The 72089-nt window shown below is 36.1% G+C and overlaps 2 protein-coding genes and 1 pseudogene across 4 annotated transcripts; all 3 read left to right on the top strand.

The window, feature by feature from the left end:
* Positions 1 to 28091: 28091 nt before the first annotated feature.
* Positions 28092 to 34823, top strand: LOC108998190 (probable L-type lectin-domain containing receptor kinase V.3). The gene is made up of 6 exons (XM_035692943.1): positions 28092 to 29173; positions 29421 to 29465; positions 32402 to 32431; positions 33179 to 33250; positions 33425 to 33460; positions 33694 to 34823. Exons 1-6 carry the CDS (start codon positions 28336 to 28338, stop codon positions 34794 to 34796), a joined length of 2124 nt encoding a protein of 707 aa, XP_035548836.1. The 5' UTR covers positions 28092 to 28335; the 3' UTR covers positions 34797 to 34823.
* Positions 34824 to 41163: 6340 nt separating this feature from the next.
* Positions 41164 to 62484, top strand: LOC109017678 (rust resistance kinase Lr10-like). 3 transcript variants are annotated; one of them, XM_035692956.1, is made up of 6 exons: positions 41164 to 41447; positions 41639 to 41683; positions 42309 to 42338; positions 42530 to 42559; positions 60889 to 60924; positions 61152 to 62484. In XM_035692956.1, exons 1-6 carry the CDS (start codon positions 41237 to 41239, stop codon positions 62240 to 62242), a joined length of 1443 nt encoding a protein of 480 aa, XP_035548849.1. In that variant the 5' UTR covers positions 41164 to 41236; the 3' UTR covers positions 62243 to 62484. The 3 variants fall into 3 exon arrangements, with proteins under 3 accessions (XP_035548849.1, XP_035548850.1, XP_035548851.1); XM_035692957.1 differs by lacking the exons at positions 41164 to 41447; positions 41639 to 41683; positions 42309 to 42338; positions 42530 to 42559 and adding exons at positions 57622 to 58455; positions 58726 to 58776; positions 60751 to 60771; XM_035692958.1 differs by lacking the exons at positions 41164 to 41447; positions 41639 to 41683; positions 42309 to 42338; positions 42530 to 42559; positions 60889 to 60924 and adding exons at positions 57622 to 58455; positions 58726 to 58776; positions 60751 to 60771.
* Positions 62485 to 71493: 9009 nt separating this feature from the next.
* LOC108980155 overlaps positions 71494 to 72089 on the top strand; it is a 2819-nt pseudogene continuing 2223 nt past the window's right edge.

Here is a 72089-nt window from a genome sequence, read left to right as displayed (position 1 = left end):
TAATTTAATTTAATTCGAGAAGAAATTTAAACACACATCAATAATTAATTTAAGAAAGCGCTCAAAAAATAATTTTCGCAAACTAAAATCATAAAAATAACCCAATTAAAATTTAATAATTATGACGCAAGAGAAATAATTTTTGCATAAATAAAATTTAATTCCTTCATTAAAAATACACTAAAATACGGGGTGTTACAAGAAAAAGCTAATCATCAACACCAAACGTTTTGTAAAAAAGACCCAAACTTTTTAACAAAAAGTAAACCCTTAAATCACAAGTTTTGACCTTAATAAAAACATCTCCAAGAAATCCAAAAAAATCAAGTCTTACTTCTAACATATTCATAACATCATCATAAGATCAACCATGCTTTAAATCATCAAACAAAAGTCACCAAAAATCACAAAACAACACTTGGAATTTTTGGTTTTACACTTAGTCCAAAACAGAAACTTTTCTCTCAACTAACTTTGTTCAATCTTCAAACTAAAACATCTCATGGTTTAAAAATGTGTCCTAAAGAAGATCCAACCATCAAACTTAAAATCACATGGCTAAAACTCAATAAAACATGGATCTAATCCAAAAAATCAAATTTTAGGCCTAACCGAAATCCTCTGGCATACAAAAATCATATCTTTAAAAATAATACTAAATATCTTCAAAATAATATCCTAACATGTATATAAGAGGCTTAGGATCATCACATAAAAATATCAAAGCCTTTGGAGTAAGATTAAATCACAAAATATTCAAACTTTCACAACACAAAAACTATTTTTCCACTTCCAATTTTCAAGTTTCTAGATCTAAGGAAATCTATCATCAAAAGCTTTATTCATGCAACAAAACCTGAATGAAAATTGATAAACACATGCTAACAACACTCCATAAACTTTTCGGACCAAGATATGTCCATTAGCTTGGTCAAAAACTCCAAAACATAGCATACTCTCCAGTTTCACGCCCAGAATGACCTTTCCATGCTTAAAAATACTTTTGACCAAACAAACCAACATGGAATGAGACTAAAAGGACATCCACGGAAAATAAACTCAAAGAAGAACAACTTTTATCAAGGAGTTATCGGGCTAAAATACTTACAAAGGGTCAAAAATCTCCATGCCAAAAGACCCAGAAATCTACTCGAGAGAGCTCTTTTGAGTTTCTCTCTAAGAATGGGGTAAAGAAGAGATTAAAGGGAGTGAAATGTGTCTTGCACAACTTTAGACTTCTGGAGGGGGAAGTTATGGGCTTGAATGACCCTTGATTAGAGGTGGCTATGTGACATAAAGTGGAGAATAGTGAGGGGCAAGGACTGCCTGTAGCAGTTGTGAGATATGGAGGTTGATGGGGTGGATTTCTCCTTCACATCAAGGCACTATTGGGTGCAGCCAATGGCAGTGGATGGTCTGCCATATGGGGGAGGAAACTTCTTCAAGAAGCTTTGTCAAGGTGGCCAAATTCGTGGCCCCTGGTGGGCCTCAACCAAGTGGGCTTCAATTTGGGGTTTAAAGGGGGTTTGGTTAGGGTTCGAGATGCTATCAAGCCCAAATCCAATTTTTTCTTGGCCAAATCAAATTTTCAAGGTTTAAAAGGTTGGATAATGATGTCATAAAAATTATTTGATTAATTAATAGCATGTGAAAGTGATTTAATCAAGTGATTAAACACAATGCTAGAAATCGGATTAAAAAGGGTTTGGAGGCCAACTTTCGAGTTTGGGAAATTGTTTAGGGTTTCAGTTTCAACTGAGTTTTTGGGATTTAAATTGGATCCCAACCATTTAGGGTTTTGCTAAGATTAAAAGGTTTGGCACAATTTGGTTGATCAGATCAAATAAAGTTTTGCTTAGCTGGCATGATCTCACACTTTGATTTCCTTCACAAATATATCTAATGGTTTCTCTTTGGGCCAAGTGTCTAATACTATTCACTAAGTGTGGCTAAGATCTTGCCAAGTGTCCAAATAAAACTTCTCTAACCTAATTTGAATATTTCACACTGTGATTTTAAAAACACTGCACTGGGTGTGCTTATTGAGGTTACTATTCACTCCAAAAAAATGCATAATAAACTTAGTACTCAAAAATTCTAAATATTCATATTAACCTATAGTGAAAATCGTTTACCAAAATTCAACCCCGAAGTGCCCCTAAAAATAATTTCACAATTTCGAACAGGCGTTTCGTCCGAAATTATGAAAATGGGCTACTGCGCCATAAAATCCTAAATAATCAACTGAGTCTAATGGCGTAGACCAAACACATTTTGACACTTATAACTATCTCAAATAATTAAACTCATATTTCTAGCACCATAGTGAGTGATAACAGTAACTATGTTGACAAACTAAAACCTATGCGATTGGTCAATTCGTAAAAACTTATGGAGTTTTCACGAGATTCCAAAAGTCAATAGAAATTCCACCAGTGAATTTCTACCTGGCTGTTACACCTAAATTCCCAGTTCAAGCTTGTTCTTTGCCAAACTAGGTCCCTTCCAAGCCTCCTCAATTACCTTGTGGCATTCCTCTCTAACTGCCCAACAAGCCTCATATCTGAAAGGCCTCTCACCTTTCATGAAGAACTGACCACTTGAGGAAATGGAGATAATTAGAGGCCTATGATCTGATTTATGGCAGCCTTTATTGTCAACATTGTCCTTGAGAACAACTCAATCCATTTTGCATTGGCACAGGCCCTATCAAATCTTTCCTTGGTGAAGTGAGGCCCCTGTCTATTGTTGCACCACATGAACTTGTCTCCTGAGTAACCTAGATCACTCAATCCGTTTTTAATTAAGGCTTGTCTAAAAGCTTCCATCTGATAGTAGGGTCTAGCCCCACCCCCCCTCCATACTTCTCTCCAATGCAATATCTCATTATAGTCCCCAACACAAAGCCATGGGACATTATCAATAGGTTTTAAGCCTTGCAATAATTTCCAGCTGCCTTTTCTCTGTGAGGCCATTGGATGGCCATAAAAACCTGTCATAAGCCACTCTCCCTTATCATCCCCTTGATTGATTTGGAGGGAAAAGTGAAAGTGAGAATAAAAGGACAAAGCCACATTGAAATCATCTGTCCATAAGAAAGCCAAACCACCACTTGCCCCTTGTTGTCCACCACAAAGCAGTGTTGCATACCTAGCTTATGTTTCACTTTCTGCACCTTATACCTGGAACACTTAGTCTCAATTAAGAAAATGAGACTTAGGCCTTTGCCTTCACCAAAAGGTGAAGTTCATGAACTGTCTGAGGGTTCTCAAACCCTCGGCAGTTCCAGCTTAAGCAAGTCATAGCTGTTGGTGGTACTGCCTAGCAGTCACCACCATATTTTCTTCCTTAACAACCCCCATTGATAGCAGGTTGAGTTTCTATTTTTTATGAAGGTCAGAAAACCTAGAGCCATCATGATCAGTAATTGTTTACCAAATAGTAATTATATCAACAACGCAGTAATTGCAAGCCTAGAGAAAAATCATAGTAGTTGCAAAGTACAATATACAAGCATGAGGAACTTGAAAACTAAGAAAATAAATGTGAAGTAAGAAAAAAAAAACAACCAACAAGGTTGTTGGAGAGGCCAAAATCTCCCCCAAACCTCAAGGCCCACCTATGTGGCTTAAAGACCCTGAATCCAAAAGAAAGAACCTGTGACAAGCCTCGAACGTCATGTGGGCCATCAACTCAGGATCAACACATTAATCGCAGGAAAAGGACCTTACATATTCTGCATAAGCAAGGTAAATTCAAATTCATTCTCGACAATCAAACAAGATCAAATAAGGGGGGAGATTCAAATCACTGAGCTAATTCAAATAAGAGATATGGTTGTTATGGAGACGAGAGCAGACCCCTCTCGACCTCTATACATACAAGAAGGGATGAACTAGCCAAGCAAGTGAATGGAACTTCTACTTTTTATTTTATTAAAATAAGTCGTCTGACTTAGGCGTCAGAGGCGTTTCACTACCTTTCAAGCTTTTCTCAATTAACGTGTTGTAGGTTCACAGCGGGCGTGCACAGGAGTGCGAAACATGACCAAAATAGTTAGGGGAACCTAACTTTTTATTCTTCCCATATATCCTAGTACTTTTTTATTCTTCTATTTTATTTTGCTTGTTTTTTTTCTAGTTTGTCATACGCTAGATACCTTTTCGGTCCACAATTACCATGCAAGAGTCCTATTCATATAAGTTGTAGCCCTCAATTCCACCATGCTACTTCACCAAGGATAGTACCACGTAATGTTGCAACTCATCATATGCCACACTTCTAGTGGCTTCTACGAGCCTTCAGAGCCTCGCACTCGCTCAACTCTTTTGTATGAGTTAGTTGCCCTTTTTTTAAGGAACTAGTACTTCTTTTACCCATGGTTCGTGAAGAGGAGATCCTCATCAAATGCCTTAACCCAGGTAATTCCAATGCTTATCTTAATGTTAAGGTTCCTCATTCAATAGTTGAAACAAGGTGGTTTCTTTATGAACAACAAGATGACAAATATGGGAATGGTAATGGAACTAGGCCTGCACATTGGCCCGCCCAAGGATTTTTTGGCCCGATCCGACTTGGCCCGCATGTATGATCAGGAAAATATAACCCGACCTGACATGAGCCATTCGGGTCGAGTAAGAATGATCAGTTTGTCTTTGTCTTTTTTATTTTTCAAGAAAACTAAAAGCCTATATGCTATGTGCTTAGTGCTGATTATATATGTATAGAAATCCTTATTGAACTTGAAAATGTTCAGTCACATAAAGGTTGGAAATACCAAATCGTTTCTTGCAACTAATAAATGTATTTTTTATGAAATAAGGAAGAAAGTTGTTGTCTTGTGATTATTAAAACTGAAGGTTCAAAATTGTCAACACGGAAAAAAGATTTACCAAGTAATTATGCTACGAAATTTGAAGAATAGAGGAAATCTTCAACGTGGGAACCGCCTAATGTTTGCAACATTCTTTTCGTGCTCGAGTGGGAGTTGAAAGAAACGGGCAAAGAAGAATGTTTATCCAAACGTACCTCAGGTCCAATGAAATCCTTTGCACGGGGTTCTTAACACAAGGAAAATTCCAACCCCCGAAGAACTTGGGGGATTTGTGCTAATAAATAATTCTAATAAATCAGAATCTCAAAATATATAAATCAAATCCCAAATCCAAAGATCCAAAAACATACGCAAATCTAGGAAAAACAAACTTGGGGGATTTGTGCAAATCTAATTGTGGTGATGTGCAGAGACCGACGAGCAGTCATGTCATGGGTGGTGGCCTCGGAGAATAGGATGAGAAAGGGAAGACAGAGATGGGAAAGTAGGAAAGGGGAAGACAAAGATGGGAAAGGGGGTTAGGATTCTGAACTAAAGAAAAAATTTATTGTCGATGGAAATTAACACCCGAAGAACAAACTAGCGCTAGGCTGGTTGGGAACCGACTTTTAATGACCCTTTATATTGTCGAATGGATCAGATTGATTAAATCAGACCAATTGGTTCATCATCCCATGTACACAGGCCTAAATGGAACCGTTAGGTTCCCTAGTCATTTTTTTGAACAACAAGATGACCGACAGTTGTTGCGGTCCCTCACCCCCATGTTATTGTACTTTATTTTATCCATAAAAAAAACCACATACCCTTTTATTTTTTTTTTCTTTTTTGAATTCTTATTCTATTAGGTTTTAGGCATTGAAAAGAGTTAGTTGAAATAATCAAGAGCATGAAATATATATAGCATGTTCGGTGGAGGGTGCTCCGGTATGTCCAAGTCAACTGTCTTGCGTCCAAAGTGATTGTATTAAATCAATGGGCCAAGGGATAGAGGCTCAATCGACCCCTTTTGAAAATATTTTATAAAAAAATTAAAAAGAATTTGCAGCTTTTATGGACTACAAATCAATAATATTAAATATCACGGTGTCTAGCTAATCATTCATCTGGAATGATAAGTGTGAAGCAAGTTTTCTTGAATTGAAGAAAAGACTCATGACCGCACCGGTACTTACACTGTCGGAGCCTCTTAAGCCTTTTCTAACGTATAACGATGCATCTAAAGTAGGACTCGAATGTGTGCTGATTCAAGAAAAGAAGGTAGTCGCTTATGATTCATGTCAACTGAAGGATCGTGAGTAGAATTATCCTACTTACGACTTGGAGTTAGCTGTAGAGGTTTTTGTTCTCAAGATTTAGAGACACTACTTGTATGGTGAAAAGTGTGAAGTTTTCACGAATCACAAAAGCCTCAAGTATCTTTTTTTGTAGAAGAACCTTAACAAGAGGCAGAGGAGATGGTTGGAACTAATTAGTGACTATCAATGTGACATAAAGTACCACCCCGAAAAGGCCAACGTGGTAGCTGATGCTTTGAGTTGCAAGAGCAGATCAGAAGATTTGTTAGCTCCATTATCAGAAGTAAGTTCCCTCTTATGTAGTATGAGGAAACTATTGATTGGGGACCGTAGTCATGAAGTTGTTCTGACAACAGTCCAATAGTTCATTCCATTGGATTGGGAGGAAGTGAAAGATCGTCAGAAGGAGGACAACAAGCTTGCGGAAGTCATCAAATAGGTCGGAAGGACCGAAGGACTTCAGTATAAGAGATTGGGTTATGTTAAGGTATGTCCTATTAGAGGAGTAAGTCGATTTGGAGTGAAAGAAAAATTGAGTCCAAGATACGTGGAACCCTATGAGATAGTGGAGAAAGTGGGAGCAATTGTGTACCGTCTGGAGTTACCAACTGAGTTCCATGGAATTCATAATGTATTCCACGTGTCCTCATTGAAGAAGAGTTTTGGGAATCAGACACTAGCAGTGGTAGTTCCCGATAGCATAGCTTTATAGTCAACCTTACCTAACCTACGAAGACAAGCCAGTATAGCTGATTGACTGGAAAGAAAAAGAGTTACAGAACTGCAAGATACCATTGGTCAAAGTACTTTGGCAAAAATATAATGTTCAGGAAGCGACATGGGAGAAAGAAGTTGACATGCGAGCCAAGTATCCGTAGTTGTTTGGAACCTAATCAAATCTTGCCTTGTTTTGGTCTCGGCTCAGCCAATGTTTTGTGATTCACTTATGTATGGGATCGTTTATGCCCGATGTTGTACTTCATTTGCATGGATATGGAATTAGTACATGTTTCCATTTTGAAAATTTTGTGGACCACCTTTAGAGTGTGTTGTGTATTATTTTCTCCGTTTTGATTATGTCTTTTTGTAATTCCATGGCACAAGAGCACAAGATTGCCAGCAGATCGACCATTGCCGCACAACCGAGTGCGCGAAATGAGAGAAGAGGGTTGTAGGAGGCGACTTGGATCCTTGGCAATATCTTAGCCACACTTGGTGAATAGTATGGGACACTTAGCACCAAAAGGAACCATGAGATGGAAATGTGAAGGAAATCAACTATTGAGATCATGCCACCTAAGCAAAACACTATTCCATCCAATCATCCAATTTGTGCCAAACCAAATAGGGTTTCAACCCTATTAAAATACCAAATACTAGGAATCTAATTGAAACTACAAAAGGATCGTTGAAACTAAAACCCTAAATGGTTTCACCAAACCCCAAATTTGCTTCCAAACCCTAAATGGGTCCGGTTTCTAGCTTAGTGTTTAATCACTTGATTAAATCACTTCTATGAGCTATTAACCACTCAAATTCATGTTCTAAAATCTTATTCAATCCGTTAAATCTTGAAAAATCTATTGGGTCAAGAAAAATTGAATTTGGGCTTGATAGCAACCCAAACCCTAGCCAAACCCTCCTTAAATCCCAAATTGAGGCCCACATGGTTAAGGCCCTTGGAATTGAGCCACCTTTGCTAGGCTTGTGGAGGAAGTTTCCCCCTGCCATGGCTGGCCAAGCACTCTCCAAAGGAGCCCCAATTTGTACTTAATTTGAAGGCCAAAGCCACCTCACTCACCAACTCTCACACGGCAACTCTAGGCAGCAATACCATGGGCTGGTTTTGTCCATTATTTTGGGCTAACACAACCATCACTCAAGGTCATTCACTGCTCTCTTATCACCCCTCAGTTGTGTAAGAAGGAATCCAGTCTATTTTCCGTTCACTTCACCCCTTTCCAACACTTTTCTTGGAGAGAAACCTAAAGATTCTCTCAGAAAGTTTTCTTGAGTCACTTTGTTCTCCCTTTTTGAATGCTTTTTTATGTATTATCTCACAAATTTTCCTTCAAAAATATTTGTTCCACTTTGAGTCTAGTTTGTGTGGATGTCTTTTTGTTTTATTTTATTGCTATTTGATAGGTCAAAAGTTGTTTTGAGCTTGGAAAGGTCATCTTGAGCGGTAAACTGGGCAGTGCTTGTTATTTTGGTGCTTTTGACCAAGCTACTGGGAAGATTTCCACCTGAAATTTTTATGGAGTATATTTAAGATTTTTATATTAAATTCTAATGAGGATTCATTGCATGTTATAAGCTTTTGATGAAATTTTCTCTTAGATCTAAAAAGTTGGAAACTAGAACGGGTAAGACACTTTCTGACTTTCTATGTTGTGAAAGCTTGGATCTTTTGTGGTAAAAACTTGATCCAATGGCTTTAATATTTTTATATGCTGATTCTAAGACTTATTTTTTACATGTTAGGATGTTAGTTTAAGGATCTTTGATGTTGATTTTGAAGATATTATTTTTTATACATGAAAAGGTTCGATTAAGTCACCGACTTGAGGTTTTTGGATAAATCTATTTTTTGGTTTAATTTTGGCCATGTGATTTTGAGTTTAATGCTTTTGTCTACTCTAGGACATGTCTTTTAACCATTTGATTTTATTGATTTGTGATGTTTGTCATGGTATTTTTCGGATCAAGTGGTCTGATCAAAACCAAACTTTGAGAAAAATTGTTTTTGGTGAAGTGTTGAAGCTGAGTACTTCTAGATGAATTTTGTGACTTTTGGTGATTTTAACTTGATGATTCAAAAGATGATATTTCTTATGAGTATGTTAGGAATTTTTTGGAAGTTATTTTTGAACTTTTAGAGTTCTTGTAAATGTTGTAAAAAGAGACAAAACCTTGTGAATCAAAGATAATATTTTTAGTTAAAGCTTGGGGTTTTGTTTTAAAAAGATTTTTGTAAAGTGAGTTTTGTTGGTTGATCTTGCACACTAAGTGGGAAAGATGCAGTGTGGGTGATAGTGGACCGTTTGACAAAGACTGCTCTCTTCGTACCCATTAAAGTTTCTTATAAGATGGAAAAATTAGCTTAGTTGTATGTATAAGAGATAGTAAGATTATATGGGGTGCTCACTGTATTAGATAGAGATCCTCATTTCACTCAAAATTTTGGAGAAGCTTACAAGAGACCATGGGCACCAGTTTAAATTTCAATACTGCTTTTCACCCTCGGATAGATGGATAGACAGAAATGACTATTGAAATTTTAGAAGACATGTTGAGGGTGTGTAATGAATTTCAAGGGGACCTGGATATGAAACTTACCATTGGTAGAGTTTGCTTATAATAATAGTTATCATGGAAGTATTAGAATGGCACCCTATGAAGCACTGTATGGTAGGAACTGCAGATCTCCCTTGTATTGGGATGAGATAGGTGCAAGAAAAATTTTGAGACCATAAATCATCCAGAAACAGTAGAGAAAGTAAAGATCATTATGGCTTGAATGAAGGTAGCTTAGAGTCGACCAAAGAGCTTTGCAGATAATTGTCGTCGCCAACTAGAGTTTGAAGTTGGAGACAAAGTGTTTATGAAGATTGCACCGATGAAAGGAGTTATGAGATTTAGAAAGAATGGAAAGTTAGCCCTAGGTATATCGGACCCTTTGAGATCCTTGATCAAATTAGCCTAGTGGCTTATAGGGTCACACTGCCGCCGGCACTTTCGGGGGTACACAACGTATTTAATGTTTCTATGTTGAGGAAGTACATCCTCGACCCCACCCACGTTATTGATTATGAACCACTTCATATTCAAGAAAATCTTAACTATGCTGAAGAACCAGTGTGGATTTTGGAGCAAAAAGAACAAGTGCTACGGATTGTAATGTTGTATGGTGTCTCGTTGATAATTTTAGGTTCTTTTGTATTTTTTATTGCATTTTGTTGGAGAGTAATCTTAATTTTAGGTTTTTTAATTTTCAATCCTCTCTTCTCATAGTCAATTTGACTTAAACCATTTGGTTTTCTGTCTTGCATGTGATCTTTGTTTCCGGTAGTTATTTCGTTTTATTCTTATCTTGTTATTATGTTCTTGTCATGATTTACCTACCATCCCCTGCAACGGCCAATTTCAGCTTCCCCTTTTAAAGGCTTTTGAAACATAATTGATGTTGATAATTTTAGATGTGAACATGTGAACTTAGAAGGTGTTTCTGATTCTATCACTGCAGGTACTTACTGCATATGTCAAGAGTATAAAACACAATGGTTACATTCTTCTTTTGCACCGTACTACATTCAGATTTTTGTGGACATTCATATTTGTTTTGTACTGTACTACATTGGATCAAATTAAAGATCAGTTTTAATTTGTGTGTGCGTGTGGCATGCAGTTGTGGGTTCCATAGCCAAGGATGATTGATGATCATGACTAAATGCCTGCAGCTACATGCTTGCATGAGGTTTCAAAGTAATACTGTTAGTTTCGCATTAATTTATGTCTACAAATTGATTGATATCTAGCTTATGATAGACAGAATTCAAATTAGATCATTTAACATAGATTGCCAAAGTTCAGTCATACTTTGCAGTTTGTAATCATGGTTTACATTGTAAAGTTTTATTAATATAGTTTACTTTTCAGTGTTGTATAGATAGTTAGCTAGTATAGTTTTTTTTTCCATTTGTTTTAGGACTTGGTTGTAACCCCAAGTTCTTATCTTCGTACACAGTACTCTCTTGCCAAATGTTTACAGCGAATGTAATGCGTTAGTTGACAGCCTAGCCAATTATGCCATTGGACATAAGGCAAGATTTTTCGTCTCTTTTTCAATTCCCTAAGCGCCATATGATTCAAGCAGGTTCTATTCTCTATAGATCATACAAGTCTTCTTCTATTTGACACTAACTCTTCTTTGTGTTTATTCCTTGTGCTCATCATAATGGTTTGTTTTCATAAGATACATAAGCTAAAAAGAAAAAAGGTGAAGAAAAGCTTCCTAACCAATGGTCAAAGCCATATGTTTATAATATATCATGTCATTCAAAATAAAGTATGATATGCCTTATAATCGTTTGTAATTTGCATTTATTCAAATATGAAATTTTTTTCAATAGCAAGCTAGACCAGAGTTTGCACGAGTAGTTTAGCAGCCACAAAGCTGGAATACATTTACTGAATCTGTTTAATTACATGAAAGAAATTATATATCTGCAATTAAGTTCACTTTTTCTTTTTTCTTTTTTCTTTTTTTTCCTGTAATGTACACTATTTTTTTTTTTTTATCAATTTTGTATCTTATCTATTCATTTTTTAACGGTATGTATCCACTAAAATCTTAATAGGATGTAAGCTACCATTTTTCTTTGGGGCTGAAATCAATCTTCTTTCCAAAACTAAGATCTCTCATTGTAAGCTACTGCTTTTTGTTCAATGTTCAGTTGCTCAGAATCACATTTTGTAGATTTGGTGGATTTGGTATTTGCTAGCGCACTAAATCTTGGTTGGAATTTTAGTTTTAAATCCTTTTATATACTTTATTTTTCTTTCTATCTCCTTTGCAATATGGTTTTCCTAATCTTTTTATCTTTTCAAATAACTACTAGGCCATGCATGTGAATGATCCTCAGTGGAGTATGGCCAGATTGTCTTCTTTCGGGTAGAACAAACCGTATGTTGTTTTATATATAATATTCAAGTATAAAGTAGTAGTAATTAATGTATGAAGAGTTTTATATAATTTGAAAAATGGAATTTTTTTTGGACTTTACTGAAAGCATTGCAATAGGAAGATGCTAGGATTAAGTTTTTGAGACTCCTTTCTAAAAGCACTGCACTGGAAGCCTGAATTTTTGGCTTATAAAAACAGGGGCTGCTTTAGGTACTGGTTTTGCTTCTCTATTTTTGAAAGAAATCAGAGTGCTTGAATCTTGTTATTAAATGGGAGTATTTTACTTTAGAATGAGCTTAAAGTAAATAATTTTTCCTTAAGAGGAAGCCAATGCTTCTAGAAGTTGTTGGTAATGTGACTATTTTGCAGTATACTTTCATTAGTTAGGACTTAAGACTTTTTTCACTGATAGATGATGCAGTTTGATTGAAGGCCTTGTGGTATATTCCTGTTAAGGAAAAGAGAATGGCTTCAGCAGGGCCACAACAATCACTCAAGAGACGTGATTCATCTATGACTAGAGAAGACGATCAACTTATTATAACTCCTTTGGGTGCTGGTAACTGGTTTTCTCTTCTGCAATTTTCCTTCATTGACTTATCAATACGGAGAGTTGTTTTGCTAAGGGGAGAGGGATAAAAAGAAGATAGAAAGTAAGAGATATGTCTGCTTGGCATTAGAGGCCAAGAATATCATGTTTGGTCCTCTTTCACATAACCAAACAAAACTATGTTTGATGGTCATTGAAGACCACTTTACTTTTAAACTACTAAGAGCCTAAACAAGACTCTAGTTTAGGCTCTGTAGTGTGCAATATATTACTATGTTCATTTTTTTAATGTTTGTATCATATAGTTTTTATGTTGGAGCCTAAAGTTTGATGTTTGTTTTGGTTGGACTCATTACATTCTCCTACCAAGTATTATAGTAGATAGAATGCCACTATAATCACTTTTGATATAGTACTAACCTTGGTCAGCTGCTACTACCATGTTTATTCATTGAAAAAAAAAAAGGCTTAATACTTCCAGCGAATATCAATTTGTACATCTACTATGTAATGAGTTTGATTAAAGCTACTTATAAAAAAAATAACTCTTGATCAAAGTTATCAAGAGTTAAACCAGCATGATATCTAACATGGCAAAACACCTCAGGGTAAGATGTTGAATATCTCATGATTTATATATTTGACCCTAGATGCTTTCGAATTTGGACCCTAGATTTGGTTTTTTTTTTTTTTTAAATTTCGGTTTGGTTTAGATTCCTCTCTCACTCATTTGTTTCATTAGTCTGATTTGTTTGTTTCCTTGTTGGGATTATAGTGTTTATTGTAGTGATTATAGTGTTTGTTCATTATCCAATGCTAAGGCTTTGAGTGTGTATTAATTTACAAGAAAAGACAAATGATTTTCATTATCTTGGATGGGCTTGAACTTTGTTGGAGGCTACATCCTCAGAAAACAACTTAAGAAACTCTTAGCTATCTTACTTGGTATCATGTCAGCTGCAATTCTATTTGCAGAGGCAACTTTACTAACAAGTGACGTTGATCTATCTCTTTTCTCAGTCCTTAATAAATTCTGCTCGAAAGCAAGAAGTACTTGTGCAGGTATAATGTACTAAAAGATTCAAGTTTTTGTTATTATCTAGACATATTACATTTGGCCTGCATTGTAGAATTGTTTTTTTTTTTTTTTTCCATCTTGTAAAAGTGAACATCTCTAGTCCTGCTTTCATTATAGACTCTCAATATCCAGTTGCCATTATGGCAACTGTCTGATGTTACATACGTGTTGATCAGATCTGTCTAGGTCTATACATATTTAGGCTTACTATGCTGACTTATATGTTCATTGGAAGCACTTGCTTGTAGTTTTTTGAGTTAAATGTTTATTACTAGAAATAGAATGACTATACGTGCAAATCACACTAAAAATTTAATGAAAACTTTCTTCCCACCAGCATCATATACAACTGGTAAGTGTTTCCTCCAGTTCTTTACTAAAACATGGACTATTAGCTTAGTGTCGGATACTGCTATTCTCATCTATCATCACTCTTCTTTGATGAATACAATCATTTATACTCTTGTTAACTTTGCCTTTGATGAATTATTTGTTATGTGGCTTGGTTTCTTACACATATCATTTTTTACAACTCAGATATTTTACCTGCTTTTGAGGAGAGAGATCAAAAGACTCTGAATAATCCTATTGAAGCTTACATAATTGCAGAGGTATGACTAAATATTTCTTGTTACTTATAAAAATAAATGATTAAATAGATCTTGTTTCTTAAGACCAAGAACTTATTTCATTTTGAATTCTGTTTCATGGTGCAAGCTCTTTATGTATTTGTTCCTCATCGTGCTCATTATATAGATCACAGAAAAGTTGGTTGAGAATGGAATTGAAGGGGAGGATATTGGCATCATTACATAATGTCTTAGGTAGTTGGAGTTCAAAACTTGGGTAGTTGCTTACAGAATATCTTGGTTTAAGATTATGTTTAAAGGTTACACGTTTTGTTTAGCACTTTATTTTCTCTAAAATTCTTTCATTGGTATATATTAAAAGTCAATTGGATGCAATGTTCTTGTAAGGCATGTTGAAATATTATGTGAATTTGTATTTTTTATGTAGGATGTTTTAGTATCGCCATTCTTTTTTTCTATTATCAAAGAACATTATCGGCGACTTCTATTTTAGTAAAATTTTTTTATGTTAATTAACTTCTTCAAAAGAGGTTTGGAATAGTAGTGAAACGTTTCACCAGTTTAGTTTTTTCTTTTCATTTTTTCTTTTTTCTAACAGATTGTTTGCGGCGACTTCAAGTCGCAGCAAAAGACCTTTTATTGAGAAAAGGTAGTTTTTTGTGACGATTAACGTATGTCGCAAATAGGCTTTTTGCGTCAGAATCCAAATTCGTTGGAAAAATATTATTTGCGACGAATATTTTCAATGGAAATAGATTATTACGACAAATAATGTTCGTTGCAAAAAGTCTGTATGGTTCCCATATCCCTTTAGCACGAAAATAAATATCGTTGCAAATACTTATTTGCGGCAATTTTGATTTATTTGCGACGAGAAGTTACTACCGCAAAAACAATTTCTCAACAATTTCCTATGATAATGGAATACCATTTTCGGCGAATTTTTAACTATTTGCGTCTAACTTAATCGCTAAAATAACATACTATTTGCGACGATATTTGCTATTACTAATTTTATGCAAAAAAAAAAAAAAAAAATCCAACAAATATGGGGCAATTTAAAAATCGAATGGGTATTTATCGTGATTTTCAATAGTATTAGCAACAAAATGTGGCACCGAGAAAAGTCTTATTTCTTGTAATGTCTTTTGGTTAAAGTGTTGTTAAATAATCACGTCATTAAAGAAGCATCTTGGAAAATTTAGGAAGAGAAGTGAGTCAAGTACCCACGTTTGTTTGATAGGAGTCTTGATAGCTTGTAGCTGTGGCGCCCCCACTTATATAAATACACGGGGATCGAGACGCCCGATGGTGACAACAAAGTCACGCATCCCATCGAAATGTGCTCAAGCGTGTGTTCGACATGCAAAAGTGCACAATAAAAATTCGCAGCGAATATTATAATAGTCAACTAAGTACCATAATTTTAAATACAAATATTCAAAACGAAATTATCTATAAAAAGTTATACAGTCATCCCAAAATATATTACAAGGCAAATACATAAATAACTGATAAAAATAAATCTCGACAAACAGGAGCAATCTCCGATCACTCCACCAACGGAGCCCAACTAAGGCTCGTCATCCACATCTGCATCAAAATCTGTGATACCATAAAATGGTACCACAGGTAAGTATAAACCAAACAACTCTCGGGATAAAAATACATTAATGCAACCAACATGCATTCATATGACAAAATACATTTAGCCATAAAATACCATTTTCTCAGAAAAATGATTATTTCCAACACACGCCAAAAATCCCATTTGGCCCAAAAATATAGTCTGTCATTTTCCCAGAAAATGATTCACATAAACAAACCATTTATCGGACACTGTAGGCAGGAATCGCAGGCGGGACTCTACCACCATCCCTACAGTTCCTTTCCACACAATGAATACTTACCACACACAATAGATACATATCAGAGCACTGTAGGTAGGAATCACAGGCGGGACTCTACCACCGTCCCTACTTACCACCATCCATACTGCATGCACCGTAGTATGTGTTAAGCCAATCCATCCACAATCCATCCGACCCCCGAAACTCCTCAGACTCAGTCCGGCAAAACAAACCAATTCACAGATAATATGTGTTAGTGCAAAAATATATTTAAATCACGAAAGTTCTTTAGGAAAATACTTACAGCGCTATAATAGGATTTCTGGAGGATCACGAAGTTGAAAAAGGTAGCGAACCAGCAACAACACAGTGTAAAATACACTGTGGCCGTGGGTCTCAGATACCCACTTTTCAACGGAGACAAACTAAGACCCGAAATTGATAGGGTAGGGCCTAGGGAGGTCGGTGAAGCCAATGGTGGTGGTGGTTTGCCGTGGGTGGCGGCGCAAGGGGTGGTTTTAGGCCAAAAATGCACAAATCGGAAATGGACTTGGTGGGGCTTCACCGGTGACGGATCGGAGCTGGGGTTGGGTCCATTGGGTAGCTGGGAGGTCGGGGGGATGAAGTGGTGAAGAGATGGTGGCCGGTGGTGGCGCGACGGTGGCGCAACGGCGCAAAGAATGTCGCCGCTTCGTGGTGTGCGTGCGGGCTACCCGCGGCGAGGTAGGGGCTGGGATTTGGGGGGTGAGGTCGCCGGAGGGAGGGGGAGCTGGTCGGCCGGGTGGTGTCGCGCACGGCGACGTGACGGCGGCTGGGCTGGGAGAGGCGACGGACGCACGGGAGAGAGAGGGAGGGGAGAGAAAAGAAAGAGAAAAAGAAAAGAAAAAGAAAAAGAAAAGAAAAGAAAAGGGAAAAAGAAAAATGGAGGGAAAAAAATGAGGTACAGTCCTCACATCTTGGATCACAAAAATGATCCAATGGCAACGATTTTAAAACAGCAAATCAATTAAAATAATTTAAACGTAATGATACAATGAAAATAAAATAATTAAATCCCACAATCAATTAATTTAGAAGAAGAACAATTTAAATGTACAACAATAAATAAATATTAAGAAAACGTAACAATTTAATTCTCACAATTTAAAGATCATAAAATAACCCATTTAAAATATCCGATAATTTTAAAACAAGAGAATAAATTTTTGAATAAATAATAATAAATCATTTAATAAAAATACACTAAAATACGGGGTGTTACAATAGCAAATTTGACGATTAAATTTTTATAAGGGAAGGATGCAACACCGATGCCCAAGCCTAGGCCCAAACTATAGAGGAGCCCAGTCGGCTTGTTAAACCACATCGTTTTTGTAAGTTTTTCTTCTTCTTTTCCCTATTTTCTTCTCTTCTTCCTAGACGGTTTCTCCCTTCCCTATTCAGTTCCTTTTCTTTCGTGATTCTCTTTCCCTCTCTCCACTACTCACGTTTTCGTCCTCTCCAATCCACACTCACAGTACGCCTCATCTCCATAACCGCTCCCGCTACTTGGTTCTGAATGATTTATGGTTGTCAATAACCCCTTCACCGAATTTCTGTTGAGCAACAATAAGCTCTATTTCCCTTTGTTCCTCCGTGCCCCACCACCTACAGGTATTATTTTTTCTCTCCCTTGATTTTCTATTGTAGTTGGTTGCAATTCCCATTGAGACTTATGTGTTCTTCCTTAGATTACCAGTACGTTGAGGCCTCCATGTGTCAATTTTGTCTTCAAAGCCTGTGTCTCGGTTCCACACTACTGTGGTTACCACGCCGATAAGGCTCTTTGCCACTCTCTCTCTCTCTCTCTCTCTCTCTCTCTCTCTCTCTCTCTCTCTCTCTCTCTCTCTCTCTGTGAATTTACCCTTCCTCGAGAATGATATTTTCATGGAATACCAGTGCATTGCCACCTTTATTTGTGGGGTCCGTTGCCAACGCTATCATTCTTGTCTGACACTAGTGAGTCTATTCAATCTCAATTTTGGCTTCTTGGTTCTTCGGTTGTTTGTTGTCTCTCATTTGTTCTCTATTATGATCAGTATATACCAGGAAGGGGAGCTCAAGATATAGAAGGAAGGAACACAAGAAGATGTAATCTGTTAGTTAATTGTTAGTTAGTCATGTGCTGCGCACGTGTTGTTAAGGGCTTAATATACATTTATGTCCTCACTTACTTACTAGGGATTACTATAATGCCCCTGTTGTAACGGTCATTAACAGTCATAAGACTTCTATAAATACTGAAACCTTCTCCTGTGTATTGCATTGAACAAAGTTAATAAAAGATTGTTGGAGGTTTCTAATCCCTTGAACATCAGCAAGTTACTTTTTCCCTATAATTCTAGTCTATTGCTACAATTGGCATCAGAGCCCTTCGCAATGCTAGGCAAAATTTTTTTTTCCTTCTTTCTTTTCCAATGGCAGAAGGCATACGGTTCAAAGAATTGGAGAAAATGGTTATTGGGTTGAAGCAAAATCAAGAACTGCAAGAGAAGAGAGTTGCAGATCATCAAAGTGCTCTAGAGGGGTTGAGTTCAAAGATTGACCTTTTGTTGGAAGCCATGAATGGAGGAAGAAATGCTCGAAATGGGAATGGCAAGAATTGTGGCACCCCCAATCCCCCTTATATAAAATTACGGGGATCGAGACGCTAGGATGGTGACAACACGGTCACGAAGTGCCAGTGTGTGTATATGCAACGGTGTACAAAAAAATAACGCAGCGGATTAGTCAGCTAAGTACCAGAATTTAAATACAATCTAAACCTCAGTAAGGTTTAAAAGTAGTTATATAGTCATCCAAAATTAAAATACAATACAGTAAAATCAAATAACCAAGCAAGTGATCCCAGATCACTTCTCGGGCGGAGCCGTCTCCTCAGGCTCGCCCTCATCCTCCTCATTTGCATCAAAATCTGCGTTACCACAAAATGGTACCGCAGGTAAGTACAACCCAAATAACCACGTAATAAAAACTCATTAAATGCAACTTACATACATGCACATGATAAAATATGTATTTCTCTCAAAGCATCATTTTCCCCGAAAATGATTATTTCCAACACACGCCAAAATCTCATTTGGCCCAAATTATCCGTAAAACATTTTCCCAGAAAATGATTTACACCAAACTCAACCATTTATCGGACACTGTAGGCTGGACTCACAGGCGGGACTATACCATCATCCCTGCTTACCACCATCCATACCGCGTGCACCGTAGGCAGGAATCACAGGCGGGACTCTACCACCGTCCCTGCTTACCACCATCCCTACAGTTCCTTTCCACACAATAGATACATATAAGAGCACTGTAGGAGGGAATCACAAGCGGGACTCTACCACCGTCCCTGCTTACCACCATCCCTACTGCATGCACCGTAGGAGGGAATCACAGGCGAGACACAACCACCATCCCTGTTTACCACCATCCCTACTGCATGCACCGTAGGTGGCAATCGCAGGCGGGACTCTACCACCATCCCTGCTTACCACCATCCCTATAGTCACTTTCCCTTTTTCTCAAACCAGTCAATCCAAACATTTCAACATATTCAAATCATTTCTTACACATGAAATCATGATTTTCCAAATCACACATGCACATGAATGCAAAACACGAAAACCCAGTTTTCTTTACAAACATGATCATGCATGAAATAATGATGTGTACATGCACCAACATTGATCCATAACAATCAACAACCAATAACCAATTCAATCAAACCAACCAAACAACTCCAATCACAATTCCATCCGACCACCGAACTCCTCGGACTCAGTCTGGCATGTCAAACAAATACAGTGAAATGAGTTAGTGCAAAAATACATTTAAATTACGAAAGTTCTTTGGAGAAATACTTACAGTGCAATATAGCAATTTTCGAAGGATCACGAAGTTGGAAAAGGCGACGTCTGAGCAACACCACAGTGTAAAATACACTGTGGCCATGGGTCACAATTACCAACTTTTCAACGGGTGCAAACGAAGACCCAAGATTGATAGGGTAGGGCCTAGGGAGGTCGGTGAAGGTAGTGGTGGTGGTGGTGGTGGTGGTGGTTGGCCGTGGGTGGTGGCACAAGGGGTGTTTTTAGGCCAAAAATATCCAAAACGAAAATGGAGTTGGATGTGCTTCACCGGTGACGGATCGGAGGTGGGGTTGGGTCCATTAGGTTGCTAAGAGGTCGATGATGAAGTAGTGAGAAGATGGTAGCCGGTGGTGGCGCAACGGCGGCGCTGCAGCGAAAGTGACGCTGCGGCTTGGAGATGCTCGTGGTGGTTAACGGCGGCACAAGGGAGGCTGAGATTGGAGGGTTAGCTTCGTCGGCTGCTGGGGAAGACGGTGGGCGGGGCGGTATCGACCACCGCCGGCTCACGGCGGCACTGAGAGGGGAGAATGAAAACGCGGAAGAGAGAGAGAGAGAGAGAGAGAGAGATCGCACAGGAGAAGACCCGAAGAAGAAGAGAAAAGAAAAAAAGAAAAGAAAGAAAAAGGAAAAAAGAAAAAGGAGAAAAAGAAAAAAGAGAAAAAGAAAAAATGTAGGAAAAGAAATGAGGTCCAATCCTCACATCTTGGATCACAAAAATGATCAAACAGAAACGGTTTTAAAACAGCTAGTGAAATAAAATATTTCAACACAATGATTATAATTAAAATAATTAATTAAACCCAATAATAATTTAATTTAATTCGAGTAGAAATTTAAACAAAACAATAATTAATTTAAGAAAGCGCTAAAAAAATAATTTTCGCAAACTAAAAATCATAAAAATAACCCAACTAAAATTTAATAATTATGAAGCAAGAGAAATAATTTTTGAATAAATAGAAAAAATCCTTCAGTAAAAATACACTAAAATACGGGGTGTTACAAGAATGGTGATGGGGTTCACACTGAAAACTCAACTCTGACTTCTGGAATTCAGTTTCGAAGTATTAAGTTGGATTTTCCAAAATTTGATGGCTACAATCCAACTAGATGGATCTATAAGGCAAATCATTATTTTGCTTTACACCCCATGCCAAATGGACAGAAGATCTTGATGGCCTCATTCTATATGGATGGGAATGCATTAGTTTGGTTTCAAGATGCTGAGGACACTGATTATTTTACTTCTTGGAATTCCTTTGTTGAAGCAGTTCAATTAAGGTTTGGAAGTTCTTCTTATGATGACCCTATGGAGGCAATTACAAGGTTGAGGCAGACTTCTACAGTTGGTGCCTACAAAACTCAGTTTGAGGTCCTTTCAAATAGATTGAAAGGGTTGTCTGAAAACTATAAGCTCTCTTGCTTCTTTAGTGGCCTTAGGGATGAGATACGACTTCCTCTGCGAATGTTGCACCTTTAGCCAAGATCCAAGATGAGTATATCACTAGCACTCGAGGAAACAATAGATTCCAGTCCTCCTCTGTTTCTGCTCCTAGTGTGGGTAGCAATTCAGTTCTTGCTAATTCTATGAGTAAATAAGGGTTTTCTGGACCAAGGCCTAAAGGCTCCAAACCCTCAGCTCCATTTCAAAGACTAACACCAGCAGAGATGAAAGCAAGAAGGGATAGAGGGGTTTGTTACTTCTGTGAGGACAAATGGCAGCCTGGTCATAAGTCCAAGCTCTTTGAAATGGCAGGATTGGAATGGTTACAAGATTCTGAGAGGGACGAGGGTAATCGGCAAGACTCACAGGGAACTAATGAAGCTGTTGGGATAGATACTAAGGTGCCTAAAATTTCACTCCATGCAATTGCAAGTTGTATAAGCCTGAAAACTATGAGAGTTCATGGCAAGGTTAAGGACTGCTCAGTGATAGTCCTTGTTGACACTAGTAGTACACATAACTTCCTTGACCCTATGATAGCAAGGAAGGTGGGTTTAGATGTCAAGCAAAGTGGAAGGATTGAAGTAAGGGTAGCCAATGGGGAAAGGATGAATGGTGAAGGTTTGGTCCAGAATTTACAGTTTCAGATGCAAGGCCACCATTTCAACACTGATTTTTTCTTGCTACCATTGGGAGGTTGTGATGTGGTGGTTGGTATGCAATGGTTGTGAACCTTAGGTCCTATCTTGTGGGATTTTACTAACCTTACAATGACATTTACCAATGCCAAGAGTTCTGTCACACTTAGAGGTTTGAGTTCCAGCAAGACTGAGTTTGTTGAAGATGTTCAGATTTGCCAACTAACTATTGTGGAAAGGAAGGGCATGCTACTTTAGATTGTTGCTAAGGAGACAAACCAAGAGGTGGGTACATATACTGCTGATATTGAGGCAGTGTTGGCTAGATATGACAGTGTCTTTGCTGAGCCAAAGGGCTTGCCTCCAATAAGAACTAATGATCACCAGATAACTCTCAACAAGGGAACCATGTCAATATCTACTCGACCTTACAGGTATCCCTTCCTCCAAACATATGAAATAGAAAAAATAGTTAAGGAATTATTGGATGCTGGAGTGATAAGGAGTAGCCAATCCCCCTTTTCTTCACCTGTCCTTTTGGTGAGAAAATCTGATGGATCATGGCGTATGTGTATAGATTATAGGGGATTAAATAGAGAAACAGTTAAACACAAATTCCCTATCCCTGTCATTGACGAACTCTTGGATGAATTACATCCAGCCTCGATATTTTTCAAGTTAGATCTTAGATCTGGGTACCACCAGATTCGTGTGAAGGAGGAGGATATTGAAAAAACTGCATTTAGAACACACCAAGGGCAGTATGAATTTTTGGTTATGCCCTTTGGCTTAACCAATGGCCCAACCTCCTTCCAGTCCTTGATGAATGAGGTTTTCCAACCCTTTATGAGAAAGTTTGTTATTTTTTTTTATGATATTTTGATATATAGTAAATCTAAAGAAGAACATATAGAACATCTTTCTGTGGTATTAGACACATTAGCAGAAAATACTATTTTTGCCAAAAAGAGTAAGTGCAGGTTTGCATGTGAGGAGATTGAATATTTGGGACATTTGGTCTCTGCAAAGGGTGTCAAAGTAGATCCAGCAAAAATCAAGGCAATGCTCTAGTGGCCCATACCAAAATCCCTTAAGTCATTAAGAGGATTCCTTGGTCTCACTGGTTACTACAGGAAATTTGTCAAAGGGTATGGCTCCATTGTTGCCCCATTGACTAATTTGTTGAAGAAAGATGCATTTAATTGGAGAGATGAAGCTACTCAAGCCTTTGCAGACCTAAAAAAGGCTGTGACAAACCCACCTGTCTTGGCTTTGCCAGATTTCTCAAAACCATTCTTGTTGGAATGTGATGTTTCTAGTAGAGGGATTGGTGTTGTCTTAAGTCAAGAAGGGAAGCCCTTGGCATTCTTGAGTCAAGCTTTGAAGGGAAAAGCAATGGACCTCTCTACATATGAAAAAGCATTCCTTTCAATTGTCTTGGCTATGAAGAAATGGAGGCCATACCTGTTGGGAGCTGAGTTTGTAATAAAAACAGATCAACAAAGTCTAAAGTTTCTATGGGAGCAAAAGATAGGAACTTCATCTCAACAAAAATGGATTACCAAATTGCTTGGTTATGACTTTACAATTGAATATAAGCATGGCAAGGATAATGTGGCAGCAGATAGTCTTTCAAGAAGAGAGGAAGTGGAGGAAGGAGTTGTTGAAATGTTGGCTATCACAGTCCTTGATCAAAGGCAGATTTTATATGGAGTGGTATGAGAAGGGACATAAAGTAATTTATAAAGGAATGTCAAGTTTTCCAATGATGCAAGACAAAAAATTTACATCCTGTTGGGTTATTGCAGCCTTTGCCTCTTCCCAGCAGATCTTGGAGTGACATCTACATGGATTTTATTGATTCCTTACCATGTTCAAAAGGGTTTTTTGTTATATTGGTGGTAGTTGATAGACTCACCAAGTATGCACATTTTTTACCTCTATCTCACCCTTATACAGTTGTATTAGTGGCTGCTGTATTCATATCTCAGGTATTCAAGTTACATGGGTTGCCATCCACCATTGTAACTGATAGGGATGTAATTTTCACAAGTAAATTCTGGAAAGAGTTGTTTAGATTACAAGGAACTAAACTACACTTTACATCTGCCTATCATCCACAATCAGATGGGCAGACGGAGGTGGTTAATAAATGTGTGCAACAATATCTGAGATGTTTTGTTAGTGAGAGACCAAAACAGTGGGTGCATTGGCTCCCTTGGGCTGAATGGTGGTATAATACCTCAGTTCACTCATCGACTAAAATGATACCATTTGAGGCATTATATGGGGTCCCTCCTCCAACCTTAATTCAATATGTTAATGGTACTACTCTGAATGAAGTTGTGGACAGAGAATTAAAGTCAAGAGATGAGATATTAGGGTTGTTGAAAACGAATTTGATGGCTGCACAGGTGGCTATGAAACAGCAATATGATAAACATCACATTCAAAGGAAGTTTCAGATAGATGATTTAGTTTATTTAAAAATGCATAAGTATAAGCAACAGACAGTTAGTCAAGCTAGCAGATCCAAGCTAGCTACTAGATATTGTGGTCCATTCAGAATTTTGGAATGCATTGGAGAGGTAGCTTATAGACTTGAGTTGCCACCAAGTTCATCAGTTCACCCAATATTTCATGTCTCGAGGTTAAAGAAATATATTGGCTCTGATTCACACATCTCTCCTGTGTTACCATTGGTTGATTCTCATAGAAATTTTAAGGTGGAACTAGAATCTATTCTTGACAAACGTATGATTGCTAGGGATAATAAACCTTTTATCAAGCTATTGGTGAAATGGCGTGGTATCGATGAGGAGAATTCCACTTGGGAACCTGTAGAACAACTGAGGACTCATTATCCTGACCTTGTGGGCAAGGTCTTTTGAAGAGGAGGGCAATTGTTATGATCAGTTTATACCAGGAAGGGGAGCTCAAGATATAGAAGGAAGGAACACATGAAGATGTAATTTGTTAGTTAATTGTTAGTCATGTGTTGCGTACATGTTGTTAAGGGCTTAATATACATTTATGTCCTCACTTACTTACTGAGGATTACTGTAATGCCCCTATTGTAACGGTCATTAACAGTCATAAGACTTCTATAAATACTGAAGCCTTCTCTTATGTATTGCGTTGAACAAAGTTAATAAAAGATTGTTGGAGGTTTCTGATCCCACGAAGATCAGCAAGTTACTTTTTCCCTATTATTCTAGTCTGTTGCTACATTCTCACACTCTCAAAATCCAATATTGTCCCCTCTGTTAGTGCCGCCATCATGACCAGTGGAAGTAGTGGTATTGTATAGCCTTTATTCGAAGTACCGCCAAAGTAATGCCTTTGTTAAATTTTAGCTCCACATTGTCCTGGTTCACAGGGTAGTAGTTATGTTCCATGGACAGCATTGCCTTGCTCTCAAATTCCACAGGCCACCACATGAGATTAGGTATGAAACCTAATTATTAGGCCCTTTTTGTACTATTACGTGTGTGATATGAATGATTGGTTGTTGCTGGATTGTATTTAAGAATTATGTTTTGAGTGGTAGAACTTGAACGTTGTGTGAAATTGTTGGGGGCTACTGTTTGGAAAATCTTGTAACTGTAATGTTGGGGCGTAGAAGGGGATGAATGCAAATTGTGGTGGTTTGGATTCCTGTTTGGATTGTGTGTGACATGGGGAGTAGTTGGTTGTAGTGTTGTTGGTTATTTGGGTTGATATTGTAGGTTGTCTGTGCTTATTTACATGTCGAGAGTAAGTTGGCTAGTTTGAAAATGTGATTGTTTTGTTTGATGGGTACGTGATGAAATAATTACTACTTATGGGCTTGCATTAACCTACCGTTAGAATCATGCAGTTGCTGTTAGTTGGATTGGTTTTTTGCTTCTATAGATTTTTAATATGTCAGTGAATATTTTTTGTTTTAGGTGTTGATATTACTAGAGTTCATGCTCAAGATATAGGTAATAACATTGGGAGAGACAGCTAAGCGGTACTCCTATGCTAGAATTTGCCTGAACGTTGAAGGAGGTTGATTTTTGTGAAAACTTTTATATTTTGTTATGGAACGTTGGAAAACAACCTAGGTCATCTTTTTCTGCATTTCTTGTTATCTGAACATGTACTAAAAAAATTTCTGTCATTACTGGTGTAGACAATAGCATTTTTGGCACTTTGTTCTTAACTATATAGAAAGAGCAAATCTAAAATCTAAAATTTGTATACAATTATGTAATCTATATTTGTGCAACACTTTGTTTTGATATGAAATGTTGCATTTGAAACTTCTGGCAATACTTTCTGTTTCTACTTCCGTCCCGACCTTATTACGGCTGTAAAACTGTGGTCTTGGTTATAATGTTGGTACTAGCATCTTTGTTTGTGGTGCACCTACTTTGGAAACAAAGTGGTTTTCTGCGTGATCTTTTCTGTGTGCACATTTGGGGCTTCAAGAATAATAAGGAGAAAATGCACATTCTATTTCTGCTCGGTTGACTGCCGGGATTTGCACAACCCTACCATAGGGGTTAAACATGGAATTCGTTCTGTTATGATGTTGTTGAGTTATGTTTATGCCAAAGGATTTTATATGTTTTATTGTTATAAATAAATGGTTTTTGAAGTTCACTTTGATAATTTAATAATCTGTTTAGTTTTGCTTTATTTATTGGTTCATGTTTACATACTAGTATATATTCACTACTTTCTAAGTTGTTAAAAACTTACCTAATTACTTTCAATATTTTCAGATGATGATTTGATGGTTCAGTCGAGAATCAGGAATATGAAGCATGGGTAGGATTAGCTGAGGATAGTAGATTTAGAACCTAAAGGTACTATTGCTATTGGAAGATTTTATTCAATAAATTGGATCTTAGTCTATAGATTGGTTTATTGGGATGCTGATATTTTATTGAAACTTTGTGGATTTGTTGATTTAATTCATTGGAACCTTGTTGATTAATTGAGCATGTAAAAGCTCTAGTATTTGGGAAGGTGTTGTTAGACCTTGTAACAAACCAGAGAAATGGAGTTCTGGGCAGTAAAAATAGAGAAGCAAATATTGACGGAGAAGAAGAACCAATCGGGTTTTTCCCAAAATTGTGTACTATTCATTAAAGAAGAGGTTGAAATATATACAGCAAAAAAATATAACTGCCTAACAACTTGCTCTAATAACCTTATGACATGTGTAAAATGTAAATACAAAGGAAATGCAAATGAAATGTAATTAAATACATGCAGTAGTGTCTAAATTGCAAGTCGTTTGTCCAGTGTCTTCTAACAGACCTTGTACTAAGGTAATCTTAATATTTTTAATAAAGGAGCTTTGGCTATTTGTAGAGTTGTTTTCTTTATGATTCATGGAGTGTATATATATATATATTGTATTGTTGGGAGACGTAGAAACTAACTTCCCGGACCTCCCGGTGCGGGGCGTTACAATGTGTCTATCTTCCATTTACATTTCATTTATTTTTTATTGCTATAGATGAACGCAAGGCCCCGTACCTACGCTCAAGCCACTATGGTGGGCTGCGGATTGCTCCTTCTCCCTTTCTAGCCTATACCAAAAAAGTCCATCAACAACTCGTATGCTTCATCTCGACTTGTAGGCGATTCACCAATCTGCGGAGACCAAAGGTATATATGAGCCCTCATGTCATCAAAACAATCATGCGTCATTATTATTCTTTGTTCGAAAATACTACGTACGTAAGCCAAATCAACTGCCAAAACCATGAATTATTACCAGAATTATTTTGTGGTTCACGTGCTTGTCACATGTCTATATAATTAGTTTATTTGTACATACTATAAATATTAGTGTTTGAATTTTACACGTAATCACATCACACAATGCGAAGTGGGGCTAAACGACATAATCTCTAACATTTTCTTGGAAGGTTCACCATGCCAAAAACTCAAAAGAAAGACTCAAAAGTAGTCCTCCACAATCGTTTAATCTATACGATGCATGGCGTGTAATCTGGTTTGAAAAAATGTGATCGCGTATTTCGCATCCAATTTCCTGAACAAATAAGTAGGTGTGTGTAATTTCGTAGAAAATAAGGTGCCGAGTAAGCACTACCAATAATAATTTTGATTTCATCTCTCACACTATTCACAATTGACTAAGTCAACCCATGCAATTCTATTTCTTGTGAAGTTTTCGTGAACGCGGGCTTATGTTTACGAGTGTCCTCCTGTACCTGCATCCTGTAGTTACCCCTATATCTGCATCATTATACCACGCCCAAATCTCCCCTAAGCCACTCTCTTTCTCTGATCTCTCTCATCTCTGTTTATGAAAACAGGAATGGCCTTCCCTGCTGGACTCAGCCTCCTTGTTCTTCCAGCTTCTAGTCTTAAGAATAATCCTCTCTTCTAATCCTCTGATCTCTCCCTGATCTCCCTAATCTCTGGCTCTCTCTGTTGTTGGGTCGAAGAAGAGGAATGGCTTTCCCTGCTGAACTCAGGGTCCTTATAACTACTGTTCTGGTCCTAATCCTTGTTCCTCCAGCTTCTAGTCATAAGAATAGTCATCACTACTGTCCTCCTTCTTCCTGTGGCAATATCCCCAACATCAGCTATCCGTTTCGACTTAAAGGCGATCCATCAAACTGCGGAGACCAAAGGTTTGAGCTCTCATGTGATGACAACAACCACACGTTGTTATCTTTATATGATGGTAGTAAATACTATGTAAGCCAAATCAATTACAACAACTACACAATCCGAATTGTAGACTTAGGTATTCAAGAGGATAATTACTCTTTCATCCCTCGTTATTTTCTAAACTATTATAATTTCAGTACTTGGAGGTTGCCGAACTGGGATCCATATCATTTATATGGGAGTGGTTACAATTTAACAATGCTAACACTATCAAAAGTTGTGGCTATTATGAACTGTGAAAAGCCAGTGAGTTGGGCTTCCTCTTTGATCTATTGGGACACTATTTCTACGAATTGTTCTACTATTAATAATGGATTTGTGTCTTCTTCCAACTCCTCTTTTTCTCAATATTCCAAACGGTACTTATATCTTATTGTTGGCTATGGAGTGAATGTGATGGATGTGGAGGAGTCGTGCACGATAGAGCAAATCTCTCTGACATCGTGGCCAGGAAACATTTATGTTGATCCTAATATTTCCTGTACAGACGTCCGCAATGTATTCTCATATGGTTTTGAGCTTTCTTGGTACAGGATTTATTGTGAAAGCTGCGGATCATACCGTTATTGCAGCATCGATGACTACGATCGTCAAGTTCATTGCTACCGATCATGGAGTGAGTAATTAATAAATTTGAGATCAGAATTCTAATGGGATATTTATTATATGCTGATCGATCTATCTTGTCATTATATTTTCCCACCCAACTGATCATACATATATTGTATTTTCCTATTCTAATTAGCAGTACCATTTGTGATCTTCAACAATTATTGAACGTATTTTTGCATCATTATAATGACCTGATTTTTAATTGAAGATTCCACTTTTTCCCTTCTTTATTTTTTTGTCAAAACATGCAGGAAATACTTTCGTTATCTTCTTGGTAATACAGGCCGCAGTTGCAGGTGAGTTTTCAATCCCCATAAGATATATATATATATAAATATATATATATATATATATTGAGAATGAACATCAATATTATATTTATTAATAAAACTCCATCAAAGGAGGGAAAGAATACAAGATGGACAATCCTCCATCTCAATAGAATCATCCTCTAACTCTAGGGAGTTTTTTTTTTTGGCTTAACAGTGAGGCACAACATTGGCTTCTCTTCTAATACCAAACTATTGATCAAATTGTAAAAGCATATTTTTCACATCTGTAATAGCCAGACCTACACTATTACAATGAGAATCATATTGCTTGATGCTATTAATAATCTAGAGAGAGTTACCTTTTAAGATAACTCTCTTTAATCCCAACTCACTATCAAAAATTGTTGCTTGTAGAGCCCCAAAAGCTTCTTTCAACAATGGATTCAAATTGCATTCATTTTGTAGACAGAACATTACCATCACCATCTCTTAGAACATGTATTGTACTTTCTTCTTCTTCTTCTAAGCACAGTGGACAATTTGGTGACTATTATTTTCCTTTTAAAGAGATTTAAATTAGTGGGTAAGGCCACTGATTATTCTTCATTGAATAATATCTCCATAAGATGTTAAATCTATATTATGAAATGCTATACATAATTAAATCTCTCAATTAGGATGGAGCCATTGGGTGCACTACCAATGGGACACATCCGACATTGCAATCTAGCTATTTCCTTTGGTACCATAATCATTCAGTCGTTTGCCATTTTGTATTTTCACATAAAACTTTCATTCCTCTTTCTTTCCTTTCTTTCCATTCATAGCATTTCATCATCTTTCTTAGTCCAACGCACATGCATTTTCTTTCATAAATATGCATTTCATGTCATACTTTATAGTAAGGAAAATCATTAGCATTCACGAAAACATGTGCATGATAAATCTCATGATCTAAAACTTGAATGTGTATGCTTTACATCATACATAGACATTCATTCATAATTCATAGGATGCTAACATGGGCTATCAAGAAGGCTTATACATTATATACATACTTTTGTCACCAAGGAGAACTTGAATAAAGAAAGCATTTCATAGAAGAAAATATTGAGTAAGAAGCATGGTCATAGTTACTTACTTACCTCCAAACTTTACACTTTGGTTCCCTTTGAACTAATTGAAAAAATTCTTATTCAATGAAATGAAACGAGTACATCAATATCCATTTCACTCTAAGCTTCACTAACGAACCCTTGACTAGAGGCTCACTTTAATTCCAAGAAGAAATTAAAGTGATTTCTTTAACTCCACTTCACTTAATGAACATTATCCACAAAGCACAACCTTAACCCATTCAATTACCCACCATACATGGCGCTAAGCCAAAACATTAAGACCCTTTTCAAGCATTTTAAAGAAACTCATGAAAGTGACTAATAGCATGCTTGCTGTCCATTAAAGGCCATTGGGTTATCTACATGAAAGATAGATGGAAACCATAAGTTAAGGATGTACAAATCGTAGGAATTATTTAGGAATGAAAGGGAACAAGGGAACATCACAAATCTGGAATTTTCATTAAATGGGCATTTTGATAGCTTTCAAAATCATGTGGGAAGTCAATTTAAACAAAGGGCTAAAGCTCACAAGATGGTTGGTTTTTGTCACTTGTTTGCAATGGTGTTTCATACAAACAATTAACTTTGGTTGAGGAAAGGATGCAAGGGGATAATGGGAATGAAGTGAACTGTTTTAAGCCTCAAAACAGAGTGCATAGCAGAATTTTCTGCACCTCCATACACAGCTAGTAGCTTTAGTGCATTCATGCCTTTAAACATCCCTCCATTCAATCACAATCCCAACTACATAGGCTAAGGACACTAGTATTGAAGAAAACTTGCAAGAAACATCATTTTTTTTTTGTTCAAATATAGCACAAATCAGCAAGGGTGAATCCCATATAAAATAGAAAATTACAACATAAAACTCACTAGTTTTAATAAAATCCTTGGTTGCTTACAAGACTATTAACTTAGGAAAAATATTAAAAATACACATTCTCATCTCTACTAATTTAACACATAAAACAAAGGCTTAAACATAACTAAGAACATAATTTAAACTCAAGAAAACACAAGGAAGGGATATATAAAAAATGCCTTACAAAGCACACGGCTGGGAGCAAAACAGAGTACAACATCAAAATATTATCCTTCCTCTATTCGGTTACCACCAACTAGAACAATCATGAGAGGAAAAAATTGAGAAATCAGTCTAGAAACTACCACACAACAATCGGCCAGCATAGAAATTCAAAAATCCCAAATACATGGCATGGGTTTGCTTAGCACGATTTCAACCCACACGAAATTTTGAGGATAAACTATTAAAATACATAGAAAATAAATTAATTTAAATAAATTAAGAACATAAATTTTTCCTAGTAGGACTTGAGTATGACTTAATTTGATAATTGAAGGTACCAATGATCCGATTATCAAGTTTAATAGTTTATGCTAGGAACTAAATGTAATTTTTCCTGTATTTCTTCTCAAAAAGAAATTTGAGTTTGTTCAACATGGTGCAGTTCTATTATGTTTTGTAATGCACGTGCGAATAATCATGTGATCAACAGCTCTTGATGTTTAGAAAGTTAACAACACAACAGTGTGTACAACTTTGATTTTCTCTTAGAAATCACATGAATACCAATTAGAACGAGTTCTTAATTAACTACTTTAATATAGTCATATACATGTTTGGAAAGGAGCATTAATATTAAATTGTAGATTAATAGAGATATTTTAGAGTTCATATATATTTGAATTAGAATGTTTTTATGAGGAGAAAAATACTAAAAATAATGTGAGTTATAAATATTCAAATTATTTATATAATTTTCTATATTATAAATTAACTGATCACTTATCTTTATTTCTTTTGTCCATGTGCCGCAGCTAAGTATACTGGATTGTTATGGCTCATCGGTAAGAATTTGTATCTCTCTGATGATCGATTTGTCTTCTTTCATCTTTAAACCGTTCATTCCTTAAGCAATGAAACATGTAAATAGTTTAAACTTGGAGATAAGATCAGATATATTAATTACATGCACACATATTAATTATATATATATATATATCACATTTTAAGTGTCTTTTAACTTTGATGAAATTCTATGAAGTCACTTAAAACAAGTCACAACAGATACTGTGATTGAGGATAATAAAATACAATATGAGAATTGAAGTAGAATTGCTAAAAAAATAAATAAATACTAACAAAAGTAAAATTCCTGAATCTGAACTCTAACTCTAGATTTCACGTGTTAGACTCACTTATTAAGAAAGAATCTGGCCTCATGTGAGGGGAACGTTATGATAAATACAAATGATTAAATCTATATTTTCTCATCAACTTAAAATTTTAGGCAAGTGGTGATTTGACATTAACAACTAACACTAATTAGGTTTTTCATTTATATGGCCAATCAAAAGACACAATTCTTGATGCTATAAACCAATATATTAAAGGTACAAATATTAATGGGCGTAATCATATATGTTACTTACAAATCCAAAATATATTAATAAACTTATCGATCGATCTCTCATATTTATGGACCTAGCTAGCTAATTCGACATGAGCATGAATCATGATCATTCTTAATTTTGATATTGAATTCATGAGATGCTGACGTGAAACTTTTTTTTTAATTTTGTCAAACCATGCAGGCCGATTAACCAAACTACCAGTCACAGAATATTATGATCAGGCTACTTACGAGCTTTCTATCGAATATCCCAGTACGTACTTACGTAATTGCGTATTTTCATGTGGTGGATGATCTCAAATTGTTGGATTAATATTAATACTAACTATGAATTCATTCTATGCATCATCTTTGCACATTTATTCTTTTATATCAATTCTTGCCCAACAGCTTTTAATGGAGATTAATTTTTTTATTGTTTTTTTAGAAACTTTGCCAGGTTTATTAATTGGATTACTGGTCGGTAAGAATCTCATGTATCTCTCTTTTTATCTTTTTTAATTGTTTTAGTAAATTAATCATTCCTTAAACTATAAAACAAGAACTTTGAAATGGAGTAATAGGTTGTGAATATATACTACCTATATATTTTTTCAAATGTATGACACAATGGTGACAACAGGTAGCTAGACTGATAGTGCAACAATAATAGGATCGCTTTCGTATAACTAATAACTTTTGTATTTTCCTTTCCAGATTGGCATGTGGCAATCAGTGTGTTAGGTGCTCCATTTATGATTGCATTTTTTATATATAAATGGCAAAGGAGGCACTTATCCATGTATGATGATGTTGAAGAATTTCTGCAAAGCCAAAATAACCTCATGCCGATAAAGTACTCTTTCTCAAAAATTAAGGAAATGACCAAAGGTTTTAGGGAAAGATTGGGTGAAGGAGGATTTGGCACAGTATTTAAAGGAACACTTCGAAGTGGACGTCTTGTAGCAGTAAAGATGTTAAGCCAATCCAAAGCAAATGGGCAAGATTTTATCAATGAAGTAGCAACCATTGGAAGGATCCATCATGTGAATATAGTGCAACTCATTGGTTTTTGTGTTCATGGTTCAAAGCGTGCCCTTATATATGAGTTCATGCCCAACGGATCTCTAAACAAACACATTTTTTCATCAGAGGCAAATATCCTCAACTACGAGAAAACATTTGATATTGCTTTAGGAGTGGCTCGCGGGATTGAGTATTTACATCAAGGATGTGACATGCAAATTTTACATTTCGACATTAAGCCTCACAACATTCTTCTTGATGAGAATTTCAAACCCAAAGTTTCAGATTTTGGCTTAGCGAAATTGTACCCGGTGGAAGAGAGTGTTGTTCATTTGACTCGTGCAAGAGGAACGTTTGGATACATGGCTCCTGAAATGCTTTACAAAAATATTGGAGGCGTTTCATACAAAGCTGATGTTTATAGCTTTGGAATGCTGTTGATGGAAATGGTGAGCAGAAGAAAGAACTTAAATGTATCTACAGAACATTTAAGCCAAATTTACTTCCCCACTTGGATATATGATCAATTCCATGATGGAAAGAATATAGAAATACAAGATGCTACAGAAGATGAAAGGAAAATATGTAAGAAGATGATAATAGTGGCATTATGGTGCATACAATTGAAGCCTAGCGATCGTCCATCAATGAATAAAGTCGTCAAAATGCTTGAAGGAGATGTTGAATGCTTACAAGTTCCTCTCAAGCCTCTCCAACCATCACTAAAGAGAGAGATAAAGGGTGATAGAGATCATTCAAATCAAGCTTCATCGTCAATTCAATCAGATGAATAAAGTTTTATTTAATTTTTATTGTTTATCTTTCTAAAATTAAACTATCTCTTTCTATCCTTTTTCTTAAGACAAGTTTGCTACAAGTCCACGAAAAAAGAGAAGATCGACAATATAAGGTCATAATCTTTCTATGCTTGTCGTAGTATATATACTTTGCAGTGCCCTAAAAATAAGTATCAATCTAAATATAGTAATTTGATGCTACTCATCCATGTATAAATTTTTTACACATCTCTCTCTCTCTCTCTCTCTATTATTTCTTTTTTTCACTTCTTTCATCTATCTATTTTTATTATTTTCTCTCTACTTTTTTTCATTTATTTAATTTTTAAATTAAATATACAAAAAAATTAGATTAGTTGTTGAATCATGAATGGTACTCTTAAAAAACAGTTAGTTAAAATAGGAAAAGTGGGATGTAATCAGATAAAAAGAAAAATGTATAGATTAACCATTGGAAGTGCTCTTACAATATGTAATAGCATCAATATTATTATATTCAGAAGTGATCATATTAATAATTGGTAGTAATAAATAACCATAGCATGCAGTAGATATATAATACATGACTTTTTACAATTTTTTTCTTTTCTTGTATTTTTTTTTAATGAAAGTCATGTATAGACGAGAATGTCACGTGGATATAAGTACAATTAGCATTGCCCTAAATAATAGGGCAAGAGGAGTAGTTGAGAAAATAAAACGTAATTAATGCTATTAGTAAACTTTAGTGCCTCAAATTGTAACGGTCTACATAAAAGTGTCCCAAAATTAGTGCCTCAAGTTCTAAGCTAACGTCTATTATATTATTTTTGTATGCTTACTAGCTGTGGCTGTTCATATAACACCCCGACGTGAAATTTCTAAGGGATTATTGAGGGTAATTTAATTGGGCCTAAAATTATGTTTGATAAGCAATGTTTGGTGAGCCAATGATCATTTAAAAAGACTATCAATAGACGAAAATACCCATACAACTTTAAGATAATTTCAACTTTCATACTTTCAATAATATGGTCGTAATCTTTGAAAATTCAAATAATCATCATTTTTACCTCAGAAAGCATTTTTTTAATTTGTTTCCAACCAAACATAACATGTTTGTAAGTGTTTTTTTTTTTTTTTTGAAAGAGACTGATCTCATTAATAATAAGAGCTTACATCAACTCTTTAGTCACAACCGACTGAATACAAAGAGCTTACAACATTTCTTTAGACACAATAGTCTTGATAAATGAAGGACACACTTCAATGTCATAAAGATCCTCAAAGTAGTCAAGGGCAAATTTTGCAAGATGGTGATCTGCCAAGTTGGCCCCTCTATAAGCATGAGATACTGTCCATCTGGCACAAGAGTCCAGCACTTGCCGAGCATCCCCAATTAGGAAACTTCCCAAGCTCCAGTTTGAGTTGTGGCTCTACAATAGGTCCACTTGTTTTGAATCACCTTCTAAACAAACCTGCTCCAAGACTAGCTCCTTGCAAAAAGCAGCTGCTATTAATAAACCATAAGCTTCAGCATCAAAATGACAACCACCAGAATAGAAGGTTGTCTAGGAGGGGATGGTGGAGCAGAGTCAGTGGTGCTACCCCCAGACTCCTCAATCCGAGTCTTTTTCTCCTTTCGCCCCAATGGCGGGCTCAGACGTCCCATGCGCCCTTACGCTAGCCTCCTCCAACAAGGCCTCAGAGTAAATGTCCTCCTAGTGAGATGTCACCTAGGCTTGGAAAATCTCTAGCCAACTCTCTTCTTCCATGGTGGATGTCAGCTGGACCTCTTTATCCTATGGCACGATCCCCAAAATGGCACGAATGGGGAACTCTTCCCGAGTAGTTGATTCGAATGGGAACTCCCACCCCTTTCAAGACATAAAGAAGAACCGTCAATTCCAGTCTTTGCCCAGTTGTACAACTGCTCTAAGCGGGCCACCGTTTGCCCTTAACGCAATCGAAAACTGCAAGTATTCCCCCTATGCCTCAAGATGCTGTGGGTAAAGGAACTCCTAGGTAGTGAGGTCCGAGTGCTCTGGGTTGACGTCCTCCAGTGTCTGGCTCAATACAACGTTGCAGCTCGTTAGAACCCTCCATGCGTTGGAGCTCCGAGGGAGCAAGACGAAGGTAGTCCAGCATGTCACGAGCCGATGGACAAAAAGGAAGTTGCAGTCCGCTGGTAAACATACCCAGATATAATGCCACTTTCGTAGTTTAACCCTCAAAGTCAACGGCCCCTTCACGGGTAGTAGGAACCTCGAAGAGGACGGAGTCTTGGACTTCGAAAGAGGCCTTCAGTGACCTCAAAAGAGTCAAAGTAGCCTCCTACCTCCAGCCAAATTATCAAAATGCTTGGACTTGGTGTGAATCTCCGAACGATCCATTCTCCCAGGGGTCCTGAAAAGATCTAAGGGGCGGGCAGAGCTCGATACCTAGGGAGCAGCACAAGAGGCATTCTTAGGAGCCATGGAACCAGGTAATGGAGGTTGATGGAGAATCAAAGAACAGGGAGAAAAAGGTAACGAAATAGAGAAGAAAAAAAGTAAAGGCTCAATAACTTCAAGAAAGAGTGAAATCAAACAGGCTGAAGAAGGGAAGAGGGGTGGACTTAAATAAAGTGCCAGTGAACTAGCACGCGTTGCGAAGGAGAAAGTGAACGGGTGAAATCTCGCGATACACGCTTCATGAAGCGATGCAAGAGGGAAATCTTCAACCGTTACCCAAACAAAGGAAGTAGAACAGGTGCACTCAAGTGCACAATAATCTGTCAAAGACATGCAACCGAAACATCCCTTGAAATAAAGGAATTCCCACCAAAAGGAAATATACCACGCTGGAAACAAGTCAAATGGGATAGACGAGATGCGCTGACCCTGACACTGGCCTACAATGACTAGCATTAAAGGGTCTACGCCGGGAAGTGAACGGAAAGTATGAGCAACCCTCCATTCTTTGACGATGGGGACAAGAAGTGACCGCACCAATCGCCAACTATCAAGATACCACCCGGGAAGCCACACCGCATTAATGGTAGTGATTGGGTAACGGTGGGCGCAGCAAAGGCCCCTAACACAAGGTACAAGAATGTCCTTCCGAGATCTCGTATAAAAACCATGCTCTAGGTATGAATGAATCTCTCTGAACTCTGTTATTTTCCAACAGTTCTCTCAGTCCCCGGACAACCATCGAGCCCATCTTTGTCTTTGGGATTGCTGGTAGAAACATCCCAACCCGGGTTGCAGAAATTTAGCCGAGGAGTACGAAACACAACCTTAACATTATTGATGGAAATGATGAGCAAAAGAAAGAACCTGAATGCTTTCGCAGAACATTCAAGCCAAATTTACTTTCCTACTTGGGCTTATGACCAATTTCATGACAAAGAAGGCATAGAAAGAAAAGATGCCATACAGGATGAAAAGAAAATATGTAAGAAAAATATCATAGTCTTCGTCTTCTTCATCATCCCATTTCCTCTTGGCTGGCTCCAAACGCTTCATCTTCTTTGTCGTCCCTTCAGGCTTCAACTTCTTCATCTTCTCTGTCGTGACTCATCCCTTCTCCATCAAGATTCAGATTTCAGTCCAAGTGTTTTGTTGCTACAAGGACTTCATGCGCATGTTCTTCCTCGTCGTCGGTCCCTTGCATGTTCTTCAAGATTCCACCACTCTTTCTCAGTTTCTCTGAAGCTTGGTTTGTGCATATTATTTCTTGTTGTGGGTGGTTTTTGCAATTTGATTTGGATTGGTTTTTGTTTGATGGTGATTTTGGCAATCAGATTTGGATTGGTTTTTGCTTCTGTGGGTGATTTTCACAATCAAAGATTTATATTTGCGTTTTGATTGATTTTTTTTTTCTTTGTGGGCGATTTCTCTCTGGGACTTCGACGTCCTGACTTTGACTCCTACTCCGGCAACTCTGACTGAAGTCAAACTCCGACTCTGATCAGAGCCATAGTCAGAGCGGGTTTTGACCTCTAGCTCGAGTCGGAGTCGAAGGTCGGAGGTGGGCATTCCGACTCTGTCGCAGTCGGAGCCCACCCCTAGCGAAAGCTCAAAGAAACTTCTGAGCTACCTCTGGAAATAAAACTAAAAGATAAATTGTTTGGGCAGAGCCACTTCAACAAGAATTTCCATTTCATCCGATACCTAAAATCATTTTGGGACGAAAAAGTTTGGTACTCATTTTATCCCAAAAGCTCTAAAAAATTAAATCGTTTTGAAACGAAATTTGTCGAATTCATTTAAAAGCAAATTATTTATGGCATTGTTAATTCCTCCACATGGCCACCTTGGGCGCACTGAGCTAAAGTAGCTATAAAAGGAAGCTTCAGTTTCCTACTCCATCGATAATTAGCCAAGAGTGGGATCCAACATTAAAAAGTTAATTTTTTTCATTCGGATCCTATATTTACTCACTTTTTTCAAAATGACTACGTCGCGCTTGCACACTCTATAACTGCAAATATAATTTTTCATATCATATATAAAATGGCTATCTCATTGTGAATAGTGTATTTTGTTTGATGGAAAAAACTATCTTTTTATCCTTAGGTTTGTTAATAGTTTGTGTTTGATGGAAAGTTACCTTTTTGTCCTTGATAGGAAAATTACGTTTTTGTTCTTGAGGTTTATTTGTACTTTGGGTTTGATGATAAAGCTACCTTTTTATCCTTGAGGTTTGTTTGATGAGAAAAAAAAATTGCCCTTTTATTCTTGAGGTTCTAATGACGTCTTTGATGGATAAAATTACCTCTGTCCTTGAGGTTTGTATTTGATGGGCTACACTTTTGTCGATGAGGTTCTAAAATATATTTTGTTTGGCAAGCAAAATTACCTAGATTTTGATTTCAATGATTAGTTCCTCTCGTTTTTTTCATTTTTTTTCTACTGTCTATTTTGCCTTAATTGCATTGTCTTTTAAATAAAAGTATATTTTTACTCCTGAAGTTTATTTTGGGCAAATTTTAGGCAAATTTGCTCATCCCCCTTGTGCTACGACGTGCTTAGGATTAGGTTCATATCCGATTATTTTTAGGAATAACACCATGTGGTAAGATTTATTCAGAAATAAGATCATTTAATAATTTTTCAATCCATTAACATATACAAAAACGTGGTCCAATCATAAGGGTTAGCGTACTAAAGAACGGAACGTTAGTTTATATATGATATATATGGGCTACAATAATATATAAATGTTGGAAGTTGACTTCACATATCTCCTACGGTTTCACGCATGGGCCGGCATTCAAATTTTCATGTTTGCGGTACTTTCCAAACTTGTAACGTTTTTATATACCAACACAAGTTAAGTACACAAGGTTCAGTCATTAACATTGTTATATTGTCGTACTAATTAAATATCTTGTTGAACTCAAAACAGTAGGGTTTTAACTTTTCTTTCAAGAGAAAAATGCACATGCCGGCCACTACCTAATTAAAGCTATCGAGAGAACGAGATGAGAGACACGAGAAAAGAAAGGCTCTCTCATAGTATTACCTATTCTTAATTACACAGTGCATGCGAAGTGGGCCTATAAGATCTGCATTATTCTTAGTTAAACAAGTTGGCCGGCAAACCACTACCAATTATAAAAATTTTGACTCATATCTCACATGAGTAATCACAATTGACTCCGTCAACCCATGCATTTCTATTTCTTGTGAATTACTTTTCTTCAACGCGGCCGGCTTATGTTTACTGGTCCTCCTATACCTGCATCAGGTAGTTACCCCTAATATATCTGCATTATTATACATACAAAAGTTTTTCTACAGACGGCTGGGGAAACAACGCCCAAATCTCCCCTAATGCTCTCTTTCTCTGATCTCCCTCTCTGGCTCTCTTTGTTGTTGGGTGGAAGAGGAATGGTTTTCCCTGCTGAACTCAGGGTCCAGGTTATAACTACTGTTCTGGTCCTAATCCTTGTTCCTCCAGCTTCTAGTCTTAATAATACTGATCACTACTGTCCTCCTTCTTCCTGTGGCAATATCTCCAACATCAGCTATCCGTTTCGACTAAAAGGCGATCCACCAAACTGCGGAGACCAAAGGTATGAGCTCTCATGTGATGACAACAACCACACGTTGTTATCTTTACATGATGGTAGTAAATACTACGTAAGCCAAATCAATTACAACAGCTACACAATCCGAATTGTAGACCCAGGTATTCATGAGGATAATTACTCCTTCATCCCTCGTTATTTTCTCAATCGTCGTAATTTGAGTTGGCCGGACTGGGATATTTCACTGATTTTTACTGAAGTTGTGGTTATTGTGAACTGTGAAAAGCCAGTGAGTTGGACTTCCCCTTTCCATTTGGACATGACTATTTCTACGAATTGTTTTAATATCAATAAGGGATATGGGTCTTCTTCCAACTCCTCTTTTTCTCAATATTCCAAACGGTACTTATATCTTATTGTTGGCGATGGAGCGAATGTGATGGATGTGGAGGAGTCGTGCACGATAGAGCAAATGTCTCTGACATCGTGGCCAGGACAAATTTATGGTGATCCTAATATTTCCTGTACAGACATCCACAATATATTCTCATATGGTTTTGAACTTTCATGGTATGGGATTTATTGTGGAAGCTGCGGATACTATAATTGCTACATCGATGACGATAATCAACCTTATTGCGTCCGACGGGGTGAGTAATTAAAAAATTTGAAATTAGAATTCTAATGAGATATTTATTATGTGCTGATCGATATATCTCGTCATTACGTTTCTGTACCATATATAATTAGCAGTACCATAGTTGTGATCTTCCACAATTATTGAACGTAATTTAATATGATCCCATTTTTTCCCTTTTTTATTTTTTGTCAAAACATGCAGGAAATACTTTCGTTATTTTCTTACTAAAACAGGCCGTAACTGCAGGTGAGTTTTCAATCCCCATAAGATGGACAATCCTCCATCTCAACATTGGCTTGATGCTATTAATAACCTGGAGAGAGTCACCTTTCAAGATAATGCTTTTTAATCTCAACTCACTACCAAAAATTGTTGTTGAAAATAAAATCACTCCTTCTATGCCAGACTAGTCTGCTTGCTGTCACAACTATTTCTTCCCTCTGTTCTTCATCAGCAATACTATACATAACAACTAATAAATCCTTAAAACAAGTTGCTGTCAAAGAACTTCTTTGAATTTTCTTTGAATGAAGACACCACACATCCTTTGCTGCTATACACTCCCAAAGTACATGTATTGTACTTTCTTCTTCTTCTAAACACAGTAGACAGTTTGGTGACTATTATTTTCCTTTTAACGAGATTTAAATTAGTGGGTAAGGCCTCTAAGCAAGCTATCCATAGGAAAACTTTTGCAGCATTTGCAATTTTTAATTTCTAGATTCTGTTCCAAATAGCTTCCTTGCAATTTGAATTTGAAGACTGGCTTTTATCTCAATCCAATATCTCTTTTCGTAAATAATATGCACTTTTTTACAGTAAATAAATTAACTGATAACTTACCTTTATTTCTTTTCTCCATGTGTTGCAGCTTATTATACTGGATTGTTAGGGCTCATCGGTAAAATCCCCTTACACTAGCTTCCCCTCTTCAATGAAAATTTGAAAATTAACTGTTGGTACTATACAACTAGTTTTTATATTTATTGATAACATAAATGGATAGAGGTTTTTATACAGTTTCGTTCGACATGGCTGACTCAACAGATTAATTGACCATTTACCTTTATTTCTTTTCTGCATCAACCACAGCTTATTGTATTGGATCCTCAGGGAACGTCGGTAAGAATTTGTATCTCTCTGATCTATTTGTCTTCTTTCATCATTTAACCAATCATTCCTGAAGCAATAAAACATGAAAATAGTTTTTTTTTTTTTTTGAATCAAAACATACCTCTCTGTATTCCATTAAGAAGAATCAATTACAATTTTATCCTGTAAAATCAAACTATACAGACCCTCAGGGCCATCTTCCATCCAGATTAACTCTTCATCTACATTCACTATAAACATGAAAATAGTTTAAACTTGCAGAAAAGATCAAATATATATTAATTACATACACACGCATATAATGTGTATATATATATAAATATATATACACACATATACAAAAAAATATTTGTACAGACATAGGATGTGCAATCCCCACACAATATTCTTAGAAAAAAAAGTTGGCCCCACCTCTAAAACGTGATTTTCTCATGGACTGCCCTGAGACTTGCACTTCACATCTTAAACTTGTATCTAGCATTACTTATATATAAATAAATATTATATATATTTGTAATATTTATTTATATATATAAAGATTGACGTGTTATATATCTCTGATCCAGCTAACATATCATATCTTAAGTAGTGTCTTTTCACTTTGATGAAATTCTATGAAGTCACTTAAAACAAGTTATAACAGATACTGTGATTGAGGATATTAAGATACAATATGAGAAGTGGAATTTCTAAAAAATTAAATAAATACTAACATGAAAAGCTTTAAAAGGCCCATACCTAAGGGCGAACCTTTTAACTTGAAACCCACAATAATATGAACTTAAATACAAAAGGCCCTCCTAAATCAAATATTTCAAAATTCTTCCAAGTAAACTAAACTAAACACTAGCAAAATTTCTCTTAAAGAATGTATGAACAGACAATTCTAAAAAATATGACAGTTGTATTTTCAAAAGTATTTCATTATAATAATTATATATTCAAAATACCTTAGGAACAAGCCTACTCAAACAACATCTGAAGTAGAAACAGAAGCCATCTTTATCCCCATGGCAGAGTTGTGCATATCTATTGTTAGCTAAGCAGAAAATAAATCACTATTTTATTACGAAAGTGACTGTACTCAAAACAGAGGCTAAGTTTACCCTTGTGGTATAGTTGTACATTCTATGGATAGAAAAGTAGAACAAAAATTAAATTGTCACTAAAGTGATTGCACTCAAAATAGAGACCACTATTTTATACTTTGGCAGAGCCAGAAATCAGAGGAGAACAAAATCTCATCCCTCAGGGTCTATAGATCTAATGCAATAACATACGAATAAGATAATATCATATAATTGGACATAAATTTCAGATTTCATATTTAGATTTTATGCAGTAGAGAAGCAGAGTACAAAAATTGCTCATGTCAATACCAGTCATTATAAAATGTCAAGTTTGAATGTTCAGATACAGGGACTGGTGCAGATAATAACCAAGGTTGCTTTCATGACAAAATATGCAAGTTTTTCACAAAACCAACCTCAATTAGTTTTAGACAACATCTAGTATAGGAGCACTGCTTACCTGAACTTTTTAGCACAACTGACTTGTCTCACAACATAATAGAGCTAAAACCAATCGATGCCTACACAAAATTAGTAAAATCAATAAGTTAATAGAATTTAACTAGCACATCTACAATAAGACATAATGCGCTAACTCCAAACCCGAACTTTCTATCCTGTGACCTAATGACCCAACTTCCACACTGGTGTCATAGTAGGTTAGACCTCCTTATAGAAAATCCATTTTTCACAATTTGGCAGTAACGCACCCAACCAACCAGGTTTCAAAACCATGTTTTTATACCAATTGACTCCCAAGTACTCGCTCATCTTCATGCCTACCCGCTTACTTCCATCTACAAGTCAACAACCAGATTCTATCCAGCCTCATTGAAACATTACACATTAATCCACTGAGCAATGCAATTCAAACTCCAAAAAATTCCTAAAATTGTCTCGTCACTACACAAAACATGTTAGCCATAGTCTTAACATATAAAGAAAAAGAGTTTCTTACCGACCTTGTAGAAGTGGTCAACTGGATTTGGTGACGGGGAAGTGCAACAAAAATGGAGTGGTGGGGAGCAATTGAGCGTGTGGTGCAGGGGCCTCCACTTGTCAGAATGGAAATACAGTGGCAACTTGGTTGTGGTGCAAGGCTTGGGCGGTGGCAGTGATGGTGATGGTGATTGGTTGCAACACAAAGCAGGCAGATGAGAGAGGGATAGACATAGATAGAGAGAGGCCGACTAAAAGAGAAAGGGAGTCGAATTGAGAGTGTGTAACATAGGCAAAACTGAGAGAGGGAGAGTGAAGTAAAAGGAGAGAGAGAGAGAGAGAGAGAGAGAGAGAGTGAGAGATGAGAAGGGGTCGAGGGGCTTACCAGCAACATGCTTGTGGTTGGGAGGAACAATAGTAGTAGCAAGACAGTGAGCGAAGCAACATGGGACTGAGGCGTGAGGCAAAGAGTGGTGTTTAAGGTGTAAGCAGCTTGACTCTGGTGGTGTGTGGTGGGGGTGGCCACTGCAACACTACAACGCAGCAAAGAGAGAGGTGGGAGATGACTGGAAAGCAAGATCGAGAGAGTGGGTGAGAGTTGCAGATGGAGAGAGAGAGAAGAGAGAGATACAAGGATGAATAGAAACTTACCAACATGATGAGCAACAACTGGCAACAACAAAGGATTGAGGCGGCGCGACCTATGGAGCAAGGCCTTGGCAGCGGAAGTGCATGACGGGCTACGACACAAGGGGGAGAAGAGAGAGAACGAAGTGAGATAAATGGGGGGAGAGAGAGAGAGAGAGAAGAGATTGAGAGTGAATCAAACTAAGAGAGATAGATGTTGGGGTTGGAAGAGAGGAGAGGCATTCGGAGTGGCGTAGGAACTTGTGACTGCGAGTGGAGGTGCATGTTTGACCAGAATAGAGTGCTTTTTGCACCAAAAAATCAACCATAATTCAAGGAATCAATCTGTGGTGGTGGATTGTGCAAATACGATGAGTATACAAGCCGTGCAGTGCATAAGAGTAAACCGATGTATGTGATTGATGATGAGAGAGAGGGCAGCAATATATTAAGTTCTTAGAAAGTCCCTAGAAGACATATGGTTAATGGAAAAAAAAATACCAAATAACACATCACGTATGAGACTTTCTAAGCACTAGGAAATCAGTGTCTTTAATGCCATGATAATTAAGTTAAAAGGGAATTAAGAGTGAGAACAACTTGTATTTCTTTGTATTTAAATGTATAATAGAATGCCATATATAAGTGAACAAGGTTAGAGGAATAATGAAAATTCAATAAATACAAAATAAGTCAAAGATAATATTTGATATATGTTAACTATAATAAGCTAAATATGGTATAAATAAGGCATATTACAAAATAAGGTTTACTACATTTCACAAAGCATTTCACTACTATTAACATAATTCTCATATCATATTCTTATACTCAAATATGCCCTTAGTGTTCAATTTTTTCCTTTTGGCACTCGTTTCAAGAGAAAGAAATTTGAAATAATATTATTAAAATCACCTACATTTTCAAGTATATATAACTCATCATGTATTTAATGTGAACATAACTTATCACCACTTTAGAAGTGTTCTACCCTATCTAGAACTGATGACTCTTAGCTCCATAATTGAAAAAACTCAAATTCTGGCTAACAAAAAACTCAAAGTTCTTCTACCATCTTTACTTCTCACAAAATTTACATCATCGTTCAACTATGTTTCATTTCAAATCCATGTATTTGGAATATCTTTATTAGTTGTAAGCTTTTTTTATTAGATTCTTGTTTAGTTTGAGTATTCTTTGAAGTCTCAGTCCAGTTTTTAGTCTTTTAATTTTAGTTCTATTGTTGATCAAGGTCATATGTAGCTCATTGTTGGCGAGGCCCCGTTTGGATTTAGAGTTAATCTCAACTCATCTCATCTAATCATTATAATGTTTCCAAATTTTCACACAAAATATAATAAACAATTAAAAAATTTTAAATCCAAAAATAATAATAATAATAAAAAAATAAAATTCTAACAATATTTTATTCAACTTTCACCTTAACTCATCTCAACTCAACTCATTATCCAAACCTCACCCAATCTTCTAGCTTATTGTTAGCCTTTGTTGGCTTTGGTTTATTATCAACTCATTATTGAACACAACTCCAAATTTGATATTTCAACTGCTAGCCACTTCATCAACAATATCACTTTCAACATCTCATGACAATCAATCAATGAATATGAAAACTATACTCAAGTTTCAAACTAAGATTTTATTAAGTATAATAATTAAATCTACTTCTTCTCACTATCTTAAACTTTTGAAACAAGTAGTGATTTTACAAGGTATCAGAGTAGAGATCTTAAATTTGAATCTTGACTCTAAACTTCACTCAATTAATTAAATGTTCCACATGTTACCCTAGCCCACTTATTAAGGGAGAGTATGGCCCACATGTGAGTGGAGTGCTAAAATAAATGCAAATAATTAAATTTACCTCTTCCCAACACCTTAACCTTTTGGGCCAAGTGGCGGTTTTAAATTTATCCTTTTAGTCAATACGACTGACATAATTTGGGTTCAACAAACAAGTTTAAGACGATTGCACTGTAATTTACCTGTACGTTCCTCTATTGCCCGATTCTGATTAGTAGTACCATTATTCATCATATGCTTAATTCTGAGGATTAACGTTGAACTTATCTTTAACATCACAAAACTCAATTCTTACTGAATACCCAAAACTCTATTTGTTCAATTCTTACATATGCTTAATTGTTTATTTGTTCTCATTTATTTCATATGAAAATGATTATTTCTAATTAAAATGAATCTATTTTCGTTACAAGTAGTAATTCCTATAATGATATATATTAGAACAACATTTATTGATCTTAGTTTAGCTAGCATTATAATAATTAAGGCCTAATTGTTAATTATTGAATTCAGATGCTGACGTGAAACTTTCTTTTTTGTTAAACCAGCAGAACCCATACCAATCTCACGATGTGAGTTTTCTATCCTAGAAAGATATCATATGTATTATATATAATTGGATGGGTTTTCTTTGGTAATAACACAACTGTTGGCACATTAATTCTTTTGCAGCTAATTTTACAGGTTTATTAATTGGATTACTGCTTGGTAAGAATCCCATGTATCTCTCTCTTTTTATCGTTTTTAATTGTTTTAGTAAATTAATCATTCCTCAAACTACGAAACAATAATTTTGAAATGGAGTAATTGGTCGTGAATACTACCTATATATTTTTTTCAAATGTACGACACAATGGTGACAACAGGTAGCTAGACTACAAATAGTGCAACAATAATAGGATCGGTTTTGTATAATTACATTTGTATTTTCCTTTCCAGAATGGCATGTGGCAATTAGTGTATTAGGTGCTCCATTTGTGATTGCATTTTTGATATATAAATGGCGAAGGAGGCACTTATCCATGTACGACGATGTTGAGGAATTTCTGCAAAGCCAAAATAACCTCATGCCAATAAGGTACTCTTTCTCAGAAATTAAGAAAATGACCAAAGGTTTTAGGGAAAGATTGGGTGAAGGAGGATTTGGCACAGTATTTAAAGGAACACTTCGAAGTGGACATCTTGTAGCAGTAAAGGTGTTAAGCCAATCCAAAGCAAATGGGCAAGATTTTATCAATGAAGTAGCAACCATTGGAAGGATCCATCATGTGAATATAGTGCAACTCATTGGTTTTTGTGTTCATGGTTCAAAGCGTGCCCTTATATATGAGTTCATGCCCAACGGATCTCTAAACAAACACATTTTTTCATCAGAAGCAAATATCCTCAACTACGAGAAAACATATGATATTGCTTTAGGAGTGGCTCGCGGGATTGAATATTTACATCAAGGATGTGACATGCAAATTTTACATTTCGACATTAAGCCTCACAACATTCTTCTTGATGAAAATTTGAAACCCAAAGTTTCAGATTTTGGCTTAGCAAAATTGTACCCGGTGGAAGATAGTATCGTTCCTTTGACTCGTGCAAGAGGAACATTTGGATACATGGCTCCTGAAATGCTTTACAAAAATATTGGAGGCATTTCATACAAAGCTGATGTCTATAGCTTTGGAATGTTGTTGTTGGAAATGGTGAGCAGAAGAAAGAACTTGCATGCATCTACAGAACATTTAAGCCAAATTTACTTCCCAACTTGGATATATGATCAATTCCATGATGGAAAGAATATAGAAATACAAGATGCCACAGAAGATGAAAGGAAAATATGTAAGAAGATGATGATAGTCGCATTATGGTGCATACAATTGAAGCCTAGCGATCGTCCATCAATGAACAAAGTCATCAAAATGCTTGAAGGAGATGCTGAATGCTTACAAGTTCCTCTCAAGCCTCTCCAACCATCACTAAAGAGGGAGATAAAGGGTGATAGAGATAATTCAAATCAAGCTTCATCATCAATTCAATCCAATGAATAAAGTCTTATTTAATTTTTATTGTTTATCTTTCTAAAAGTGAACTATGATCTCTTTCTATCTGTTTTTTTTTTTTTTTTAAGAGAAGACTTTATACAGACCGAACTATGAAAGTTTTGCTTCAAGCCCATGAAAAGAAGATCAACAGTATAAAATCATAATTTTTCTATGCTTGTCATAGTATACTACGCAGTGCCCTAAATTTTTTACACATCTCTCTCTATTATTTATTTTTCTCACTTCTTTCATCTATCTATTTTTATTATTTTCTCAGTACTTTTTTCATTTATTTAATTTTTAAATCAAATATATAAAAAATTTAGATAAGTTGTTGAATCATGAATGGTGCTCTTAAAAAATAGTTAGTTAAAATAGGAAAAGTAGGATGTAATGCGTTTTTTAGATAAAAAATATATATAGATTAGCCATTGGAAGTGCTCTTACAATATGTAGCAGCAAGTAATGTTTGATCTCGATTTGTGATAGCATCAATATTATTTTATTCAGAAGTGATCATTTTAATAATTGGTCGTAATAAATAACCAGTATAGCATGCAGTAGTTAATACATTACTTTGAATTAATGCTATTAGTCAAATTTAGTGCCTCAAATAGTAACAGTCCATATAAAAGTGCCCCAAAAATATTAAACTAACGTCTATATTATTTTTATATGCTTACTAGCTGTGGTTGTTCATCTAACACCCCCGACGTGAAATTACTGTGGGATTATTGAGGATAATTTAATTTGGCTTAAAATTATGTTTAATAAGCAATGTTGGGTGAGCCTATGATTTAAGATTTATTGAGGTTGGCTTGGAATTTTAGTTAGGCCCATAGGCCAAGGCCCGTTAAAATTTAGTGGATGATTTTGAATCTTATTAATAGGCTAAAATTGAGATTTATGGGATTTTTCTATGGGTCCAAATATTTTATTTAATGGATTATGGAATTCGAAAATTTCTTGATTTTAATTGAGATACTTAGGATCATAATTAGCCAAAAAAAAAATTGCCACCTTCAGTAGCCAAAATAGCCACTGCATGTGGCTAACTGCCACTATACACGGCTAGATATGCCATGTTGCACCCCACACCACTACCACGAGGCCACCATGAGCATTTCCAAGACCACACTTAACTATCCAAATGCCCAAAAAGCCATTGTACGTGGGTTAGCCACAACGTACGACACTTTCGACATCATCGACTATGACAGTCAGTGAGCAATGCACGGGTTATCCCTTTGATGGTATAACCCTCTATCCCTCGTTATTTATGTTAGATGTTAATTAGTTGATTTGGTTGTGGACTGTGCTGTTAGTATTTGTGGAGTTTGTTATGTAGTGTGGTGATGTGATGTGCGATGTATGTGAGGTGTTGGGCGTAGTTGGTAAGTGTGTTGTGTAGCATTGTGGACTATGCTGTAATACGCGGCGTCGTGTGGATTGGGAAGAGAGTGTGTGCTCTCGTCGCGTAGTGTGGAATAAGGAAAGTATATGCAGAATAAACCCTCCTAGCATAATGTGGAATGAGAAGAGTACACGTGGAGTGTGCTCTGTGTGACATAGTGTGGGATAAGAAGGGTATATGTAAAATATACTCTCCTGGTATAATGTGGAAAGAGAAGAGTACACGTGGAGTGTATTCTGTGTGGTGTAGTATGCGAAGGGAGTATACGATGTACTCTATGTGCTGAAGTGATGCACCATATGACGCATATACCGTCATGGTGATGGGTCGTAGTGTGTGTGAAGGGAGTACACGTGGAGTGTATTCCATGAGTTAAAGCGATACACCGTGTGGCCTATCACAGAGATAAGGTTGATTGTGTTGTTGATGGGCGTAGAACATGAAAAGTCGTATTGGGAACTGTGGAATAGTGTCCCGAAATAGTTATGGTGTGGCCTATAGTCTAAGGTGACAGGTGTCACCGTGATTGACTTATGACTGGGAGTATGCGTGTAGTGGCAGAACAACTGTAAAAAAGCAACAAGAGATGGTTGAAGGCCATTGATGGCCTTCAAAAATTGAGCCAAGAACAGATCCCCCCCTCTACGGTAAGGTTAATGGCTACTCCTCAGGGCGCATAGGACGGTCGCGTGGTCGCAAAGAACCGACCCCACATGATGAAGACAAATGATTGCTTTTAGAGGAAGCCATTGATTCATAATGAAGTTTGGGAGAAAACGCAGGGAAGTAGAGTCAACGAAGTTTGAGAGAAGATGCAAAGAAGCTGAGTGCGTGAGAGAGGAAAAAAAAGAACCAAAATAGGACAAGTGGGAAAAAGAGTGCTTGAAGACAATAAATACACGCGACGGTTAAGTGGAGTATGCAAAAGGGCTCAAAGATGAAGCAACGTTCTGACAAGGGGGCACGAAAGGACAGAAAACCCAGACAACAAAGCAATGCTATGATTACAAGTCTAATCATGGTAGGGGTTTAATCCTCTCCAGGGCTTGTCAGGTCGTATCACGGGCCGGAGCTATAGCTCAACCCAATAAATACCCATCACAAACATAACTAGGTACAAAGAAACTGGAACAGCCATACCTCTCACGTCAACAGCACCACGACGCTGGTCAAGCAGACCCATTGATGGCCTTCGAAAACTGAGCGAGCAACACATATCCCCCCTCTACGATAGGGTTAACGACTACCCCTTCAGGGCGAGTAGGAGGTTCGCAAGGTTGCAAAGAACCAGCCCTACGGGATGAAGGCAGAGGATTGCATTTGGAGGAAGCCATGGACTCACGATGAAGTTTGGGAGAAAATGCAAGGAAGCATAGTCGATTAAGTTTGAGAGAAGATGCAAAGAAGTAGAGTGCTCGAGAGAGGAGAGAAGAGAACCAAAAGAGAAGTGGGAAAAAAGGTGCTTGAAGACAATAAATACCTGTGACAGTTAAGTGGAGTATGCAAACGAGCGCGAAGACGAAGCAACATTCTAACAAGGGGGCATGAAAAGACAGAAAACCTAGACAACGAAGCAATGCAATGATTACAAGTCCCATCATGTTTCGCGTGATGAGACTTTGTGGGATAACTAGAAAGGGTTTAATCCTCTCCATGGCTTGCTAAGTCGTATCACCCCACCTGAGCTACAGCTCAGCCCAATAACCCATCAATCAAGGGCCTAGTCCATTTCAAGCATATAAGAGTTAACACTTAAAGAATAGCTGTATGAGGACTTCGGGGAAGAGGAGCCATTGGTTTATTCGGAATAAGCTAAGTCCCAATATTCCAAGACTTGAATTTCAAATAACAGATGAGAAAGTTATCACATAGCAACAGAAATATCGTGGGCTCTATTTATACTACCTAGGTATGACAATGAAACCCATCTAATTTGTTAGCTAGAGAAAGATCTCTTTTGCTATTGCTGACTTAGGTATCAAAGAAATTCCTCCAAACCCCCAAGCCACACGTTTCTTTGATTGCAGGTGATTATGCATCAGAAGATATGAAACACGTTCACAACATGGAAAGTTGCTAAATGGCTGTGTGGATTAACTTTTTCAATACGTCCACAAAAAATCTACCTAGAATAATGAATCTTGATATTTATGCACATCTCGAAAATTGCAACAAAAGTAAGAAAACTATTACTGGTTGGATAGATGGTTTCCCCTCCTGGTAAGATGGAATTAAATATTGATGGTGCCTCAAAGGAATATTAATTCGGGGCTTGCCAACTATGATGGTTTTATTAAAGACCATCTTGGAACTAATTCCTTGCTTGTGGTCAATTTTTTTTTTCCCCATTTTTTAAACATTTTTTAATATTTTTAAACAATAAAAAAATATCATTACATTAATAGTCACTTCTTTAACCGTTAAACAAAAAATAAAAAATAAAAAATAAAAACATTTCAATGCATATGATTGGTCAAAATGACGAGGCAAACTCTTAGGACATTCTATTATTTTCCTTACAATCATTAAAATGAAAGAAAACTAACACATTTTACAAAAATAAATATATTAGAAAAAACGCAAAAATATGAAGAATATCATTGAATTACCTTTAAACACTTGGAATTTAATAAGTTAATAAGGGTTTTTAAAAAACGTTATAAATGTTAATCAAATAAACAAAAAATTATATTAAGATAAATTAGGAAACAAAAAATTAACTACTTTATCAAATTAATTATAAAAATAAAAGAGAGCAGCAAACTGCCGCCCTCATGGGTGGCCACCAAGTGGTGGCCTTGGACGGCTACCGTTGTCGGTAGCACTGTCCAGATTTGACCGCTTAAAGGGTGCGCATTGGCAGCCACACCTCAGGGTGGCCAGATTATTAAACTCAACGGGGGCAACCTTGATCTGGTGGTCCAAAGAAGTTGTCGTCCAATGGGGTAGCCACGCATGTACACCCCTCGCCAGTGGATAGTTTGTTGGTTTTTTTTTTTTTAATCTGTTTTTTTTAATTTTGTTTATTTTCTAATAATAATCTCAATGTTCTTTTAATTATGAAGTTATTGATTTTGAAGTTATTTTTTTAAACTAATTTTATGGTTTTTTTAAAGAAAAAGTAAATAGTTTTTCCTTTCTTTGTGTTTTTATTCTTTATTTTGTTGATTTTCTAAGATGTCAATACTTATTTGATTTTAATTTTTTTTAATTATTTTTATCGTTGTTGCTAATATGGCATGCTAATTTTTTAAAATCTTTAAATGTTGAATGTACAGAAGATGACACATTTCGTCTTCTGATTGCTTATAGCAAGGTAGTCAACAACCAGGTCAGCATTTTTCGTTAGAAGGGTAATGGAGTTTTGACGAGGGGTGTAACTAGTCCGATTCGATCTAATTTTAGATATATTTTTTAGCTGAATTGGTATATATCAGTTTTGAGATTTGAGAAATTGATATTGCCCTAGTTACACCCCTAAATTGGTATTTTTGATTTTATCGGTTTCGGTACGGTTCGATCCGATTTTTTCAATATATTATTTAGTATATATATATTATAGTATATAATAATATATTGTAATATACTATAATATATATTATAATTATATTACATATTATAGTGATATAGTATTAATATAAGTATTGATACAATAGACTATAATGATAATATATAGTTATTTATATAGGATTTTAAAATTTAATGTTATATTAATCAGTAATTTATCATATAAGATAAAATTATTTCATATATAATTATATATATTACATATAAAAATTATATATAATATAAGACATTATATAAAAAATATTTTATACAATATAAAAATTTAAAATATATTAATATATGAACTGGTCTAATCCGGTGTTAGAAAAAAGAAAATAAAAATCGGACTGATTTCGACTGGTTTTGAAAAACATGAAATCGATACCAAACTGGACCTAACCACCCGACACCGGTTCAATCCGGTTTAGTAGTTCACCGTTTTGTTTTTTACCCGTAATTTTGACAGATGGACCATTTTAAAACGTTGATATAAATACAAGTGCTAGTTGTAAACTTTTTAAACCAAATGTGCTAGTTTTGAAAAAATAAAGATCACATAGAGTTGAACAGTGATTTTTCCTTTTTCTATTGTTTTGTTTATTTAGTTTTTATGTCAACTTACTCACTTTTTTTTTTTTTTTTTATCAAATACATCTTGAAAGGAAAATCTGAAGTCGATCGAGAAGGAAATCCTCAAGCATCTATTTCCATAAAACTTTTACTATTATTATTTCTTCTCCACAAAAGATTAGTTTTCATATGTTCTTGGTGTTGTTTAAGAGCTGGATTTATAAGTTTTGTAATAAAGTGGGGGTGCCCATGTGGCATGCCCCATTTGCTGCAAGCCGAGTAACACCTGGCTAGACGTGACGCCTAGGAATTGAAGTGCCCATTGGATCACTTCAATTGCACTTTAACGGCTGGGTTTTGCCCAACCGTGTGAAATGAAATTGATAGACTACTTTTGGTTAGAGGCCTAAAATTTTTATTTCTCTACGATGAACAATTTTGTAACCGATGTAGGAGGAGGGTGAGTGGTTGCAAATTTTTAGTTAACCGGGTTAGGGTTGAAAACTGGTATGGGCATATTTTTTAAATAAGTTTTTTTTTTAAACCCGACCAAAATTTTTCTAAATCTAACTCTGTTAAGAAAAAAAAAAAAACAAAAGAAAAAACTGGTATTGGCTATGAGCCTAGCAGACATAGGCCTGCACTGCCGAATCGAGCAGGGTACAAGCCAAGTTTTTCTTTTCAAGTAAAGGCTCGATCCTGATTTAAACCCTAGAACATAGAGACCAATGCAATGATCTTATATCTTGGACTACAGCTCAAAGCTACTGTAGTTGCTGGATTTTGATATGTGCGCGTAGGATAATAGTTTGATAAATTTCTTAAATATGTGCGCGTAGGATAATAGTTTGATCTTTAAATTCCAAGTTAGACTTTTATCTTCTAAAGGAATAACTTGATTGGACGTTTATCTTCTAAATGCAAGTGGCTGCAATATCACGAGTAGTCGCAATCTATATAATTTCTTAGCAAACAAGTTGGCCAATAAAGCTATGGACACCACAGATGAGAAAAAGGGGAATGCGTCATGAATGAGAGATTCCAATTCATTCAACTATCAAGAGGTGTACTGGTTATTGTGAGCTGTGAATTAAAGCCACTGAGGAATTCTCCTTCTTAGCTATTTCCACTACTTCAACCTGCTCTATAATATCCCAATGTTCCAAAGGGTACATATTGGACAGCACGACTGCTACTACCTTGGAATCATCTGGAGTAACTTAGAATAGCCTTGAAACATGACCTATTGGCACGTTTGTAAATATCTTGGTTTGTTTGTAATACTCTGGCAGCTGTTGTAACAGACTCTGCTGCAAATGGTAGTGCACTGCAGAGCACACCACATGCTTGTACAAATGTCAGAATCAGTTAGGATTCCCTTTTGCACATATATACACGAAATGTATACAGCCATTACAATTAATGAGAATTGAGATTATTCCTTCATCTTCAAATTCTTACAGTATCGTCTATGCTTAATTACACAGTGTGAAGTGGGGCTAAACGACATAATCTCTAACATTTTCTTGGAAGGTTCACCATGCCAAAAAGTCAAAAGAAAGACTAAAAAGTAGTCCTCCACAATCGTTTAATCCATACGATGCATGGCATGTAATCTGGTTTTCACAATTTCCTCCACATCGTAGAAAGCAAGGTGCCGACAAAGCACCACCAATAATAATTTTGCCTCGTCTCTCACAATTGACTCCGTCAACTCATGCAATTCAATGTCTTTGTGAACATTTATTGAACGAGGGCTTATGTTTACTAGTCCTCCTCTACCTACATCATTTAGTTACCCCTCTATCTGCATTATTACATACATATATATATATATGTGTGTGTTTGTCTGCATACAGCTGTGGAAACCACGCCCGCTCTCCTAATCCTAGTCCTATCTTTCTCTGACCTCTGGCTCACTCTATTGATGGGAAGAGGAATGGCCTTCCCTGTTCTGATCATGAAATTTTATGCATAAGTTATTATTCATTTTTCATATTCTGCATTTATAATTTTTTCATAAAATATGGATATATTTTTCATAAGATATAAGGGATTTTTCATAGGGTGTGGAGTGATAAATAGTGATTGATGAGAGAATTTTTCCAAACCTTTAATAGTTTTTTTTTTTTTTTTCAAGAAAAGGCTGCATCCTGATTTAAATCCTAGACCATAGAGACCAATGCAATGATTTTATAACAAGGCTAATTTCAGGAATGTCTTCAATTTTTTTTTTAAGATTTGATAAAATAGAGTATCAAGTAGCTTAAGCATGTACTGTCCATGCGTTTGATTGGCCCAAATAGTTTTCTTCAATCTAGGAAGGAATTGTTCTTGCATGTTACTAGCTCAATAGACTACTTCTATCCTAATAAGAATATGGTTAACATTGATTTGGAATTAATCTCCCATAAAACATAAGTTTGTGCGAAAATTAAGTTAAAAATTAATAATTAAATACTATGGCACAACAGATGATTAAAAGTGTAGTGAATTTTCAATCTTAAATATGTGTGCAATTAAATACACGTAGAATAATAACTTTGAGATAACCGAGAAGAAAGCGTAGTATGAACGTATAATCTATTCCGTTATTTTTTTCAAAAGATCATTTTCTACCAACCAAACTATGAAAATTGGGCTTCAAAGCAAACGTGCAAGATTGATTGTGTTTAATTGTTGCTGTAAAGATATAATTAGGCGACTCCAAAGCTGTGTTTGAGTTTGAAATTATTTTATTCAAAGAGAATAGTTTTCTCACTTATATATGTCATCGATCTCCCTACGCGAAGAGATAATTTTAATTGTAATTAGAAATTTCAGAGTCATTCCATCAAAATGTTTGGACAGAGAGCCATTCCAACAAAATTACCTTTCAGGATGGGATTTTCCAATCCAATAAATTATATTTCAACTGATCCCTAAAATCAATTTTTTCGTCCCCATTTTAAAATATCTTCTGAAGGAATAACTTCATTGGACCTTTATCTTCTAAATGTAAGTGGCTGCAATATCACGAGTAGTCGCACTCTATATAATTTCTTAGCAAATAAGTTGGCCAACAAAGCTATGGAAACCACGCCCTCTCTCCTTATCCTAGCTCTATCTTTCTCTGATCTCTGGCTCTCTCTGTTGTTGGGTCGAAGAGGAATGGCTTTCCCTGTTGAACTCAAGGTCCTTATAAGTACTGTTCTGGCCTTAATCCTTGTTCCTCCAGCTTCTAGTCATAAGAATAGTCATCACTACTGTCCTCCTTCCTGTGGCAATATCCCCAACATCAGCTATCCGTTTCGACTTAAAGGCGATCCATCAAACTGTGGAGACCAAAGGTTTGAGCTCTCATGTGATGACAACAACCACACGTTGTTATCTTTATATGATGGTAGTAAATACTATGTAAGCCAAATCAATTACAACAGCTATACAATCCGAATTGTAGACTTAGGTATTCAGAGGATAATTACTCCTTCATCCCTCGTTATTTTCTAAACCGAGATAATTTTAGTATTTCGAGGCTGCTGGACTGGAATATTCCATATATTCCATATTTGACTGCAGTTGTGGCTATTGTGAACTGTGAAAAGCCAGTGAGTTGGGCTTCCTCTTTGATCCATTGGGACACGACTTCTACAAAGTGTTCTATTATTAGTAATAGATATGGGTCTTCTTCCAACTCATCTTTTTCTCAAGATTCCAAACGGTACATATATCTTATTGTTGGCTATGGAGTGAATGTGATGGATGTGGAGGAGTCATGCACGATAGAGCAAATGTCTCTGACATCGTGGCCAGGACAAATTTCTGTTGATCCTAATATTTCCTGTACAGACATCCGTAATGTATTCTCATATGGTTTTGAGCTTTCATGGTACCGATGGGGTGAGTAATTAATAAATTTGAGATTAGAATTCTAATGAGATATTTATTATATATATATATTGTATATATATATATATATATAATAAATATATATATATTGTATTTTCCTATTCTAATTAGCCGTACCCGACACAATACCCATTTAAAGGGGATAAATATATAGGGGCTATTTTTGCAGCATTATAATGACCTAATTTTTAATTGAAGATTCCAGATGCTAATGTGATCCCATTTTTTTCTTTTTTTTTTTCCTTTTGTCAAAACATGCAGGAAATTTACCTACTTGGGTTATTTTCTTGCTAGAACAGGTCTATACTGCAGGTGAGTTTTCAATCCCCATATATAAGATGTGTTTTTTTTTTTTATACCATAATAAGCTAAATATGGTATAAATAAGGCATATTACAAAATAAGGTTTACTACATTTCACAAACCATTTCAATACTATTAACATAATTCTTATCTCAAATTCTTATACTCAAATAAGCCCTTAGTCTTCAATTTTTTCCTTTTGGCACTCATTTCAAGAGAAAGAAATTTGAAATAATATTATTAAAATACCTACGTTTTCGAGTATATATAACTTATCATGTATTTAATGTGAACATAACTTATCACCGCTTTATAAGTGTTCTACCCTATCTAGTACTGATGACTCTTAACTCCATAATTGAAAGAACTCCAATTCTGGCTAACAAAAAGTAAATAAATAAAAGGAAAGGACGATTGTACAAAGAAAGAACTCAAAGTTCTTCTGCCATCTTTACCTCTCATAAAAGTTTTGTCATCATTCAACTATGTTTCATTTTAAATCATGTATTTGCAATATCTTTATTAGCTGTAAGCTTTTTTTATTAGATTCTTGTTTATTTTGAGTGTTGTTTGAAGTCTCAGTCCTATTTTTAGTCTTTTAATTTTAGTTATCAAGTTCATAGGTAGCTCATTGTTGGCTCAGACCCCATTTGAATTTAGAGTTAATCCGAACTCATCTCATCTAATTATTATAATTTTTTTAAATTTTCACACAAAATATAATAAACTATTAAAAAACTTTAAACCCAAAAACCATAATAATAATAATAAAATAATTTTGTAACAATATTTTATTCAATTTTTACCTTAATTTATCGCAACTCAACTCATTATCCAAACCTCACCCAACCTTTCAGCTTATTGTTAGCCTTTGTTGGCTTTGGTTTATTATCAACTCATTACTGACCACAACTCCAAATTTTATATTTCAGCTGCTAGCCGCTTCATCATCAATATCACTTCCAACATCTCATGACAATCCATCAATGAATATGAAGACTATACTCAAGTTTCAAACTAAGATTTTATTAAGTATAAATAATTAAATCTACCTCTTCTCACTAGCTTAAACTTTTGAAACAAGAAGTAATTTTACAAGGTATCAGAGTAGAGAACCTAAGTTTGAATCTTGACTCTAAACTTTACTCAATTAATTAAATGTTCCACATGTTAGTCCTGCCCAATTATTAAGGGAGAGTATGGCCCACATGTGAGTGAAGTGTTAAGATAAATACAAATAATTAAATTTATCTCTTTCCAACACCTTAAACTTTTGGGACAAGTGGCGGTTTTAAATTTATCCTGTTAGTCAATACGACCTCGCATAATTTGGGTTCAACAAACAAGTTTAAGACGATTGCACTATAATTTATCCGTACATTCTTTTATTGCCCTATTTTGATTAGTAGTACCATTATTGATCATATGCTTAATTCTGAGGATTAACGTTGAACTTATCATTAACATTACGAAACTCAATTCTTACTGAATACCCGAGTCATGAATATCACATTAAATTGTTTATTTTTTCTCATTTATTTCATATGAAAATGACTATTTTTTATTAAAATAAATCTATTTTCGTCACAAGTAGTAATTCCTATAATGATATATATTAGGACTACATTTATCGATCTTAGTTGAGCTAGCATTATAATAAGAAAAATGCTATTTTGCCCTCTCAATTTGCCTCTTCATTTTGACACCTCATATATTTTATTTTATTTTTAATTATTTTTTTACTTAATAGTTAAGGAAATGACTAGTAGTATATTGATATTTTTTTTCTATTTTTTAAAAATGTTTTAAAATGATAAAAAAAATTATGAATAAGAAAATTGAAAAACAAAATAAAAACACAATTTTAGCCTAGCGGTGAAAACGAGCGGTGCTACTCTGGCGCTCTTATAATAATTAAGGCCTAATTGTGAATTATTGAATTCAGATGCTGACATGAAACTTTCTTTTTTATCAAACCTGCAGGACCCCTACCAATCTCACAATGTGAGTTTTCTATCCCAGAAAGATATCATATGTATTATATATAATTGGAAATAACACAATTGTTGGCACATTAATAACACAATTGTTGGCACATTAATTCTTTTCCTTCTTTTGCAGATAATTTGGTAGGTTTATTAATTGGATTACTGTTCGGTAAGAATCTCATGTACCTTTCTCTTTTTATCTTTTTTAATTGTTTTAGTAAATTAATCATTCCTTAAACTATAAAACAAGAACTTTGAAATGGAGTAATTGGTTGTGAAAACTACCTATATATTTTTTCAAATGTACGACACAATGGTGACAACAGGTAGCTAGACTAATAGTGCAACAATAATAGGATCGCTTTCGCATAATTAATTTTGTATTTTCCTTCCCAGATTGGCATGTGGCAATCAGTGTATTAGGTGCTCCATTTGTGATTGCATTTTTGATATATAAATGGCGAAGGAGGCACTTATCCATGTACAATGATGTTGAGGAATTTCTGCAAAGCCAAAATAACCTCATGCCAATAAGGTACTCTTTCTCAGAAATTAAGAAAATGACCAAAGGTTTTAGGGAAAGATTGGGTGAAGGAGGATTTGGCACAGTATTTAAAGGAACACTTCGAAGTGGACGTCTTGTAGCAGTAAAGATGTTAAGCCAATCCAAAGCAAATGGGCAAGATTTTATCAATGAAGTTGCAACCATTGGAAGGATCCATCATGTGAATATAGTGCAACTCATTGGTTTTTGTGTTCATGGTTCAAAGCGTGCCCTTATATATGAGTTCATGCCCAACGGATCTCTAAACAAACACATTTTTTCATCAGAGGCAAATATCCTCAACTACGAGAAAACATATGATATTGCTTTAGGAGTGGCTCGCGGGATTGAGTATTTACATCAAGGATGTGACATGCAAATTTTACATTTTGACATTAAGCCTCACAACATTCTTCTTGATGAAAATTTGAAACCCAAAGTTTCAGATTTTGGCTTAGCAAAATTGTACCCGGTGGAAGATAGTATCGTTCCTTTGACTCGTGCAAGAGGAACGTTTGGATACATGGCTCCTGAAATGCTTTACAAAAATATTGGAGGCGTTTCATACAAAGCTGATGTCTATAGCTTTGGAATGCTGTTGATGGAAATGGTGAGCAGAAGAAAGAACTTGCATGCATCTACAGAACATTTAAGCCAAATTTACTTCCCCACTTGGATATATGATCAATTCCATGATGGAAAGAATATAGAAATTGAAGATGCTACTGAAGATGAAAGAAAACTATGTAAGAAGATGATGATAGTTGCATTATGGTGCATACAATTGAAGCCTAGCGATCGTCCATCAATGATGAAAGTCATCAAAATGCTTGAAGGAGATGTTGAATGCTTACAAGTTCCTCTCAAGCCTCTCCAACCATCACCAAAGAGAGAGATAAAGGGTGGTAGAGATAATTCAAATCAAGCTTCATCATCAATTTAATCAGATGAATCAAGCCTTGCTTAATTTTTATTGTTTGTCTTTCTAAAATTGAACTATCTCTTTTTTTCCTTTTTTAAGAGAAGTTTGCTTCGAGCCCACGAAAAAAGAAAAGATCGACAATTTAAGGTCATAATCTTTCTATGCTTGTTGTAGTATATATACTTTGCAGTGCCCTAAAAATAAGTATCGATCTAAATATAGTTTGATGCTACTCATCCATGTATAAATTTTTTACACATCTCTCTCTTTCTCTCTATTATTTTTTTCTCACTTCTTTCATCTATCTATTTTCATTATTTTCTATCTACTTTTTTTCATTTATTTAATTTTTAAATTAAATATATAAAAAATTTAGATAAGTTGTTGAATCATGAATGGTACTCTTAAAAAAATAGATAGTTAAAATATGAAAAGTAGGATGCAATGAGTTTTTTCAGATAAAAAATATATATAGATTAGCCATTGAAAGTGCTCTTACAATATGTAGCAGCAAGTAATGTTTGATCTCGATCTGTGATAGCATCAATTTTATTTTATTCAGAAGTGATCATATTAAAATTGAGAAAAGTTCAATTGAGATTTATGGGATTTTTCATGAATAGGCTATGTTTCCAAAAATTTTATTTGATGGATTATGAAATTCGAAAATTTCTTGATTTTAATTGAGGTACTTAGGATCATAATTAGACAAAAAAAATGCATTATTAGTTTCATTACAAATTTTAAAAATTTAGGTGTAATTATAATTATATTTTTTATTTTTGGATGTTAAGTAGACCAATAATAGAATGCCATGTGTCACCATAGTCTCAATATTAGCCTGTAGGACCTTCATATTAGGTACGTTGGATGACACACATTTGTGAAATGGCTTTCCGTTAATTTCATTACTGTAGCACCAAATATTTAAGGCGTGCTTGAGATTGCGATAAGAGCTTTAAAAAGTATTTAAATAGCCTTCAAAGTTTTTTAATGAGAAAATTAAATTATTTAGGTGTTATGTATTAAAATATTTGTAATCTCAAATAAGTTAAAAAGTACGTTTAATCTCAAACGTGTTTTTTCAAATAATGTAGAATATAATTTGAATTTAAAAAAAACCATTGTTAATGGACGAAAATATCCATATAATTTTAAGATAATTACAATTTTCAAATTTTTAATAATATGCTCATAATCTTTAAAAATTCAAATAATCGTTATTTTTACATCGTGAAAAAGCATTTTTTAAATCTATTTCAAAACAAAGATAACATGTTCAAAAGTGATTTAAATATATGGTTACCAAATAATAAATAATTTTTTAATAGTAAAACTTATTATTTAAATTATAAATTATAAATCCTAAGGTCATAAGTTATATTTTTCACTGCATTCCAAACATGCAATTAGACTAGGAAAGAAGACCCTTGCATTAATATTAAACCAAACCATGGTTGTTGTTTCCTTTCCAAGTATATTATTCGATGAGTTTTGTTACTCATCATTTTCACATATCACACTTATTTTTATTTTTTTTTTAATTTTTTAAAATTTTTTTAGTCTTATTCTTCTTAAATTAATTTAATTTTTCTATTCATGGTCGATACATTACATATTTGGTAGGAGCAAAAAATAAAATAACTATATATAATATTATGTATGGTGTAAGAATAGTGAAAGCCTTTCTGTGAAGCATGACCAGACTTTTTATTGTAATTGCAATAAAGTCGTAAAGAAAGAAAGAAAAAAAAAATTCCAGACCTTTGTCGCACATCCTTCCCGTTTCTTCTTTTTAATACTTCGGTTATTTCATAACGCACACTTCCTTGTATATTTTTTCCGAAATGCACATTCAGATTTAATTTATTACCAAAATGCCCATTATTCCCACCCAACGCATTAACTTAGCTTAGCTACTCCCTCTTTTCCCCGACAGACCATTTACTCTAGGGGTGTGCAAAATTGCGAAAATTCTGACTCCGTCCGACTTCCGCTCCGATGCCGACTCCGACGGAGTCGGAGTTGTCGGAATTCGGAGTCGAAATTCGGAGTAGTTCCGAATAATTATTCGGAGTCGGAGTCGGAGTCGGAGTCGGAGCTTCAAGGAGCTCCAACTCCGACTCCGAATTTTTTTTTAAACCCAGCTGTAAAACGACGTCGTTTTACAGCTGGGTTTAAAAAAAAATTATTGAACGACACCGTTCCACTTAATATGGAACGGCGTCGTTTCGGAAGTTCCTTCTTCATACGTCCCCGGTCCCCCCTTCTTCTTCCTTCTTCAGTTCTTCTTCTTCCTTCTTCCTTCTTCACTTCTTCTTCTTCCTTCTTCACTTCTTCTTCCTTCTCCGTTCTCTCTCGCGTCTCCCGTCCCAATGACTGAACCAGTGAACTGTGAAGCCGTCCTCACGTCTTGTGTCTTTCTTGCCAGCTTGCCGCCATTCGTTGTTGCTCCTCCGTGCCACCGTCCCTCATTGCTCCTCTGTTCAGCTTCCACCTACAGTGAGCCCTAAATTTATGAGCCCTAAATTTAATTCAAGCACGTCTCTTATGAATTGGAGCCAGTAGTTGTGATTCTTGTGTATTGAATATTCAATATAGTCCCAACACGACGCTCAAAAACTTGAATTTTACATTGTTTTGAAGACTTGCACTCGAGCGAGGTGTCGAGCGCAAGTCGAGCGCACGTTGTATTGAACATTGGCTCGAGCGATATGTCGAGCGGTAGTCGAGCGAACCTCTCTGGAAGAGTTCTGCTCGAGCGCTACGTCGAGCGCTCATCGAGCGAACCTCTCTGTATGAGTTCTGCTCGAGCGCCACGTCGAGCGCACGTCAAGCGAAACTCTCTGGATGGATTCTGCTCGAACGCCATGTCAAGCGCACGAACCTCTCTGAAAATTCTGAATGGGTTCTACTCGAGCGCGACGTCTAGCGCAGGTCGAGCGAACCTCTCTGGATGGATTCTGCTCGAGCTCCACGTCGAGCGCACGTCGAGCGAACCTCTCTGGATGGATTCTGCTCGAGCTCCATGTCGAGCGCACATCGAGCGAACCTCTCTGTATGAGTTCTGCTCGAGCGCCACTTCGAGCGCACATCGAGCGAACCTTTCTGGATGGGTTCTGCTAGAGCGCCACATCGAGCGCACGTCGAGCGAACCTCTCTGTATGGCTTCTGCTCGAGCGCACGTCAAGCGCACATCGAGCGAACCTCTCTGTATGGCTTCTGCTCGAGCACACGTCAAGCGTACGTCGAGCGAAGCTCTCTGGATGGGTTATGCTCGAGCGCACGTCGAGCGTACGTCGAGCGAACTTCTCTGGATGGGTTCGTCTGAGTCGAGCACACATCACTCGAATCTCGATGTAATAATACATCGATACAATAATATATTATGATACAATAATACATGTCCTATTGTATAATACAATAGCCTAGTTTATTTTTAAACTAATTTTTTGCTTCTAATTTAATTTTTTCAGCTTCATTGATTGTGATATGGATCCTAGACATAGTGGAGATGATCGTCCACAAGGGGATGTGGCGGATGCCAATGCTACAACTCCTACACCGGTGGGTACTTCCACCCCTAGAGCCACATCTAGGGCAGCTACATCTAGAGCAGCTACATCTAGAGCAGCTAGTCGACTCCCACTCCCAGTTGATATAGAGGATGAGGATATGTTCAACGAAGAGGAGGAGATGCCCATTGAGCAAGATCAACCACCACGACCTTCTAAAAAGAGGTCGTGGACATGGGAGCATTTCACCAAAATTCCTGGTGAAATTGCGAACCCAGTAGCAAGATGCCATTACTGTGGATCACTTTGTGGATGCCATTCGAAGAAGCAAGGTACCAGTGTGTTAATAGCACATCTAAATGGTTGCCAACGATATAAGATAGTGAGGGGATTGCAAGCCACTGATCAGACCAACCTCAGTTACCAAACTTCTACAGCCACTGATGGTACACAGACTAAGAAATTGGTCATCCCTCAATACAGTGAGAAGATGTTGAGGGACATGCTTGCAGAGATGATAATTACTGATGAGATGCCATTTACCATAGTCGAGAAAAGAAGCTTTCGAAAGTTTCTAAATTTTGTTGAGCCACGATTTTCCATTCCATCACGATATACAGTGATGCGAGATTGTATGAAGAGGCATGCGAAGGACAAGGAGGAGATGAGGAAGATGTTTATTACCACTGGCCAGAGAGTGTCTTTTACGACTGACACATGGACTTCCATACAGAACGTCTGCTACATGTGTATCACAGCACACTACATTGACAGTGAGTGGATTTTGCATAAAAAAATTATTGGTTTTAAAGAAATTGTGGATCATAAAGGTGCATCCATTGGGGCGAAGATGGATGATTGTTTAAAGGACTGGGAATTCGAAAAGTGCTGTGTATTACAGTTGACAATGCCAGTGCGAATGAAACAGCAATTGATTGGTTTAAGCGGAACACGACGGTGAGAGATGATGTCATTCGGGCCCACGAGTTTATTCACGTTCGATGCTGTGCTCATATCATTAACCTCATAGTTGTTGAGGGATTAAAAGAGGTTCATGATTCCATAACCCGAGTCCGCAACATTGTACGATATGTGAGGGGTTCCCCTCAAAGGCTTGCCAAGTTTAAGGCAATAGCAGAAGATTTGAAGATTGAATGTTCTAGTATGCTGTGCTTGGACGTTCCGACTCGATGGAATTCTACATACATGATGTTGGATGTGGCACAGAAGTACCAAAAAGCATTCGAGCGGATGGAGGTCGAGGATGGGGGCCTGAGGTATGCTTTGTTGGAGCCAGCAGGACAGGGGCTCGGTGCGCCAGACGCACATGATTGGACCAGTGTGAGTTATTTTGTTGAATTTTTAAGAACTTTTTATGAGATAACCATGCGGCTATCTGGATCCAAATATACAACTGCGAACTCATTTTTCAGCGAGCTCTCGGAGCTTCACTTCCAGTTGGAAAATAGTTGTACTGACTCTGCTGGATTGTTATCTGCTATGGCTACGAGGATGAAGATCAAATATGATAAATATTGGGGGAATATTGAGAAGATAAATAGATTGCTATTTGTGGCTGTGATCCTTGACCCCCGAGTTAAGTTGGCCGTTCTAGAATTTTGGGTAAATTCCGTCCTCGGGGCAGTGAAGGCTGGAGAGTTTATTAGATTGCTAAAAAGTGATGTTGATGACTTATATAATCACTACAGTACTAGTGCTCAGCCTTCATCCGCAGTTGGTAGCTCCTCACATTCGAGGCCGACAGGATTGACAGTTTCCTCAGGTGATACTGACCCATCTGTAGGGGTTAGAGGTAATTGTATTATACGGCAATATCATCAACTCATGTCAACAAGGAACATTATGCATTGTACATCTGAGATTGAACGATATTTTATGGAAGCTGTCGAGGCACCTAGTGATGTATTTCAGTTATTAACTTGGTGGAAAGTTCATTCCACCAAGTATCCAGTCCTTTCCCGTGTGGCCCGAGATGTGCTAGCCATTCCTGTCACTACGGTTGCCTCAGAGTCGGCATTTAGCACAAGAGGTCGCGTGTTGGATGCTTATTGGAGTTCATTGTCACCGTCAACCGTGGAGGCCCTCGTTTGCACACAGAATTGGATAAGTGAAATGCCCATTAGACTAGATACCGTTGGTGTTGATGCCGAGAGCTATAGGCTTGAATCGGGTAAGTTTATATGCTTTTAAATGATGATTTAATTATTTTTAATGTTTCTAACTTCTACTTTTTATGATTTTATAGATCTAATTGTGAACCCTAACATAATTACCGATGATTGAGAGTCTGGAACGGACGCTACTTGAGAGTTGGGATGGAGTTGAGAGAACCTCCTTTCTTGGTAAGAATCAAATTATTCTTTTACCGTATTCAATTTTTTATTATCAATTTTTTTTCATCTATTGATTGCTACTTTCTATCTTCATTTCAGGCATGACCAATGGAACAAAAAGTATTTGAGTGAAATCCGTATTTAATTTTTATATAGTTATATTTCAAGACTGAGTCATATTGTTATTACGTTATAAATGAGACTGTTATAACTTATGGTTGCATCATACATGCTATTTACTTTTTAAACTATTTATATAGTTATATTTATGTAGTTATATCCCGAGCAAAGATGTGGGATACGTACTCTTTATTCTATAATTCCTATTAGTACTTATCCATCCTCTCTCAAAAGTTTATAATTTATTATCCAACTGAAATTAATCGAATTATACAAATTCGTACCATCATTCTTTTCTATAAAATTTTAAATTTGTGTAATTTTCAACTCATGAGTCATGAGCACTTTTAATGCTAAATTTCAGGCGGACATAAAATAAATTAAAGATATAATCAAAATTCAGTAACAAAATCAGAACGAATATTTAAATTATTGAAAACTCTTGAATAAATCAAATATTTGTAGATGGTTCACTTTTAAAAAAAATATATATGTTGCTCACTATCTGAAATGAAATTTAATAACAAAATTTGAATAATAATAAAAAAAAGAACAAAATTTCCGAATTGAGTTCGGAAATTTAATTCGGAGTCGGAGCTCCGACCTCCATTCGGAACTCCCTCCGAACTCCAGTCGGAGTTCCGATCGGAGGTCCCGACCTCCGATCGGAATCGGACTCCGACTACGTTCGGAGTCGGAGTCGGAGGGGAAATTTGGCTCCGACTTTTGTCGGAGTCGGAGGTCGGAAATGACAACTCCGACTCCGTCGGAGTCGGAGCCCACCCCTAATTTACTCTCGAGTCTTGCACTCTCTCTTCTCTTTTCCTCTCCAAAGAAAATGAGAGTGACTCTGACAGTCTTATTGATGGTTTTTTTTTATGATTAATAAAGTATTTTGCAATGAGTTAATAACTTTTATTTTTTTAAATGTTTAAAACGTTTAAAAAATGTGTAAAAAATAAAAATAAAAATAAAAATTTTGTCTCGTGAAGATTCTCGGTCAGTGGCTCTAAGAGCAAATGCTATCTCTCAGTCAAACTAAAATCATCTAAGATTTGAGCTACAATAATTCTATCCTAACAGTCAAATATGAAATGCTTTTTATCAAATGTTTTTTTTATTATATTCTAGAAACCCTGTACATTTTCCTGCAGCTCTTTCTTCTTCTTCCCTCATTCTCTCCCGTGCGCGTACTTTCTCTCTCGCATGGCTCCTTCCCTCTTGATCTCTTTCTCTCCAGCTCGGTCACCAGCTTCTCTCCCGCATGATTTTTACAATCTGCGGAGACCAAAGGTATATCTGAGCCCTCGTGTCATCAGAACATGCAATCATGCGTCATTATTATTATTCTTTGGTCGAAAATACTAAAACCATGAATTATTACCATATTTATTTTATGGTTCACGTGCTTGTCACATGTCTATATAATTAGTTTATTTGTACATACTATAAATACACTATACTTCACTTCATTTATTCCAAAAGGTTCCAGACCCTTCATTTAGTTACCCCTACATATATATGTTTGTTTTAGTTACCCCTATATCTGCATTATTACATATATATATATATATATGTTTGTTTGTTTTAAGTTTTTTTTCTTTTAAAAAAATACAATCTCTTGAATTTTTGTTCATTGAGTATCTTCTTTATTTCGTCTTAGACAAAATATGAGTTTGTTTAATTCTTAGAACAAAATATTGGATTTGTTAAATCTGTCTTAGGATAGTCCTATCTCTGAGATGGTTTGTCTGTGAAGAGTTATAATAATAGACTAGACCGTGTCAATAACAAAGAAATTTATGTATTAGGGAGTTTTAAAAGTAATAATTAGCTTGTATTTTGTATATCTCATATCAAAATTATAATGTCCCGTTATAAATAAATGAAGTTTGTTCTACCTTAAAATAAAAAAAAAAAAATTATGCAAAAATTAAGTTAAAAATTAAAAATAGAGTTTCAAGAAGCTAATTAAGCATGTACTGTCCATGCTTTTGATTGGCCCAAATGGATTTCTTCAATTTAGAAAGGAATAATTATTGCTTGTGACTAGCCCAATAGACTACTTTTATCCTAATGGGAATATGGTTGAGATGGATGATTTGAAATTAATCTCCTAAAAAAAATAAACTTATGCAAAAATTAAGTTAAAAATTAAAAATTAAGCACTGTGGCACAAGAGATGACTAGAAAGTATAGTGATTTTTTGATCTTATGAAGTATATTAATTACTTTTTAAATATTTAATATGTGTGCGATTAAATACGCGTAGGATAATAGTTTGATCTTTAAATTCGAAGTTGGACTTTTATCTTTTAAAGGAATAACTTGATTGGACGTTTATATTCTAAATGTAAGTGGCTGCAATATCACGAGTAGTCGCAATCTATATAATTTCTTAGCAAACAAGTTGGCCAACAAAGCTATGGAAACCACGTCCTTATACCACATATGAGAAAAAGGGGAATGCATCATGAATGAGAGATTCCAATTCATTCAACTATCAAGAGGCGTACATATTGGACAGCACGACTGCCACTACCTTGGAATCATCTGGAATAACTTAGAATAGCCCTGAAACATGACCTATTGGCACGTTTGTAATTATCTTGGTTTGTTTGTAATACTCTGGCAGCTGTTGTAACAGACTCTGCTGTAAATGGCAGTGCACTGCAGAGCACACCACATGCTTGTACAAATGTCAGAATCAGTTAGGATTCCCTTTTGCACATATATATACAAAATGTATACAGCCATTACAATTAATGAGAATTGAGATTATTCCGTCCTCCACAATCGTGTAATCTGGTTTGAAAAAATATGATCGCGTATTTTGCATCCAATTTCCTCCACATCGTAGAAAGCAAGGTGCCGACAAAGCACCACCAATAATAATTTTGCCTCGTCTCTCACAGTTTTCACAATTGACTCCGTCAACTCATGCAATTCTATTTCTTTGTGAACATTTATTGAAAGAGGGCTTATGTTTACTTGTCCTCCTGTACCTACATCATTTAGTTACCCCTTTATCGATCTCCCTACGTGAAGGGATAATTTTAATTGTAATTAGAAATTTCTGAGTCATTCCAGAGAGCCATTCCAACAAAATTACCTCTCAGGATGGGATTTTCCAATCCAATAAATTATATTTCAACTGATCCCTAAAATCATTTTTTTTGTCCCCATTTTAAAATATCTTCTGAAGGAATAACTTCATTGGACCTTTATCTTCTAAATGTAAGTGGCTACAATATCACGAGTAGTCGCACTCTATATAATTTCTTAGCAAATAAGTTGGCCAACAAAGCTATGGAAACCACGCCCTCTCTCCTTATCCTAGCTCGATCTTTCTCTGATCTCTGGCTCTCTCTGTTGTTGGGTCGAAGAGGAATGGCTTTCCCTGTTGAACTCAGGGTCCTTATAAGTACTGTTCTGGTCTTAATCCTTGTTCCTCCAGCTTCTAGTCTTAAGAATAATCATCACTACTGTCCTCCTTCTTCCTGTGGCAATATCCCCAACATCAGCTATCCGTTTCGACTAAAAGGCGATCCACCAAACTGCGGAGACCAAAGGTATGAGCTCTCATGTGATGACAACGACCACACGTTGTTATCTTTACATGGTAGTAAATACTACGTAAGTCAAATCAATTACAACAGCTACACAATCCGAATTATAGACTCAGGTATTCAGGAGGATAACTACTCCTTCATCCCTCGTTATTTTCTAAACTATTATAATTTCAGTATCTCGAGTTTGCCGGACTGGGATCAATATCTGCAAAATATGAGTAGTGACAATAAAAGAATGCCAACAGTACCATCAGAAGTTGTGGCTATTGTGAACTGTGAAAAGCCAGTGAGTTGGGCTTCTTCTTTG

Source organism: Juglans regia, chromosome 8 (genome assembly GCF_001411555.2).
Source record: "Juglans regia cultivar Chandler chromosome 8, Walnut 2.0, whole genome shotgun sequence".
In the NCBI taxonomy this organism is placed as follows: Eukaryota; Viridiplantae; Streptophyta; class Magnoliopsida; order Fagales; family Juglandaceae; genus Juglans; species Juglans regia.
Note: the sequence above shows the minus strand (reverse complement) of the source record. Positions and strands in the feature narration are given on the sequence as shown.

What these genes read in the sequence shown, in the direction of transcription:
- LOC109017678 (XM_035692956.1), top strand. Translation starts at nt 41,237, where the DNA reads ATGGATGTGGAGGAGTCGTGCACGATAGAGCAAATGTCTCTGACATCG. An exon ending in AAAACAGGCCGTAACTGCAG is followed by an intron (nt 41,684 to 42,308) that starts GTGAGTTTTCAA and finishes CATGTGTTGCAG; the next exon opens with CTTATTATACTGGATTGTTA. An exon ending in TGGATTGTTAGGGCTCATCG is followed by an intron (nt 42,339 to 42,529) that starts GTAAAATCCCCT and finishes CATCAACCACAG; the next exon opens with CTTATTGTATTGGATCCTCA.
- LOC108998190 (XM_035692943.1), top strand. Translation starts at nt 28,336, where the DNA reads ATGGCTTTCCCTGCTGAACTCAGGGTCCTTATAACTACTGTTCTGGTC. An exon ending in TCATTGCTACCGATCATGGA is followed by an intron (nt 29,174 to 29,420) that starts GTGAGTAATTAA and finishes CAAAACATGCAG; the next exon opens with GAAATACTTTCGTTATCTTC. An exon ending in GCTTTCTATCGAATATCCCA is followed by an intron (nt 33,251 to 33,424) that starts GTACGTACTTAC and finishes TTGTTTTTTTAG; the next exon opens with AAACTTTGCCAGGTTTATTA.